The sequence below is a fragment of the Ailuropoda melanoleuca genome, chromosome 10 (genome assembly GCF_002007445.2).
Source record: "Ailuropoda melanoleuca isolate Jingjing chromosome 10, ASM200744v2, whole genome shotgun sequence".
In the NCBI taxonomy this organism is placed as follows: Eukaryota; Metazoa; Chordata; class Mammalia; order Carnivora; family Ursidae; genus Ailuropoda; species Ailuropoda melanoleuca.
This window is the reverse complement of record NC_048227.1, coordinates 14,895,621-14,956,568: the sequence shown is the minus strand read 5'-3', so window position 1 is coordinate 14,956,568 and position 60,948 is coordinate 14,895,621. Positions and strand designations below refer to the sequence as shown.

Here is a 60,948-nt window from a genome sequence, read left to right as displayed (position 1 = left end):
ATAGTAAAATTTGAATAACAACAGAATCTATCTGAGTGTCATAGTTGTACTGTCACAGTAATTAATATTTGCTGAGTACTTAATATGTGCCAGGTATTTTATAAAGATTACCAAACAGACCTATGATTTACATATTAGGGAATTGTGGTTAGGAGAGGCTAAGTAATCTCCCAAGGTCATCACTCTAAGAAAGTGATGTAGGTGAACAGAATCACAAGTCACCTGACAGCAAAGCCTGCACCATTAACTGTTAATATAATGTAATAACAAAGCACTTAGCAAGGGCCTTGCAAAACAAATGGATTTAGCAAATAATAACTGATAGAACTATAAAAAAGGAGAAAAGAATTAGAAATTGACTTATCATCTAAAGACACTTGCTACTGATAATATGTTGGTTATTTCCTTCCAGTCTTTAAGAAATATTTTCCAGGAGCGCCTGGGTGGCTCAGTTGGTTAAGTGTCTACCTTCAGCTGGGGTCCTGGGATCAAGCCGGGAGTTGGGCTCCCTGCTCAATGGGGAGACCACTTCTCCCTCTCCCTCTGCCTGTTGCTCCCCCTGCTTGTGTGCTCTCTGTCAAATAAATAGATAAACTCTTTAAAAATATTTTTTAAAACATATCAAAAATTTTAGAAGATAGTAGACATCAACTTTCCACGTCTGTCCTTTTAAGACACAACATATAGATTAGGTGGCTCTATCTCGCGTAACTTTAGGTGTTTTTGCCCTGTGTATAATTTTTCTTCAGACTATTAGAGTCCTACCAACATCATTTTCTATCTTTTAAAAACCCTACCTTGAGCATTTCCCCAGCATACCAAGTATGTGACATCATTTCTCATGGACGCATATATAATACTGTATGGCTGAAACATGATTTGTCAATTCCTCATTCACGAACATTGAGGCCATCTCCCTGAAAAAAAAAAATCACTACACATCCATCTTTCCTCAAGCATCTGATAAGTCTAAATTCCTAGAAAGGCGGGAAGATCAGAGTCTGTGCCTGTCCTTACGGCTTTTTATATTTGTTTGTTTGCCAAATAGCTCTCAAGAAGAATGGGAACGGGGAGAAGGGAGCTTGAGGTTTTTTTCCCCATTTTTTGAGACCTTTTATTCAATTATTACATAAAAATAAGTGCACATACGTGTACAACTCACTGATTTTTCAGAAACGGAACACACCGCGCATCCAACATCGAAATCATGAGACACAATATTTCCAGCAGCCCACAGCCGCCTCACCCCTTGCCCTCACTATTCTCCGACGGGTGGGATTTTAACGCCACAGAGGCCTACTAACCCGGTTATCTCTCTGGAAACTTAGTTTATTAATACTTAGTTATTAATCACGAAAACATGAGCTAGGTCCTGCCTGCGTAAAGTGTAACAGTCTTAAGTTCCGCAGGGCGAAAAGCACGGCCGTCTGCAGGTACAGCGGTGCCATCCCGGCGTGCAGCGCGGCGATCCCGGCGTGCAGCGCGGCGATCCCGACGAACCCCGCGACGCGCATAGCGCGGACCGCTGGAGTGGCGGCCGCTTGGCGTGTGGCTGCGTGTCTCTGTTGGCGGCCGGAGGTGACGACCCGGGTTCGACATGGAAGTGTAAGTCGTTAGGGACGCGTTCCCGGCTTTGCGCAGACGCCCACAGCCGGGGACTGCTGGGACGAGGGGAGTCGAGGGACGCGGGCAGGGGCGGCACCTTGCACGGGTTTGGGGGAAAGGCTTGGAGCGGGACGCGGGGAAGAAAGGGACCCTCGCTCTGCCCCTCGGAACCTTCGTCCCTACTCCCACCTCGTGCCTGGGACGCGGGGCCCAGTGCGACTTGACCTGGCGGCCTTTCAGTGTGCCTGCTCCCTCCCTCTTTAGTTTCCTAACGTGTTCTGGGTCACCGTGGTGTCCCAGCGGGGTCTTAGAAGGTATAAAGCCCCGTGTCCACCCTCGAAGTACCTGCGGAAGAGATGCATAAGCGCTGGGATAGAGTTTGGCTTGCCTTGGGGAGCCCTCACTCAGAAGAGGGGCTCTCCGAGTTTGCTGAGCAGTTCGCCTTCCTACGGAAGGGGCAGGTTTTGTGGGAAGAAGGAAGTGCTTGAGCCAGGACCGAGACCACAGGAACAATACGTGTGTGTGATGTTTGCTTATTGTTCCGCGTGCAGATGGAAGTTTTTGCAACTACTCCGCATATGGGTTTTTACATGGCTGACATTAACTTGTAGGTGTAACTATATTGTGCTGTCTTTGGCGTTGGTTATTTAATACATTTCCGCTTGTGTTCTTTCATCTGTTTAGTGGTCCTATATACTACTATTTTGCAGATTTTTTAAAAACACAATATATGTATGTAACTAAAACGAAAGCGTCATGAAACAGTATTTTTACTACATGCAGTACACTCTGATACTGTCTCTTTTATTAAGAAAGAATGCTGACCCACTAAATTGATTTTGTAGTTCATTAATGGGGTTTAATCTGCATCTTGAAAAACATTCAGATATATTACTCTAGCCCTAGCTATTACCAATTTTTCCTCCCTCTTTACTACAGCAGTTCCTGTCATTATGCAATCCCGTTTTAATTTAGCCATCTTAAAAAATCCCTTGTTTGCACATTCATGCCCACTTATTGCTCCATTTTTGCTTCCCCTTAAAACAAAATTGCTTGGAAGTATTGTTTATCCCTTCATTCTCAATCATCCTGTTGGGCTTTCATCCTCACCAGTCTACAGAAATGGGTTTTGTGATGATTACCTGAGCCCTCCATTTTGTCAAATTCAAAGGTCGATTTTTTGGCCTCAACCTTCTTGATCTCTTAGCAGCAGTTGATACAGAAACTCTCGGTGTCAACTATACTTGAAAAAAACAAAACAAAAAGCTAGAAACTCTTTTGGCTTTGTGACATGCTGTCTGCATTTCCCACTACATCAAGGACTACTTCTCAGTCTCCTTTCTTGGTTTGCCCTTCCTCCCTTGCTTGGCCTCTAAATGTTGAAGTGTCCTAGAACTCAGTCCTGGGACCCTTTCTTTCCACACTCTCTCCCTTGGTCATTGTACCCATCTATATGCTGATAACTCCCAAAAGTATATTTCTAGCCCTTTTCTCTCGTCATCCATCCAGCTGCTTAGTCCAAAAATCTAGCCCTCCTTCCTCACTCCTAAATCCAGCCCATCAGCCAGTCCTGTCATCTTCACTTTCAAGATATTTTGTGTGCTGTTACTTTTCACCATCTCCATTGCTAACTCTGTAGTCTGTCATCTTTGGTCCAGATTAAGCAGTAGCCTTTGACTTCCGTTCTTGCCCCCCCCCTTCTGTTTTCCAGTCAGCAGCCAGAATCATCTTAAAATATTAATTGTATCTGGGACGCCTGGGTGGCTCAGTTGGTTAAGCGTCTGCCTTTGGTCCTAGGGTCCTGGCATCAAGTCCTGCATTGGGCTCCTTGGTCAGTGTGGAGCCTGCTTCTCCCTCTGCCTGCCGTTCCCCCTGCTTGTGCATGCTCGCTTGTGCTCTCTGACAAATAAATAAATAAAATCTTAGAAAATATATTAATTGGGTCAACTCACCCCTTGTTCATTGACTTTCTGTTGTACTAAGAGGAAATCCACATTCCTTACTAGGACCTATATGACCCTCACCAACCCTCTCTCATGCTACTATCCCCACCTCCCAAACACATACATTTTCCACTGCCAGTCAGGTAGTTTCTGTAATCTTCCAGGGTCTTCAGGACCTTTGCATTGCTCTTCCCTCTGCCTGGTATACTTTTCTCTCAGTCCTGCTCCCTCTTTCTCTCTTTGATAGCTCAGGTTGAGTGTTGCTTTTTCTTTTCGGTCAATCCAAAATAAGTCCTCCTCTTGTCTCTTATTAGAGCATCATGATTTACTTTTCCTTTGAATAATTACCAGTTGTAATAATAGATGTATGTTTACTTGTTTAGTGTCTTGTTTCCCTATGAGAAAGTTTCATGAAGGCAGGGACTGATGTCTTTTCACCTAGTGCTTAGCACGACATTTGGCACACATAAGGCATTCAGCAGATACTTGTTGAATGAAGTAATGTAACAATACTTCATTAATTTAACAAATTAATTAAAAATATAATTGAATTAGCTTCCTAATTGCTGAGCATGTAGATTTTCTGATTTTCCTAAGTGAAATGGTTTGAATCAAGAGTTTTTTCTCCTATAGCTGTCTGTCCATTTCTGCCAAGGAGTCAGTGACTTATTGAAACCAATCAAAAATTTTGCGGCTAGCAATTTATGGGAAAGTGAGGTTTCTGTAGGAATGTGATTTGAGAGTAGAAGGACCCTTGGAATGGAAAGTTCTGGAGGCCTAACTTCTAGTTCCTTACTGGTCTCCAGCATGAGGTGTGATCCTTGGCAGTATGGTCCTTAGGATCTTCAGCAGAACCTTGTTTCTCTGAGAGGACAAACACATTGTACCTCTTTCAGTCATTCCTAGGACCTGGAAGGAGGAGGCGGCATGAAAGGAAAACTTCTCTTAGTTTTTACTGCTTTTTTCCCTTCAATCACTGAGTAAATACATATTGAGCAAATAATACACAAAGACATACACTAGAAATTTTTTAAAGGTGAGGAATATTTATGCTTTATTTGATTGAGTTATAGAATTTAAAAAATAAAAACTTTATGACCATCATTTGGAAACATTTTCTTTCTTTCTTTTTTTTATTTTTTTAAGATTTTATTGATTTATTTGACAGAGATAGACAGCCAGCGAGAGAGGGAACACAAGCAGGGGGAGTGGGAGAGGAAGAAGCAAGCTCATAGCAGAGGAGCCTGATGTGGGGCTCGATCCCAGAACACCAGGATCATGCCCTGAGCTGAAAGCAGACGCTTAACGACTGAGCTACCCAGGCACCCCTGTATGATCTTTTTAAAATCATGTAAGAGTTTCCTTCGTTTTACAGCTGGAAATACTGAGATTTAGAGAAGTTAGCTAATAGGTCCTGTAACAGTTCAGTAATAGGACTGGAAAGAGGTTACTTGTTTGCTAGCTCCCAGGAGAATGCTACAGATTAAGTTTGTTGACTTTGAAATCTGCCCAGTTTTCTTGTACTTGAGTTTAGTTTTTCAGAACATGACTTGAATCAATAACATAGGTTGAACATAGAGTTTGAGCAGTTCTGTTCATCATCGTGTGCGTAAGTTAACTGTGTGGCAATTAAAAGGTGCTGTTTGCATGTGTACGTGTGTTTCTAAAGAAAATCTGCCAATAGATCATCTTGTTCTGTTTATTCAGAATTCGGTTTTCCAAAGTAGTTGTTTACATCCATTAAATTGACTCAGCAAGTTAAGCAAAATTTACAGGTTGTATTTCAAATAGCAAGTCAACTTCAGTCAACTAATTCATTACTTAAGGAAATTAAAGGACTGCCCACCTGTAAATATAGATTCAAACTATCTTTAAAATTCACTTGGAATATTTGCTTTAAATAACTGTAATTAAAATCAGTATTAGTCTAAGTCCTATAGGAAAATATGAAGTTTTGTGTAGGTGGGCAGTTTCTAGAAGTCTAAATGCTTATGAATGTATTACACAATACTGAAGTGCAAGCTATATGTATAGTAGACAATTCCTGCTCAGTAAAACAACAGCTTGTAAATATAAAATTGACAGATTATAGTCATCCTAAAAAAACACTGGAGACAAATGGATTTTATGGCTTCAATTATAGGTTATGCTAATGTCTTTTTTTTTTTTTTAAGATTGTATTATTTATTTATTTGAGAGAGAGACACACACAGAGAGAGAGGGAGCAGAAGCAAGGGGAGTGTGAAAGGGAGAAGCAGGCTTTCCGCTAAGCAGGGAGCCCGATGTGGGGCTCTATCCTAGGAGCCTGGGATCAGGCCCTGAGCCGAAGGCAGATGCTTAACGACTGAGCCACCCAGGCGCCCCTATACTAATGTCTTTTTTTAACCTTATGTAATTCTTTAGTTTTACATTTCCATTTTTCTCAGCTTTTTAGTTTGAAAAATTCCAAACTCATAGAACAGTTGCAGAAAGAGCACCACAAGTACCTTAGTATATCCTCTATCTAGAGTCACCATGTGTTAACATTTTGATGTTTGCCTTATCTCTCATTCACATGTATACGTTCTCTCTCTCTCTACACACACTCTCTCTCTCTCTCTCTCTTTCTACTGAATCATTTCAGAGTTGTAGATACATCATCTTACCCAGTCTTAAAAGTCTGTTCTATTTAACTGCAATGCTATTGGTACACCCAGGGAATTTAGCATTGATGTACTGATATTATTAAAATACAAAATTTCTCCAGTTTTCCTAACAGTGTCATTTTAGCTAGGTTATTTTTAACCACCGATTCAGGAGCCAGTCAAGAATCATATTTTTAGTTGTCATACAACTTTTAATTGTCATAGTTCTTTAATCTCCTTTACTCTAAAAACAGTTTCCTAGCCTGTTTTTGTGACATTGACATTGTTACAAATGACATTGATGTTTGAAGAATCTAAACCAGTTGTTTTGAAGTATGTTCCTCAATTTGGATTTGTCTGGTTATATCCTTATGGCTAGATTCAAATTAGACATTCTTCGTCAGGATTGCTGTGAGGGATGTGTCTTTCTCAGTGCATCACATCATCCTCACTGCTGTTAATGAGATCACTTGATTAAGTTGATGGCTGTCCAGTCTCACCATATCCTGTTCCCAGCAACCTGCCACTTAGTGGTGGTTATAGTAGGATAAAAGCTGTCTTAAAAACTTTTCTCGATATGCATAATTCATTTAGGAGTCAAAAAGAACATAGTTCATTTCATAAAAGGTAGATCCTATGCTTATTGACATTTTATTAAATAAAGGAAAGCCTAGCATTTATTGGCATTTATTCCATTAATATTTTACTTAGTAAAAAAAAAATTTATCTTTATAAGAAAAGAATAAATGAATAAATCAGCTTCTGCCAGCCAGAATCTCCAAGACGCGGTACTTGTTTAAACATCCATTGTTCCCCTGGCCCCAAAACACAGGTTCATTCAAACACATATGCCAGAGAGTGTCTCTCCTTTGTATATTGATTCTAGTAAAGACAGATGATATTCTTTGGATTCTGGCATTAACAATATTGGCTTGGGCAGTGGGAAAGTAACTTGGAATAGCCAAGGACAGATTTTCCTAAGGCATAGAATATTCTGCATGACAGAGGAGAGGCCATGATTTGGAAATGAGGTTGTAACATAGGCACCTGGGATGGATCCCTTAGCCTTGAGGAAAAATAACATTTATATTATTTTTCCAGTCTGTTCCAGGAAGGATCTCTTAGTTACAGTGTATTTTAGGGCACACAGGGAGTTTTAACTCAATTTCAAGCAAAGATAGGAAGGAGCCTTGTGGACTGACTTCCTGACTAAGTAGGCAAAGATGACGTGGTTTGATTTGTCCTTTTAAATTTTAAGTGAACCATATCATATACACTAATTATGCATTGTCCTTCTTGTGTTAGATTCCTTTTAAATAACATATTCTTTGTGACCTGAGTGCCATTGTGGTCATTTGGGCAAAGCAACGCATTTGTGAGATCCCAGCTATTTGGGGCGCCTGGGTGGCTCAGCCATTAGGCGTCTGCCTTTGGCTCGGGTCATGATCCCAGTGTTCTGGGATTGAGCCCCGCATCTGGCTTCCTGCTTGGCGGGAAGCCTGCTTCTCCCTCTCACACTCCCCCTGCTTTTGTTCCCTCTCTCACTGTCTCTCTCTGTCAAATAAATAAATAAAATCTTAAAAAAAAAAAAAGATCCCAGCTATTTGTTGAATGTCTAGTAGCATTTGGTAAGCTTCACGTGTTGATTTGCTTAGATTGCTGACATCACTGTGTTGCTGACCAAAGGCCTAGGTCAGATCCTTGTGTTAACCACCTGCTTGTTTTGCTTTATTGATTGCTTAGGGAAATCACCCATCTATTTGGCTCACGTTTTTGAAATTTCGTGTCAGCATTTTCATCATATCATCCTGCTCCTGGTTTAGGAACAAACGGTAGTCTTTATTACACATTATTTCAAGTCTGAAGTGCTTCCTGAGTTTTTAGGATTCTGCATTACCGGTTTTCATTTGTCTAATCCAGTCTTATTTTTCACAGTTCCTACTTATCTTCCACTTCAGTTAGGCTGTGTGACCTTAAGCAAGTTTTTAAATCTCTGAGCCTCAGCTTCATCATCTATAAAGAGGAAATCATAATAGCTCCTACATCACAGGGTTTTTTTAATGAGAATCCGGAGAGGTGATATCTTTAAAAAATAATAGCTTCCATTAAGGAAGATCTTAATAAGTACCAAGAACAATGCTGCACTTTTAAAATTTGTTGTCTCACTTCATCATAACAGCTTTATGAGGTAGGAAGAAGTTATGGTAGTAACAGGGGTAGTGATAATAGATGGCGTTTATTGAGTACTTACTGTATTCCATTACTTTACATTTTTTGGTTTAATCCTGTAAATAATCTTACATAGTACTCTGTCATTTTATGGATGAGGAAATTTAAGTACAGAGAGGTTAAGTGACTTGCCTAAGTTCACAGAGCTCTAATGTTCAGTGGAACTGGTTTAGAATCCAAGTACTACTTTATTATCCCCATTTTTTTAATGTTCAAAAAATATTTGTTTATAAAAAATACGGTGGGATAAATTTATACTGAGAAATGCAGCAATAAATACAGTTGAAGAGAGCAGAGCAACTCTACATTGATACATTGGCACAAACAGGAAGAGCAAACGCGTCACCCAGACCTGAATATCTGCAGGCCAGTTTTGTACACACTCCTTTAGAAACACCACCCTGAAAAGATCTTGTCAGTTTAGGTAAGAGAATGAGTACACATAAAATCACAGATGCTCCCTGATCAGGACTTTATTTAAAAATTAGCAAATAATACTGTAGAGACGTTGATATGTAAATTTCTAAAATGCTGTATCTTTTTTTTTTTTTTTTTTTTTAAAGATTTTTTATTTATTTATTCGACAGAGATAGAGACAGCCAGCGAGAGAGGGAACACAAGCAGGGGGAGTGGGAGAGGAAGAAGCAGGCTCATAGCAGAAGAGCCTGATGTGGGGCTCGATCCCAGAACGCTGGGATCACGCCCTGAGCTGAAGGCAGACGCTTTAACCGCTGTGCCACCCAGGCGCCCTAAAATGCTGTATCTTAAATTTAGTTGGCGAAGACCACATTTAGCTTTAAGCATGAGTTTAGTCCTCCACTCAGAAAAGAGATAGTAACTGTAAAAAACCAAAAAAAACCTCCTTCCCATTGTTTAAAATCCAAGTTTATTAAGTAGATTGTTTAAAAAAAATTAAAAAAGGTCTTTGCAGGAGCCTGGGTGGCTCAGTTGTTGGGCATCTGCCTTCAGCTCAGGTCATGATCCTAGAATCCAGGGATTGAGTCCTGCTTCAGGCTCCCTGCTTAGTGGAGAGCCTGCTTCTCCCTCTGACCCTCACCCCACTTGTGCTCTCCCTCTCTCTCTCAAATAAATAAATAAAATCTTAAAAAAAAAAAAAGTCTTTGGGATGCCTGGGTGTCTCAGTCAGTTAAGTGTCTGCCTTTGGCTTAGGTCAGGATCCCCCACGGCCCTGGGATCAAGTCTTGCGTAGGGCTCCTTGCTCAGCAGGGAGCCTGCTTCTCCCTCTGCCTGCCTCTCCCTCTGCTTGTGCTCTCTCTCTTTTGCAAATAAAATCGTTAAAAAGAAAAAGCATAGGTCTTTAAAAATAAGAAAATTGACTGTGCAGGAGTACTCCCCTTTCACAGTATTCCTTTTTACTTCATATGGGAGTTATTGCCTTTGCTGTAGGATTGAACTATTATAGCACTAAAAGACAACTATTTAGGCAAGAGGCAGAAAAAGGAAAAGGGAGTGTATGTAAAGCAATATTTCTTTTAGGTACAATAAGCATAATAGTGTTTTAGAAAGACAAAATAAAAATTATTCAAGGCTAGCTTGGTTCTCACTGAATAAAAACAATGGGCTAAATACTGAGCTCCTGTGTGTCAGTATAATAATCAGTGCCTTGGTCGCCATATTGGTAATCTCTGGGGTGGTCATCTGGGTACTCTCCATGATATTCATCTGGGTATTCTGCCTGATAATCACTATCACTAATTTCAGACCCATTTGTTCCTGTTCCTTGGCTTCCATTGTGAATTACAAGTTCTGTGGTAGCGGCACAGTATTTGGGATCGTGTACTTGCCGCCCAAGCCCATACACACTCATTCCTTTCTGGGAAGCAACTTTGTTGGTTCCCATCTGTAGAGAAATTGTTGAGTTGTCCACTGGTTGTAATGTTACCTTCTGACCATAGATGTCTCTTCTGGTACCTGGTGCGAACATCTCTGCCTGGCTGGCTCCTTTGTTTTTGCCCATCTGCAGACTAATTGTGGTCTGGTCAAAAGGTTTGTCAGTTTGCATTTTGGGATCATAAAGATGCCTCCTGGTCCCATCGGCTGCCATACCTGCCTGGCTGGCGCATTTGTTGGTTCACACCTGCAAACCAATTACACTTCGGCCAGCTTTTAATTTTCCTTCGTCAAAACGCCTTGTTTGTTTTTCATCATACTTAACTCCAGTGTCAGTGGTTGTATGGAATCCTTTTGTTTTAGCCAGACCTGCCAGAGCCACCAGCATAGTCTGAACCTGGGTCACATTTCTGTTCTCAAAAAGATCATTTGCTTCAAATATGTCATGTGGCTTCATGCCGTAGGCCTGAATAGCTTTAATAAAGTTGCCAGTATTCTCCAGCTGAGGCCAGTTTAACGAGGAGTCATTAACCTTCTTCACTGATCCTGGCTGTAGCTTGTTTATGAGCTCGCAGAGGATGATGCCATCTTTTAAGCCCAACTGAAAGTTGATGCCAGTGCTCATGCCTGTCTCCTCTTCTGTCCAGTTTTGAAGATCTTCTGCCTGATGCTCATGCTTAGAAGTGATCTTGCTCTTGACCTCGATGGAGAGCCTGTTAAGAAGGGCCCTAGCTGAAGTGGGTCATGGTGGTTCGGGTGGCAGGAAGAGGCTGCACTTGGGTCTTGGGCCTGGGGGTTTCTCGTACTTAGCTTCCCTGCTCCTGGCCCCAAGGAGCAGCTGCGGTGGGAGGTGCTTGGAGCTCGCTCCCCTGGGCGGCACAGGAGACTCCCACATGTGGCGGCGGGCGCGGGTGGTGTTTGGCGCTTGGTCCAGTTGGGTCCCGCAGAGCCTCCTGCTCTGCTCCCCATTTTTTGTCTTAAATGAGAAGCTTAGGGGATTAATAAACTCCCATACCTTGTAAGTGGCAGAGCTAGAATATGAACCCAGATTTGTCTGATTTCAAAACTGTACTCTTAATTATCATACGATACTGCCTCTAGACTATTAAAACAGTAAGTACTTCTGATGTGGTATTGTAGAATGGCTTGATTACACTTTAATACAAGTCACATTGCTGTGCCCACTCATACATGAAAGATGACATTTTGCCTTGATCACAGGGGTACCACGCTTTGACCACTGCTTGACACATGAACTTTACCTGTTGAATTGATACAGAAGATGAACACCTTTGTGGATATCTAGCAGGATTGTAGACATTGCTGGAATTCCCAGTAGTGATGTTAATGATCCCATTTCTGGTGATTCAGCAGGGTGACTTGCCTGCCCAAGATGTCAATAACTGGTGGGAGGCAGATGGTACTGGGGAAAGGACATGGCTGTGGTTATTGACCCCCCTTCCTAACCCTCTGGTTTTACCATGTTCTTCCTGTAAGTGACATCTTCCAGATGACTGACTTCTCTTAACTTCTGCCTACATAGATTAAGGATAGGTATAGTATTTTGATCACCTACTTAGTAATGGATGTGTTATATACTATGGCTGTAAAGAGGAAAGTTTGCTCTGAAATTGTCCATTGCCCACAAAACCAGTAGGACTTAGGACATTACTCAGTTTTAGGTTGTAGTCCCTAAATTCCTGAGCTGAACTACTAAATCTTGATACAGGAAATATTTTACAGATATTTAATTACCACAAAGGAACATGAGCCCAGACTGATGATAATTTACTTTATTTTACAGGAAGGATGCCAATTCTGCGCTGCTCAGTAACTACGAGGTAAATAGCTTTGAAGTGAACTATTGAATTTTCCTCTCTGGTAGTTTGCCCTTTGCTTCTGAAGGTTATCGAATTCATTTTAGTTAAAATGACTGAATTCATTTGGCTTTTCCACTTTGAAATAGGACAGATGGCACCATCTGGTGGACCTTGGAATTATAAGTTTGGTAAATCATACATAGTAATTCAGGGAAGCTGGGAAGACTTTATTTTATAGTAGGCAACCTTCTCTGAATCCCAAATATTTTAGATCTTTATTTGATATGCCTTCTTGGGATAGAAGCACCTATTTTGGAACTGTTTCTGTCTGCAAAGTTTTCCATTAAAATACTTGCCTTTTCCTAATTACTACTCTTTACCTATAAAATGCTTTTATGTATTATTATTTCGATCCTCATAATAGTCTCATAAGTATTAACACTTTTGTTTTGAAAGTGACAGCTTATTTGACACACCGTTATGAATAATTTAGTATGAACTAGCAGATTTGGAATTTGGGGGCTTGAGGGTTGGGTTGCTGCAGAAAGGGAGGAAAAAAGGAAAGAAGTTGGTGAGAGGGGAGATAATAACATTTTTGCCTACCTTCTAGTTTGCCTTTTTTTTTTGGTATTAGCAAAGCCATCTGATAGGTTAACTGCAGGTATATAAAGAACCATTCATATATTCACTGTCAATTTTTCGTTTTCTAGAATCTAAATTCATGAAGACTTAAGGAGATTTGAGTCTCTATTGTGTGATAGAAAATAGAAGGTAGTGGAATTAACACAGTTGGCCATACTCCTTACTTAAATTGTTGCTGCTAATAACAGGAAGAAAATGGTTGTTACTCAAGCCATTGGCTTTTAGGAATCTCCTTGTCCAGTTTGGATGCTGCTAAATGTTTGGGTGTTTTACCTATTGGGGAAACATCACATTAATTAGATCTCATGACACTATTTCTGAAAAAACAATGACAGGCAGGGGAGGGGTCGTATTGTATCTAGTAATGGTTTATAAGCCTGTACTTACTTCTTTTGGTTTTCTGGCATAATCTCTAAAATAGGAAAGATAGATCCTCTACCCACCCTCCTCAGCACTAACACATATGTTTTTCCCTTGTGGGAAAGTTTACTTCGAAAGTCCTGTAGCATTTTTTTCTCTTCTTTTTTTTTTTTTTTTTTTTGTAAAATTTATATTTATCACTTGCCTCATAATTTTTCCTTTTCAGAAATAAATTTACTAGATTTTCATATTAGTGAAGGAGGATCCTGTTTTAGAAAAACTTATTTTTAGGGGAAAAAATTTTTAGTTGAAGCACAGTTGACAGATAACATTAGTTTCAGGCATACAACATAATGATTCAATATTTGTACATTGTGAAATTACCATGATAAATCTAGTTAACATCCATTACCATATATATAGATTTTTTTTCTTGTGATGAGAACTTTTAAGATTTACTCTCTTAGCAACTTCCAAATACTCAGTACAGTTTTACTGTAGTCGCTATGTGCTGTACGTTATATCGTCATTATTTATTTATTTTATAACTGGAAATTTGTACCTTTTGACTCCCTTACTGATTTTGCCCACCATCTTCCTTCTGCTTCTGGCAGCCATGAATCTGTTCTCTATGCCTCTGAGCTTGTTTTTTTTTTTTTTAAATAAGATTTTATCTATCTGTCTGTCTATCTATGTGAGAGGGAGCACACGTGTATACTAGCCAGTGGAAGAGCAGAGGGAAAGGGACAAGCAGATTCTGCTGAGCGTGGAGCCCAGTGCAGGGCTTGATCCCACAACCCTGAGATCATGACCTGAGCTGAAATCAGGAGTTGCACACTTCACCAGCTGAGCCACCCAGGCAACACTTATTTTGGTTTTTAAGATTCCACGTGTAAGTGAGATCATACGGTATTTATCTGACTTATTTTACTTAGCATAATATCTCCAAGGTCCATCCATGTTGCAAATGACAAGATCTCATTCTTTTTTATGAACAAATAATATTCCATTGTATATATTAAAACCATATTTTTGTATTCATCTGTTGATGGACACCCAGGTTATTTCCATATCTTGGCTATTGTAAATAATGGTGCATTGAACATTGTGGTGCAAATGTCTTTTGAGTTAGTGTTTTTATTTTGTTTTGATAAAATACCCAGAAGTGGAATTGTTGAATTATATAGTGATTTTATTTTTGACTTTTTGAGGAACCTCCATACCGTTTTCTATAGTGGTTGCATAAATTTACATTCCCACCAACAGTGCCCAAGGGTTTCCTTTTCTTCTTATCCTTTCCAACACTTATTATTTCTTGTCTTTTTGATGTTAGCCATTTTAACAAGCGTGAAGTGATACCTCATTGTGGATTTTGGTTTGCATTTCCCTGATGATTAGTGATGTTGAGCATCTTTTTATGTGTCTGTTGGCCATCTGGATGTCTTCTTTTGAAAAACGTCTCTTTAGAGCCTCTGCCCATTTTTTAATGAGATTGGTTTTTTGGTATTTAGTTCTGGAAGTTCCTTACATATTTTGAATATTAAATACATGATTTGCAAATATTTGCTCTCATCTAGTAAGTTGTCTATTCATTTTGCTGATGGTTTCCTTTGCTGTACCTTTTAGCTTGATGTAGTACTACTTTTTTATTTTTGCTTTTGTTGCCTTTACTTTTAGTGTTAAATAAAATTTTAAAAAACCCAAGCATCACCAAAACTGATGTCAAAGAGCATACCTCCTGTGTTGTCTTCTAGGAGTTTTATGGCTTCGGGTCTTGCATTCAGTTTTTTAATTAATTTTTGAGTTAATTTTTGTGTGGTGTAAGGTAGTGGTCCAGTTTTTCCAGCACCATTTTTCCAAGAGACTTTCTTTTCCCCTTTGTATATTGTTGGCTCCTTTGTCAAAAATTAACTGACCACATATGTGTGAGTTTATTTCTGGACTGTCTGTTCTGTTCCATTGATTTATGTCTGTTTTTATGCCAGTACAATACCATTTTGATTTCTTGGCTTTGTAATGTAGTTTGAAATCAGGAAGCATGATGCCTCCAGCTTTGCTCTTCTTTCTCAAGATTGCTTTGACTATTCAGGGTCTTTCGTGGTTCCATAAAATTTTAGGATGGTTTGTTCTATTTCTGTGAAGAATGCCATTGGAATTTTGATAGAGGTCACACTGAATCTGTAGATTGCTTTGGGTAGTATGGACATTATTAATTCTTCTAAGCCATGAGCATGGCATATCATTCCATGTATTTGTGTCTTCTTCATCAGTGTCTTATCCTGCTCAGTGTATAGATCTTTCATTCCTTGGTTAAATTTATTCCTAGGCATTTTGTTCTTTTTGATGCAGTTGTAAATGGGATTGTTTTCTTAATTTCTCTTTCTGATAGTTCACTATTATCATGTGACATGCAGCAGATTTCTATATATTGATTTTGTATCCTGTAATTGTACTGAGTTCATTTATTATTAGTTCAGTTTTTTGGTAGCGTCTTTAGAGTTTTCTATACGTATATCATGTCATCTGCAAATAGTGACAGTTTTACCACTTTCTTTCCAATTTGGCTGCCTTCTGTTTCTTTTCTTGCCTAATTGCTCTGGCAAGGACTTCCAATACTATGTTGACTAAAAGGGGCAAGAGTGGCATCTTTGTCTTGGCCTGATCTAATAGGAAAAGGTTTCAGCTATTCATTGTTCAGTATGGTGTTAGCTGATGGTTTGTCATATATGGCCTTTACACATTGAGGTGTGTTTTCTCGAAACCCAGTTTGTTGAGAGTTTTTATCATAAATTGTTGAATTTTGGAAAGTTCTTCGTCTGCATCTATTGAGGTGATCGTATTTTAGGAAAATTTACTTTCAAATATTCAATGTATTTTTGAGGTCAGAGGAGATCGGTGATACGGTATATGTTGATAAGGAAACATTTGAAATATTTTCAATAAACTAATGAATTTGGATTATTTGACTTAGGTAAAAGCATTTTAAAAATGTCAGCTGCTTCTCAGACTCATATTTGCTCTAATGCAAGAGTTGGGATGGTTTATGAAAGAAAAGAGGTACTATCCTATTTATCCTTCAAAATCATTGACCTTGAAATAGATACATTTCTCACAAATATTCATAAAAATATTTTATCACTTCCTAGGTGTTCCAGTTACTGACTGATCTGAAAGAGCAACGGAAAGAAAGTGGAAAGAACAAACACAGTTCTGGGCAACAGAACTTGAATACTATCACCTATGAAGTAAGCCTATGCTTCTGGAAGGTCTACCCAAACTACCATTGAGGGGGATTGGTTTATTCTGCAAATGACTAGCCATCAAATCATGACTACGTCTTACTTTGGGAGTGATTTGAGTAGTTTTACTGTAACCCAGTTTTATTCTGATTATACAAGTGGAAGGAGTTTGGCCACTGGTGAGGGTTAGCCAGTGATAAACTTGGAGGGAATAATCAAAAGACTGCCCTCAATTCTAACACCATTTGCATGTCAGGGATCCCTAGGACCACCCTTGGATTCAGTAATTCACTGGAAGTACTCAACTCACTGAAAGCTATTGTATTCAGTTGTAATTTATTACATGAAAAGGATACAGGTTAAAATCGGCCATGGGAAAAAGCATATGGGGAGAAATTCCATTTAGGAGAAATTCTAGCTCAGAGCTTCTGTTGTCCTCTAATGTGGAGTTAGAACATGTTTCTCCCTTGAAAATTGGTGTGTGATAATACATACGTATTATTGTCAGCCAGGGAAGCTCAGCTAAACTTCGGTGTCCCAAATTTTTATTTGGGCTCCATCATATAGATGTGATTGAGGATTGATTTGTTCATCTCAGCCTCTAGGTACACTGATACTGCATGACCCAAAGCCCCTACTCTAAGTCACATTTTTTAAAGACTATTCAGTATGACCTAAGGCCTCCAGACAAAGATACTCCTATTGAGTATAACACTCCCAGGGTCTAGAGATTGCCTCCTAGGAGCTGAGGGCAAAGGCCGAACTATCTCTTTGGGCAAAGCCAAATTCTTTATTACACAAAAAGTAATGTTTTTTATTGTAAAAAACTTACAAAGTACCAAAAAGTATAAAGAAGAAAGCAAAAGTAATTTACAATTTTAACATCTAGTTGACATTTTGCTATTTTCTCCCAACCTTATGCTTTATCCTTAAAAAAGTTTAAGCCATTGTATTTGTTTTATGTGATGTTTTATTTTGTATCTGTCATTTTAATTTATGTTTTCTGCTACTTCCTTTCACATCTGATTTGTCTCTACAAAGGATATAGTTTTAATTATCTTTGTCTTTCCAAAGACACAATTAAACCTGGATTAAGTTACTATAATCCCTTTTAAGGAAATTAAGGGGTGTTTAGCACTTTGTCAACATTCCTCCCTATCCAGTTTTGTTCATCTAATCATGTGTTTAAAATCCTATCATTCAGGGGCGCCTGGGTAGATCAGTCGGTTAAGCATCTCACTCTTGATTTTGGCTCAGGTTATGATCTCAAGATCATGAGGTTGAGCCCCACATCTGGCTCCACGCTGAGTGTGGAGCCTGCTGAAGATTCTTTCTCCCTCTCCCTCTGCCTTCTCTGCCCCCAGCTTGTGCATACCTGTGCTCTCTCTCAAAAAAAAAAATCTCTCATTCATTTCTACACTCATGTTCTTTTATGTTATACCATTCATCTCTTTCAAAAAAGAAAATGAAATGTTTGTTGGTAATTAGTTTTATAGCCAAATTAGTTTAAACTCACTGCAACTCTATTACATATTTGTTAAGTTCTTGCTTTTAATTGATGGGTCCTTAAGGAAAGTTATTGTGGTGTTAAATGTTTTGAGATGTTTTATGCCTGAGAATATATTTCTAGTGTTCTTAATGTGCATGGCACCTCATCTGAACATGGAGTTCTTGGGTTCAGCTTTCTTTCTGCAAGGCTCTATAGGTATTACTTAGCCTGCTAGTGTTTGTTGTTACAGAGCAGCCTGAGACCAACCTGATTTTTGCACTTGGGAGAGACGCTTCCCTGAGATGCTTGAGGTTACTGTTTACTTTTCAGGGTTGAAGTTCACGTTATGTCTAGGTGGGGTTCCCTCTTTGAGAAAAAGTAAAAGCCTTTTATTTTGAGATAATTATAGTCTTACAGAAGAGTTATAAAGATGGTGCTGAGAGTACCCATATGCCCTTCCCTTAGTTTTCCCTGATGTTAACATCTTATATAACCATGGCACAATTATCAAAACTAAGAAAATTACACAAAGATTTTATTCAAATTTTCTGTTTTTCCATTAATGTTCTTTTTCTGTTCAAGGATACTATTTTGTATTTAGTTACCATGTCTCCTTAATATCCTCCAGTCTGGTAATGGGTTCTTAGTCTTTCCTCATCTTCCATGCATGACCTTGATACTTCTGAAGAGTAATGGTCAAGTATTTGTAGAATGTCCCTCCATTTTGGTTTGCCTGATGTTTTCTTGTGAACAGACTGGAGTTATGGCTTTTGGGGAAAAATGCCACAAATGGGATGTGCCCTTCTCATTGCATAGTATAGGATACATGATATCAGTGTCTTCTTACTGATGCTGTGAATTTGTTTACTTGGTTAAGGTGGTATCTGCCTGGTTTCTCCACTGTAAAGTTACTGATTTTCCATTTCCACTTTGTATTAGTTAGATAGGATTCACCACATCCAGCCCATTCAAGGGGGTGGGGATTAGGCTTCACTTCTTGAAGGGAAGGAGATCAAAGAATTTGAGGACATATATTAAAACCATCACAGTAATTAATAAATATTTTGGGGAAGATGCTTTGAGACTATGCAAATATCCCACTTAAAGCTTTTGCCCATTAGTTTTAGTATTCACTGGTATGTCTTTTCTGCAGTAATTATTACTATGGTTCAGTTGCCTAATGGTGATTTATTTCCCTCATTCCCTCCACATTTAACACAGAATTCTTCTGTAAGAAACACTTGTTCCTTCTCATCCTTTTATTTACTTATATCCATATGGACTGGCGACTATTTTATTCTTTGGGTTCCCTGTTTTTATTTTTTCTTTTCTTTTGTTTTTTTGAGTTTTCAAACTTCTGTTAATCCATGTTTATTTCCTTTTTTAATTTAAATTCAATAGTTAACATATAATGTAATATTGGTTTCAGAGGTACAGGTCTGTGATTCATTAGTCTTATAGAATACCCCGTGCTCATTATATCACATGCCCTCCTTAATGTCCATCACCCAGTTACCCCATCCCTCCACCCATCTCCCCTCCAGCAACCCTCAGTTTGTTTCCTGTGATTAAGAGTCTCTTATAGTTTGTCTCCCTGTCTGGTTTCGTTTCGTTTTATTTTTTCCTCTCTTCTGCTATGATCCTCTTTTTTGTTTCTTGAATTCTACATATCAGTGAGATCATATGATAATTGTCTTTCTCTGATTGACTTATTTCATTTAGCATCATACCCTCTAGTTCCATCCACGTTGTTGCAAATGGCAAGATTTCATTTTTTTTGATGGCTGAGTAATTTCCATTGTGTGTATATATATCACTAAAAGAATTGTTTGAAATATAACACAATTATCAGATTGAGCTTTTTCTTTTTCTTTTTTTTTTTTTTAGATCGGAAAAGCTTTCTTCTAGAATGTCATTCATTATTCTTCCTCTTCTAGTCACTGGTTTTCTTTTTGAGGAATTCCCATTCTATGAAGACTGACTCTTCTGAAGGCATTTGTTTTATAGAAGATTTTTTTTTTTTTAAGATTTATTAGAGAGGGGCATGCACATGGGGGAGGGGTGCAAAAGGGGAGGGAGAGGGACAAGCAGGAGCCGTATGCAGGGCTTGATCCCATGACCCTGAGATCATGACCTGAGCTGAAATCAAGAGTCAGATGCTCAGCTGACTGAGCCACACAGATGCCCTTTCATAGAAGATTTTTGAAAGAAAATTTTAGAATACTAAATTATAGCTATTGTCTTCCCTTTTTCTCATTCAGGTTTTTTGTCTTATGCTTACTTTTTCTTTCTTTTTTGGGGGTAGACGTTAAAATACATATCAAAAACACCGTGCAGGCACCAGAGTCCTGAGATTGTTAGAGAATTTCTCACAGCAATGAAAAGCCACAAGTTGACCAAGTAAGTAAAAAAAAATTTTTATTTTTAATTTAAATTCAATTTAGTTAGCATTTAGTGTATTATTAGTTTCAGGGGTAGAATTTAGTGATTCATCAGTTGCATGTAACAGCCAGTGCTCATTACATCAAGTGCCCTCCTTAATGACCATCACCCAGTTACCCCATCCCACCACCCCTCTCCCCTCCAGGAACCCTCAGTTTGTTTCCTATAGTTAAGAGTCTTATGATTTATCTCTGATTTCATCTTATTTTGGTTTTTCATCCCTTCCCTATGTTCATCTGTTTTGTTTCTTAAATTCCACATAGAAGTGAAATCATATGGATTTGTCTTTCTCTGACTTATGTCACTTAGCATAATACCCTCTGGTTCCATCCATGTCATTGCAAATGGCAAGATTTCATTCTTTTTGAAGGCTGAGTAATAGTCCATTTTGTGTGTGTGTGTGCGTGTGTGTGTGTACCACACCTTTATTCATTCGTCTGTCGATGGACAGCTAGGCTCTTTCCGTATTTTGGCTATTGTGGACATTGCTGCTCTAAACATTGGGGTGCATGTGCCCTTTCAAATCACTGTAGTAAAAATTTTAAGTTGGAAAAGCTTGTGACACATAATGAAAAAGATAGTTTACAAAAACCATCCTCAGTAATAGTGTATTTCTTTTTTGTTGGGTTTTGAATGATAATTAACACACGGTGCTCTTTTAAAGTAGGATCATGGTATTGTGCATGAGACAACTGAGACTTAGACACAAGGATCCTTCTAGAGCCAGAAACAGAATTTAATGGGATTTTTTAATCTTAAAATCTTTCTGGATTTTTTTTTGAGTCCCAGTTCTGTGACCTGCCCCGTAACCCCTTTACAGCACTCAGGGCAAATTTGTTGAAAATAGGGTTCACAAATTAAAGTGCTCTTTATAAAATTGACCAATTAAGTCATTTGAAATTTGTGTTTACTCGGGGCAAAAATGGCTTGATAATATTTGTCTTCTTTAGAGCTCGATTACTTTTCCTGGTGACCTTCTTGAATAAATTAAGCTTGTAGGAATTAAAAACATCATTAAGAATTAGATTAAGAGGGATGCCTGGGTGACTCAGTCGGTTAAGTGTCTGCCTCTGACTCAGGTCATGATCCCAGGGTCCCGGGATCGAGCCCCACATTTGGCTCCCTGCTCAGTGGGAAGCCTGCTTCTCCCTCTCCCTCCGCTGCTCCTGCTGCTTGTGGTCTCTGTCAAATAAATAAAATCTTTTTTAAAAAATTAGATTAAGAGTTTACATGAGAAGAACACTAGCTCTTGTCTTTTAGAGTTGATACAGAGCTGATAAATCTCAAAAGCTTCTGTCATTCATTGAGGATAATTAATAATTTTCTTTTGAAGGATACATTGGTGTTATTTCAGACACACAGCTGATACACTATCAATAAACTAAGTGTACTTCTCTTGCCTCTCTTGTCCAAATGAACTTTGAAGGGAAACATCTTTCGTGTGTGTGTGTATTTTACTTTTTTACTTTGGTAAATTTTGTCATCTTAACTGCTTTTAAGTGTATAATTCATTAGTGTTAAATATATTCACATGTTGTGCAACTAAGTTTTTAATCTTGCAAAACTGAAACTCTATACCAATTAAACAACTTCCATTTCCCCCTAACCCCAGCGCCTGGCAGCCACCATTCTGTCTTTTGTTTGTATGAATTTGTCTACTCTAGATACTAAGTGCAATCATATAGTATGTCTTTTTTTAAAATATTGAATATTTAATATTTTTAAAATTAAAATAATTATTTTTTGTTTTACCATTTAAGTCATTTTTAAGTGTGCGGTTCATGAGGTACATTCACATTGTTGTACAACCATCACTGCCATACACCCACAGAACATTTTTCATCTTGCAAAACTGAAACTTTGCACTTACTAAATAATGACTCTCCACATTCCCTACCTTCTGTAGAGCCCCTGGTGACCACCAGTCTGCTTTCTCTCATGAACTCTGAGTACCTCTTTTTAGGGGATCATGCAGTATTTGTCCTTTTGTGAGTGGCTAATTTCATTTACCATAATGTCTTCAGGTTTCATCCCTGTTGTAGCATGTGTCAAATTTGCCTTCCTTTTGAACACTGCATGATATTTTATGTATTCATATATCTGTTGATGTATACCTACGTGGTTTTCACCTTTTAGTTATTGTGCGTAATGATGCTGCTATGAACATGTGTGTACAAATATCTTTGAGACTCATCAGAAGTCAGATTGCTATTTTAACTTTTTGCAAAACTGCCATACTGATTTCCTTAGTGGCTACACCATTACTTACCCCCAAGCAGTGCATGAGGGTTCCAGTTTCTCCACATCCTTGTCAACACTTGTCTTCTGTTTTTTTGGTAATAGCCATCTTAATAGGTGTGAAGCATTATCATTGTGGTTTTGTTTTGCATTTGTTTCCTGATGTCAGTCATCTTTGTCCAAAAATTTGTCCAGATTTTGAAGTCCAAATGTGTATTTCTCATTTCTTATTTGTGCCTTTGTGTCATATCTAAGAAATCATTGTCAAATCCAAAGTCATTAAGCTTTTCCACTATGTTTTTTTTGAGAGTTTTATACTTTTATGTCTTACGTTTAGATGTTAGATCCATTTTGAATTAATTTTTGTGTGTGGTGTAAAATAAGGATTCACCTTCATTCTTTTACATGTAGATATGCCATTTTCCCACCACAATTTGTTGAAAAGATTGTACTTACCCATTGAATAATCTTGGCACCCTTGTCAAAAATCATTTGACTATACATGTGAGAGTTTATTTCACACTCTGTTCCATTGGGCTACATGTCTGTCTTTACTGTAGTTTTATAGTAAGTTTTGAAATCAAGAAATGTGACATCTCCAACTGTATTCTTTTTCAAGATTATTTGGGTTATTTAGGGTCGCTTGGGATTTCTGTATGGTTTTTTTCTATTTCTGCAAAAAATGCTATTGGGATTTTGATAGGGATTACGTTCAATCTGTAGTTTGCTGTGGGTAAGTACGGCCATCTTAACAATGTTGTTTCGCAGTCCCCAAACGTGGGATGTCTTTCCATTTGTGTCTTCTTTAATTTCTTTCAGCAACATTTTATAGTCTTCAGTGTATGGTCTTTCACCTCCTTGGTTAAGTTTATTCCTAAGTATTTTATTTTTTTCAGTGCTATTGTAAATGGAATTGTTTTCTTAATTTCTTTTTCAGATTGTTAGTGATAGAAACACAGCTGGTTTTTGTGTGTTGATTTCGTATCCTGTAACTTTGCTGAAATTGTTTATCAGTTCTTACAGTTTTTTGTAGAATCTTTAGGTTTTCTTTTCTTTTTTTTTTTTTTTTTAATGATTTTTTATTATATTATGTTAGTCACCATACAGTACATCCCCGGTTTCCAATGAGAATCTTTAGGTTTTCTACCTGTAACATAACGTTGTCTGTGAACAGAGATAATTTTACTTCTTCTTTTTCAATTTGCGAGCTTTTGTTTCTTTTTCTCCTTTATTTATTTATTTATTTATTTATTTATTTATTTATTTATTTATTATTTATTATTTTTTTAAAAGATTTTATTTATTTGACAGAGAGAGACGGCGAGAGAGAGAACACAAGCAGGGGGAGTGGGAGAGGAAAAAGCAGGTGTAGTCAGTTGAGATCATTAGTTTAGTCTAAATGCTTTTTGACCATTACAACCTTTAATATTGATAAAACAGTCTTGAAGCACGTTGTGTTTACAATGAAAAGAGCAGTAGCTGAATCCTCACTGGTGTAGCTTTGTTGTCTGCCTCTAATACAATCTTTATGGTTAATGGTTTGTCGTGTTTGAAGTCGTTGGGGATGCCTGGCCTTTTTTGATAGCTGAAAATCATTTTAAGAAATGCACATAATCAAATGCTTCAAAAATTGGAAGATAGCTCTGAGAGTAGGCTAACTTCCATTGGAAGTGTTTCTGTAGAAAATGAGGGAAATGGAAGGTGAGAAGAGAGCATTTAAGTGTAGGAGAAGTGAGGTTTTGGCTGTTCTATACACACTGACTCAATCGTGATAGCCAACGCAGTGTTGTACAGATGGGTGAACTGAGGCTCAGATAAGTTATATATGTGCCTCAAATCACGCACAGAGTAAGGGGTAACCCAGTAGTGAATTCTTCCAGCTTACTCAAAGTTTCATGTTGTTTTTCTGAGAAAGTTGGTTAGTGTGTGTATCAAGATAGGGACCCAGCGGGCCCTTTGGTTGTCCATGCTTGGGTATTGAGAAGGAACTTTTTCTTCTGGGGAAGAGAACAGAGCTACTCTTTTCCAATATCCAGGCAAGAGAATTTTTCACTCCCAGAAATCTTAGAGTCAGTGTTGGACTCATATAAATATTTCTTTTAAAATGATTTATCATGTCATTAATATACAAGTAAATCATATGTATTGCAGAACAGTTCTGTTACTCCCAGAAATAACCTCATTCTGTCTTTTGTAATTAATCCCTTCCCCTGTGCCCAGTGCCTAGCAACTGATCTGTTTTCTTTTCCTATAGATTTTCCCTTTCCAGAAAATCATATAAATGGAATCATACAATATATAGCCTTTTGAGTATGTCTTCTTTCCATCTACGTACTGCATTTGTGATTTATCCACATTGTTATTTGTTCCTTGTTATTGCTGAGTAGTGTTCCACTATATGGATGTACTGCAGTTTGTTCATTCACTCATCAGTTGAAAGACATTGAGATGTTTCCAGCTTTTGGCAGTTATGCATAAAGCTACTGTAAGCACCTCATAAAGTTTTGTGTGAGAATAAGTTCAACTCTGTAAGAAATTGCCAACTCTTTTCTAAAGTGACTGCAGCATTTTGCATTCTCTCTGGCAATGTAAGAGAGTTCCACTTCATATCCTCACTGGTACTTGGTATTTTTAGTAATTTTTATTTTAGCTGTTACATTGGTTTGAAGGGGTATCTCATTATGGGTTTGTTTTTGTTTTTTGTGGGTTTTTTAAAGATTTATTTATTTATTTATTTATTCAGAGAGAGGGAGAGAGCCAGCATGCATGCAGGTGGAAGGTCTGAGGGAGAGAATCCCCAAGCAGACTCCCTACTGAGTGCAGAGCCTGACACAGGACTCAGTCTTCCCACCCATGAGATCACAACCTGAGCCAAAATCAAGAGTCAGACACTTAACTGACTGAGCCACCCAGGCATCCCTCATTTTGGTTTTAATTACATTTCCTTAATAATGAATAATGTGGAGCATTTTCTTATTCTTATTTTATCTTCTTGGGTGAAGTGTCTGTTTAAATATTTTGTCCATTATTTTATTGTTTTTTTAATTGCATAGATTTAAGAATTCTTTGTATATCCTGGATGTAAGTCCTTTGTTCAGTATGTAATTTGCAGATATTTTCTCCAGTTTGTGGTTTTTTTTGTTTGCTCTCTTTTTTAAAGATTTTATTTATTTGAGAGAGAGGAAGAGGGAGAGAAATCACGAGCAGGGGGAGAGGGTCCAAGGGAGAGGGAGAAGTAGCCTCCCCGCTGAGCAGGGAGCCTGAGGCAGGGCTTCTTCCCAGGACCCCAAGGTCATGATCTGAGCCAAAGGCCCAACTGACTGAGCCACCCAGGTGCCCCTGTCTTTTCATTCTCTTAACACTTTCTCAGAGCAGAAGGTTTTGATGGAGTCAAATTTATCTTTTCTTTTTTGTCTTCTGCATCCTGCCTTTAATGTTTTTTGTAAAAATTCTGCCATATCCAGGGTTAACAAAGATTTTTCTTTTATATTTTCCTCTAGAAGTAATCCATTTTGCGTTGGTCTTGAGGGTATGTTGTGAGATAAGGGTTGAGATTCAGAGTGTGTGTGTGTGCGTGTGTGTGCGTGTGTGTGTGTGTGTGTGTGTGTGTGTGTGTGTGTGTAGATTTCAAAGTGTTTAAGTACCATTTGTTGAAAAGACCATCCTTTCTTTGTTGAATTGCCTTTGCTGTTTTTAAGAAATCTGTTGATTCTGTTACTTCATTCTGTATTGTTCCTTTGATCTATGTGTCTGTTTTTCTGTCAGTACCACACTGTCTTGGTCACTGCAGCTTTGTGTAGTAAGTGTGAAATCAAATAGTAAAAGTTCTTCAATTTTGTTCTTTTTCAAAATTGTTTTGGTGTTTCTAGTTTGGTTTTCCTAGTTCCTTTGCCTTTTTATATAAAATTTTTTAAAGATCTATTTATTTTAGAGGAAGAGAGCAAGAGTGAGTGGGGCAGGGAAAGGGCAGAGGGAGAGAATCTCCAGCACACTCCCTGCTGAGCAAGGAGCCCGATGTGGGGTCAGTCCCACACTCCGAGATTATGACCTGAGCCAAAACCAAGAGTTGGACACTTAACTGACCGAGCCACCCAGGCATCCCTTACTATAAATTTTTTAATCAGCATCTAGAACAGATCCTGGGGTTTGGGATTTCATTACATCAGTTTTTTGGGGAAAATTAGATATCAGTATCAATATCTAATCCATGGAAACAGTGTATCTCTCCACTTATTTAGGACTTAAATTTCTTTCATCACTGTTTCTGTAGTTCAGCATACAGGTTCTGCATAACTTATTAGATTTAAACCTGTGAATTTAATAATTTTTGGTACTCTTGGAAATAGCACTGATTTCCTGATGTTTATTGCTAATGTAGAGAAATACAGCTGATTTGTCTATATTGATCCAATGCTGTACAGCCTTGCTAAATCCATTTACTAATACCAGGAGCTTTTTTTAGTATGGTCTTTGTGATTTTTCTAAGTGGACAGTGATGGTATTTGTGAATTCAGAATGTTAAAAGTTTTTTCAGATCTTTTTGCCTTTATTTCTTTTCCCTGTCTCATGTTCTGGCTACGACCATAATGTTACTGTATCATGTTCAGTAGGAGTGGTAAGAGCAGACATCTTTACCTTGTTCCTGATGTTAGGGGAAGAAGGCTTTCAGTTAATTTACCAGTAAGTATGTTGGCGTAGGTTTTTCATGGACGCCTTTTACCAGTTTTAGGAAGTTTGCCAAGATTTTTATCATGACTGGATGTTGATTATGTCAGTTGCTTTTTCTTTGTCTCTTGAGGCGTTCATATGGTTCTTGTTCCTTTAGTCTTTAAAAATGTATCTTTTTGGGGCACCTGGCTGACTTAGTTGGTGGAGCATGCAGCACTTAATCTCGGGATCGTGAGTTCAAGCCTCATATTGTGTGTAGAGATTACTTACAAAAATGTAATCTGAAAAAAATGTTTCTTTTTGCTTTTTGGCTATATCTTTTTGTGTATTTTGCTTAGTGGTAGCAATCTGCACACCTAATCATTTACAGTCCAGATAGAGTTAATATTTTACCACTAAGTAAAATATATATAAGTCCCTTAACTTCTCCCTTTTATGTTGTAGTCGTCATATTTATTACATCTGTATCATTGAAAATAGTATCTAGTGGTGTTTTAACTTTTACTTTATATACTTTTACATATTTTAAAGATTAGGAGGATAAAAATAGTTTTTTATGTTTACCCAGATTTTTACCACTCATTTTGCTCTTTTTTTTTTTAAGATTTTACTTACTTATTTATTTATTTATTTATTTATTTATTTGACAGGGGGTTGGGGCAGAGGGAGAGGGAGAAGCAGGCTCCCTATTGAGCAGAGAGCCTGACGCAGGACTCGATCCCAGGACCCTGGGATCACGACCCGAGCGGAAGGCAGATGCTTAACTGACTGAGCCACCCAGGTGCCCCTCGCTCTTTCTGAAGTTCCATGTTTACTTCTTATCATTTACTTTAGCCTGAAAAACTTTCATTAGCATTTCTTTTAGAACAGGTCTGCTGGATACAAATTTTCTTTCAACTGAGAATGTTATTTTCTTTCATTCCTGAAGGACAGTGTCATAAATTGATTGGTCTTTTCTTTCAGCACTCTAAAGATGTTAGTTACTTCAGTGTCTTCTAACTGCCATGGTTTCTGTTGAGTAATCTGGTCATGCAGTGTATAATGTGTTATTTTCTTGTAGCTGCTTTTGGTGTTTTTTCTTCTCTCTGGTCTTCAAAAGTCTGATTGTGATTTTTTTTTTCAGTTTATCTTTGCTGAGCTTCTTGATTATGTAAATTTTTGTCTCTTAATAAATTTGTGAAGCTTTGGACCATTATTTTGAAATTTTTTCTGCCTCAGTCTCTTTCTCTTTTCTTTCTGGAACTCCAAAGATAACTATTAGAACTTTAAAAGTAGTTCTATAGATCCCCAAGGGTCTGTTCTTTTTTTTTTTTCTTTAAGATTTTATTTATTTATTTGACAGAGATAGAGACAGCCAGCAAGAGAGGGAACACAAGCAGGGGGAGTGGGAGAGGAAGAAGCAGGCTCATAGTAGAGGAGCCTGATGTGGGGCTTGATCCCATAACGCCGGGATCACGCCCTGAGCCAAAGGCAGACGCTTAACCGCTGTGCCACCCAGGCGCCCCTCTTTTTTTTTTTTTTTTTCAGACAAATTTTTTATTAACATTTCCCAAACAATCTGTATGGTTGTCACTCTTAGTTCCTTAACTGGAACATGTTGGACCCTGTTGACACGAGAAGCTTTGGATAATGAAACACAAGTAGGGGATCAGGAGCTGGGGAAAGGAGTGGGAAGAAAGAAAATGATGCATCACTTTTCCTCTAGATCTCCCTTTTTTTTTTTTTTTAAGATTTATTTATTTGTTTGAAAGGGGCTCAGGGCAGAGGGAGAGAATCTTTCAAGCAGACTCTCTGCTGAGCGTGGAGCCCGATGTGGGGCTTGATCCTGCAGCCCATGAGACCATGACCAGAGCCAAAACCAAGAGTCGGACAGTGAACTGACTGAACCACAAGGCACTCCTTTTCTAGATCTACTTTGATTGTCACATGCAATTTCAGCTGGATGGCACCTTGTCACATGACTGTGTTCTTCCAATCCATGGCTCCTCTGTAGGCTGTTCATCAGTAAAGACCACAGAGCAGTCCTGTTTTGTGGAACCTTCTGCAGTGATAGAAATATTCCTCTGGTCTGTCCTGTACAGTAGCTTCTAGCCACATGCAGCTGTGGATCATTTGAAATGTGACTCGTGCAAAGGAGGAACTGCATTTTTAGTTTAATTTAGTTATTATTTTTAAAGATTTTATTTATTTGCTAGAGAGAGTGTGCGCACGCATGCCCACACAAGCAGGGGAAGCAGCAGGCAGAGGGAGAAGCAGGTTCCCCGCTAAGCAAGAAGCCGGATGTGGGACGTGATCCCAGGTCCCCAGAATCATGACCTGAGCTGAAGGCAGAGGCTTAACCGACTGAGCCATCTAGGCATCCCAGTGTTATCTTGTTTTAATTTGCATTTTACTGATAACATAAAATGCCAAGCATCTTTTCACATGCTTCTTTGCCATCTATATATCTTTTTTTTTTTTTTTAAGATTTTATTTGAGAGAGAGGGCATGAGCTTGCGCAGGGAGGGGCAGAGGGACAGGCAGACTCCCTGCTGAGTGGGAAGCCCCATGCGGGGCTGGATCCCAGGACCCCGAGATCATGACCTGAGCTGAAGTCAGACTTTTAACCAACTGAACCCCCCCCCCAGGTGCCCCTGTATATCTTCTTTGATGAGGTGTTTGTTTAGGTCTTTTGGCCATTTTTTTTTTTTTAAAGATTTTATTTATTTATTTGACAGAGATAGAGACAGCCAGTGAGAGAGGGAACACAAGCAGGGGGAGTGGGAGAGGAAGAAGCAGGCTCGTAGCAGAGGAGCCTGATGTGGGGCTCGATCCCATAACGCCGGGATCACGCCCTGAGCTTCAAAGGCAGACGCTTAACGGCTGTGCCACCCAGGGGCCCCTTGGCCATTTTTTAATTGGGTTGTTTTCTTATTGTTTTAAGAATTTGTTGTATATTTGGGATAACAGTCCTTTATCCTGTGTCTTTTTTTTTTTTTTTTAAGATTTTATTTATTTATTTGACAGAGATAGAGACAGCCAGCGAGAGAGGGAACACAAGCAGGGGGAGTGGGAGAGGAAGAAGCAGGCTCATAGCAGAGGAGCCTGATGTGGGGCTCGATCCCGTAACGCCGGGATCGCGCCCTGAGCCGAAGGCAGACGCTTAACCGCTGTGCCACCCAGGCGCCCCTATCCTGTGTCTTTCATAAATATTTTCTCCTAGTCTGTGGTTTTCTCATTTTCTTGATGTCATGTTTCACAAAGCAGATGTTTTTAATTTTAATGAAGTCCAGTCTATCAGTTAATTTTTTCATGGATTGTGCCTTCGGTATTGTAGCAGAAAAGTCACCACCAAGCTCAGGATTGTCTCGGTTTTCTCCTGTATTACCTTCTAGGAGTGTTTATAGTTTTGCATTTTATGTTTAGGTCTAGTTGTCTAGACAGTTGTTTTCTAGGTGGTAGAGAGGTGGATTCCTGGTTCTTCCCACTCTGCCATTTTCCCTGAATCCTCTCTGTTAATTTTTTTCCTTTCCCTGCCCCTCTTTGTTGTTCAAACAAGATGATTTCTACTGATCTGTCTATAAATTCACACTTTTGTTTGTCATCTCCGTTTTGTTAGTAAGGCCAGCCAGTGAATTTTTTATTTCATACATTATGATTTTAGTTCTAAAATTTCCATTTGTTTATTATTTATAATTTCTGTCTCTTTCCTGAGAACTTACATTATTCTACTCATTTCAAGAATATGTTATAATAGCTACTTTAATGTCTTTGGTGTTTCCAACATATGGGTTATTGTAGGCTTGGAATCTGTTGATTATCTTTTCCCTGGAGAATGAGTTGTATTTTCTTTCTTTCCATTGAGGTAATTTTAAATTATATCTTGGACCTTTTGAATATTATATTGTTTGGACTTGATCCTGTTAAAAGCCTCTGCTTAATGTGGCCTTTTTTTTGGTTTCTTTTAGCAGTCAGTCAACCCAGTTAGGTTCATACCTCAAGTCTGTTGCCTTCCATGGGCAAGGATTTCTTTTTTTTTTAAAAGATTTTATTTATTTATTTGACAGAGAGAGAGAAACAGCCAGCAAGTGAGGAACACAAGCAGGGGGAGTGGGAGAGGAAGCAGGCTCCCAGCAGAGGAGCCTGATGTGGGGTTCGATCCCAGGACTCTGGGATCATGCCCTGAGCCAAAGGCAGACGCTTAACGACTGAGCCACCCAGGCGCCCCCAGTTTCATTTTTAAAACCTTTAGTCTGCAGTTTTGGATCTTTTTGCAAATGAGCCTGGAGTGGTGGTTTAACTTGTTCACTTCTCATTGTGTTTGCTGTGCTGAGTCTGTTGGGTTTTTGTTGTTTTCGGGCTGTTCTGCACATGAATAGCTCAAGCTGAACCTAGGGTTTGTGCTGACTGATGCTCAAATATAGGGGACTCTCCTTCTCTAGCCCACCTCTCTGGTGTTGCCCCTGTACTCTTTGACTCACTTGAGTCCCCTCTTTTGGTTCTCTGGCCATAAGTACTGGATTTCTTCACAGGTACTGGGTTTAGCTGCCCACACGTAGGGTTGTTACTGGTGCCCCCCTTAGGGCAAAGCAAGAAGAGATAAGGAGGAAAAGGGGGAAAAAGATATTACTTGGCACTCTGGACCACAGAGACTCTCGTCATGGCTACACTCACTGCCAGGGCTCCCGGGGGAGCTGCCCTTGAGCAGAGTTTCATCTAGATTTCTAGGTCTCAGGGGCCCCTTTCCCCAGTCTTCTGGCTGGAAAGATGGAATTTCGGTTGGAGTTTTATCTGCGTGTTGGAACTACCGCCATAGCTCTGCTGCGGCCTGAGGATCAGGGCTGTGAGAGATAAGAGAAAACAAAGCAAAAGAAGCTCACATCCATCCCTCCACACTAACTGGTTCTTCAAGTTTATTTCCCTCTGCACTCCACCTACTTTTGTATTCTTTTCAGAGTCCTCAGGTTATTCCTTTTGTATTTAGTCCTGGGGGGGGTTGTTGTTATTACAATCAGCAGAAAGATTGGCTTTAGTGGTCTCACTCTCATCTTAAGGACAACACAAGTCCTGATAGTTGGTTTTTAAGATCTCTTCTCAGTATTTGTCTGGTCTGTATTACTTCCCAATCTTTACATTTTTTTCTGCTACAAATATGCACCTGGCTACCATTGGAGAAACCCACAAAATGGGGTATTTGGCTGGTTCAGTCAGTAGAGCATGAGACTCTTGATCTTGGGGTTGTGGGTGCAAGCCCCACGTTGGGCATAGAGTTGAATAAAAAAAAAAAAAAAAGAAAGAAACCCACAAATGAGAATTGTCCTGCAAGCTGATTCATGACTGGCCATAATCTATGTAAATTTAAAGCAGATTGTAATATTCAGAGAAATTCATTTTTTCCATTTGTGATCCTAAATTTGAGGATTTGTACGTTTCTTTGTGACTTTTTGGTGCCTGTTTTTCATTGTGGTTGATTTCTGGGGCAGATCATGCGCCAGGGTTTTTATATAGGTTGTCAGTGACAGCTGGAAGCAAAAGCTGCAGGCAGTGTTGTTCTACAAACAACCAGTAGAGGGGGCCGGCAGGCTGCTTTCTCTGTAGAGGCCTGGCTCCTCTGAGGCGTTGCAAACCATTGCAACCCATTGGCTTTCCTTGGCCTCACTACCTATGACCCAGGGGTTGCTTGCCATATGCCGTCAAGACCTGCACCATCTTGTACTAGCCAGTGCCATATAAGACGGGAATCACATTTATAACAAACTGCTGAAGTGCTCTTTAATCCCTATATCAGCATATCCCCTTAGAGAGTTTTTCTCTACCATCCTCTCAGGGAGAGGAGATTCAAGATAATAGCCCTTAAATCTTCTAGTTCTTAAACTGGAACTTTATTATCCTAGTACAAACTTTATTTATCCTAGTACAAACTGGAACTTTATTAATTTGCTTAAATACCTCCACTGTTAAAGTCCTTGAGGGTATAGTAGGAACCATATTTTTTAATTTCATAGCTTTATTCAGCAAAATGGTAGTATTGAGACCCAACTTGAAGGTACTTGAACACTAAATCCTGTTATTTTTCTATAGCTTTTCATTCCCCAAAGCATTTGGTTCTTTAATCATTTAATTTTTGCTTGAGGCATTTAGTTCTTAAGAACTGCAGCCTGGCTTACGGCCCCAGCTCTCATCCTGAGATCTCCTCCATGAGATGTACAGCTGTGTTTGCCAGTAATAGAGGGACTTGCCTTTGAGACACAGCTTTGGTAGGTTTGTAAATAACTTTGAGGCCCTAAAAGGGACTCTTCTGTACATAGATTACTCTGGAGGTTTGGCACCATATTTGGGACATGTACTTCTTTTTTTTTTTTTTTTTTTTAACAAGGATGAGTGGAGCCTGGGTGACTCAGGCTTCCAACTCTTTTTTTTTTTTTTTTAAAGATTTTATTTATTTATTTGACAGAGATAGAGACAGCCAGCAAGAGAGGGAACACAAGCAGGGGGAGTGGGAGAGGAAGAAGCAGGCTCACAGCAGAGGAGCCTGATGTGGGGCTCGATCCCGTAACGCCGGGATCACGCCCTGAGCCGAAGGCAGACGCCCAACCGCTGTGCCACCCAGGCGCCCCTGGGACATGTACTTCTAGGGCCAGCAAAGCTCAGAGGAGATGGATGGGTTGTCAGGTTTCTCTAGACCGTGGCTACTTTCAGAGCATAGAGTCCTGCCCCAGGTCTCCCCAGTGTTCAGTAGTTATCTCTTGTTTGCACTTTTCCTAAAAGTCTGTCCTGCCTGACTCTTTCTTTAACTTATCGTCCAGCTTCGTGTCTATACGGGGGATACAAAGATGAATACAATGTAAGTGCTGTGGTAGGAGGGTCACAGGAGAGAGGCACTGAAGTGTTGGAATTTGAGTATATCATTTTGTCTCTGGGAGGTGACACTGGGTTTTCATATAAAGAGAGAGTCAGCCAGGTGCAGGTGAGTTAGTTCTTTCTGAGCAGAGGGAACATGATGTGCTAAGGCACAGAATCAAGAAGTAGTCTGATGCTTTTCTGTGCAGTGTTTAGTGTCATTTAAATGGGATATGAGTGCTTAGGGAAAGCAAAGGCATATGAACCTTGAGAGATTGACAAATACCGAATTTCAGTGGGTTCTGGAGACTGAACTAAGGAAATTCAAATTCATATCAAAGCCTGTGGGGACAACAGGAGAATTACATGCAGCATAAGGAGGCGGCCAGATTTTCACCTTTTAAAAGGTACATTATTTGTAAGTGAAGATTGGTTTAAAAAGGGGCAGACCTCTGAGGATGGAAGCCATTGTCCTCTACCCAAGAATTGTGGCTTATAGAAATGGTAAGGAGGGGTCGGATATCTTGAAAGAAGCAATCTTTTAAAAAAAGAAACAAGTAGTTGTTAATTCTCGGTGATTTGATACTGGCAGTGAGTAAGAGGGAGGAGGCAAGGATGACCCTCAGGTTTCTGGCCTGGGTGTTGGCTTCTTTTCCAAGATGAGAAGTTGAGAGAATGTAGCTGGTGTGTAGGAAAGGGCAGTCAGATCACTTTGAGGTATGTTGAGCTTGAAGTGTGTCTCAGGTGTTTAGGAAGAGGTATCTCGGTGACGGTCGCAGAGATCGGGAGCTTAGGTCACATAGCATGAACAGGTGGACTTCTTGCCTAAAACCTTTAGTAGCGGATGCGATTGTGAAGTTTGGATGAGGAACTCAGTAAGGGGGGTCAAAAGGTGGAAGATGGCACCACTGGAATGCTACAGAAGCAGCGGCAGAAGAAAAAGCCTAGAACGAGATGAAGGACTAGCAGGATAAGAGAATCAGGAAAGAATGGTGTCTTGGAAGCCGCGGGGGTAGATAGTTTGAAGGAGGGGCGTGATCAACAATGTCAGATATCACAGAGAGGGTAGAACAGGACAGAAGCATTCCCTAGAGTTGTCCGTATGGAGGTCACGGGGCCCTTTGGCAAGAATAGTTTTGTTGATCGGTTGGGGCAGGAGCTAAAGTGCAGTGCGTTGAAAGTGAAGGGGAGAGAGTAGAGACCATAAAAATAGGCTTGGTTATGAAGTGAGGGGGATGTTTGTAACCCCTGCCCCCTCAAACCAGAGCCTGCGGTGAGTGTGGTTCTGTGATTTTGCTCCTGCAGTGCTCAGCTCCGTGAATGTGGGAGCAGAGAACTTGGTTGGTTGGACTCCAAGTGGGCTTTTTCAGGGAGCAGCTGTGAGTGTTTTTGTTGCTAGAAGACTTGCAAGCTCCTTTTGTGTAACTGTAGGAACATTTCCAGCAGTTCAGAGCCTAGCAGGATAATGACCCGTCGATAAGCTGACTTCCATTGCTTTGATTGATTTGTAGCAGAGGTGTTCCTTTATTCAGCTATATTTTTTCTCTTTTCCTGCTCTTTCTCTTTTCTTTACTCAAATAAATAATTTTATTTGGAATAAGGGTTCATATTTTCTAACTCAGTTGGGTCTTTAAAACTGCTTGCTGACTAACATAATATAATAAAAAAAATAAAAATAAAAAATAATAAAACTGCTTGCTGGGGGCGCCTGGGTGGCTCAGTTCGTTAAGCGTCTGACTTTGGCTCAGGCCAAGATCTCAGGGTCCTGGGATCAAGTCCAGTGTCCGGCTCCTCGCTCAGTGGGGTGTCTGCTTCTCCCTCTCCCTCCTTCCCTTTCTCTTTCTCTCTCTCTAAAACAAACAAACAAAAAAATTTGCTTGCTGGTCTTATTCCTGGCCCCATCCTACCTCTCAGATGGTAACTTCACTTCTGCATCACTGAGAAAATTATCCAAAATGAACTCCTTTTCCTTCATATCCCCGCAGACTTGCTCTTTCCCCCCACACTGCTGTGGTCTGTGAACATGATGAGCCTCTTTGCTGACACTCTGGACTTTTGTTTTTCTGAGGGTCTTTTTCCCTTTCTCCCTTATAATTTCAGTTTTTCCTCATGCTTATCTCCTTAGCTGGCAGACATGCTCCAGTGTCCCTCCAGAACCTACCCTCCTCGGGTTGTAATTGCTCTCTTACTTCTATGTTTCAAGAGGTTATTTTGGTCTGTGATGCTGAGCAGAACCAGACCCATAACCACTGGGAGCAGCAAAGGTGAGTGTCTAACACAGCCAGTCTACGCTGTGCGGTCTTGTGGGAATCCAGACCCTCAGACCCATGTCTTCTTTAGGCTCCGCTGGTGCTGACACTCCGTCCGCTGACTCAGAGCTCTGGTGTTGGAGCTCAGTGCATCCACGGGCTGTCCCAGTCCCTGCCACATCAGCTGCTTTCCCGAGCACCTCACTGTATCTTCCCAGGGCCCAGACTGTGGCTTTTGGCCCTTTAGGTTCCACAATCCCCATGGCTTACTATCTGCTTGGTCCCATCTGTCCACCTGGCTCAATAGTGCTGGTGGAAGGAGGGTATTTTGCAGGTCCCAGTTCCAGAGCTGGGGCTACTTCTGGCAGCATTCCTCCTCCACCCCCAGATGCTTTCCCAGCCAGTGTCCTTGGAACTCAGTGGAAGGGAAGCCTCTTCATGGGTGGCTTAGCTGGTGGCTCCAGCATCTGGTGAGGAGCCAGGCCACCAGCTGGGAAAGACATCACGTACCTTCAGCACGATCACAGTTCGGCGACCTCACGTTTCACTTCAGACACAGGTTGCGGGGTCTTTCTGGTGCCGAAACTTTTCAAATTTAATGAGAAACCATATTATGGTAGCAGTATCTCCCTGAAGCATTTTGATGTAGGGAGGTAGCCGTTCATAAACTAATGTAGGCGAAGCAGCCCTAAGGATCTTCCTTGAATTCCTCCAGAATTATACTGTACCATACTGGTCTTTGCTTTTAGTAATGAAATATCACATTACGCTTGGAAGGAACTTTCATCTTCCTAAGACTTAAAGTTGCCATATTATTCTGCTTGGTCGTTAGTCTCCTTTAAGTCTTTGATTTATAGTGCATGTCAAAAATAAAACACCTTAGTTTTCTGACTTTGCCTTTCCATCCTTGCTTCACGTCCCACCCTCAAACCTTGTCTTCTGTTCCTCCTGCCATTCTTCATTGAATCCGTGTTGCAGGATGGGCCAGTCAGACTAAGTTCTTCCTTCTCCTTGCACATCTCCCCATGTGCTATCTTTAGTCTTTCACAAGGATCCTCTGAAACCCCGTCTGTACTCTAAGCACAGATCCCATTGCTTCTGCTTTTATGTCTGCCTCTTTGACCTTCCTCACAGGTGGTTTCATCAGACATGAGCCAAACCTGAATTTTCTTTGGTGCCAGAAAAACTGAGGTTCGTTGAACAAAGAACTTCAGTACAAACTGTACTGAAAACCAGTTTGCTTAAAATCTGAGGGGCAGTGAGGAGGATGCCTTTCAAAAGCCTTATGACTTTAGAGCCAATTAAAGGGGAATTTTCAGATCAAAATTTGGTTGCCATTTGTCAGCCTGCTGGATGCAGCCACTCATGGCTCCCGAGAATTCCTAAGCTGGGTTAATGGGGTCATATTGTGAATGCCTCACCTCCGAGTGATTTGAGTCCAGTGAAATCTCATTAGGGTTAAGAATGTTTGGGGATCCTTAGTACTTTGATTTTTGTTTTCTGAAATTGGGCTTTATTTTATCTTGTAATTTCAGTTCATCTAAATATGTTCTGTACATGTGACATTTGGCTTACGCCATTGATTATCATGGAAATTCTCTGTTGTATGTTTCTCTTTGCACTGTGGCGCACTTGTGAATTTTTTTATACTCAAAATGTAGAGTGAAGACTGTTTTGAAGATTTTAATAAAGTAGTGACACTGCATTACAGAAAAAATAAAGGTTATTTTCTCCACAGTTAATCCTCAGTCCCCATGGTCCCATTTTCACCACCACTGCCATTCCACCGAACTACTTGCACAGGCCACTGTGCCCTCTTTTTTGGCAAATCCAGTGCCTTCTGTACTGTCAGCCTACTCTCCCGCCCTTCGGCATGTGACATTGTGGCTAATACCCTCTTCCCGGAGCTTTTCCTCTCTTGGTTTCCCTAACACTCTCCTAGGTTTTCTTTGCCTCCATTGCTCCTCCTTCACCATCTCCTCTCCCAGACCCTTACCTGGCAATGCTTTATGGTGCCCTGTCCCGGGTCTTCACTTACTCTGTAGTTGGTCTGTGGACTGTGATACCCACTCCCATGGTTTTGTATAACTCCTTGCTAATACAGCCAGCTCTGGTCTTTTTCTTTTTCTTTTTTTTTTTTTTTATTAAAAGATTTTATTTATTTATTTGACAGAGATAGAGACAGCCAGAGAGAGAGGGAACACAAGCAGAGGGAGTGGGAGAGGAAGAAGCAGGCTCACAGCAGAGGAGCCCGATGTGGGGCTCGATCCCACAACGCCGGGACCACGCCCTGAGCCAAAGGCAGACGCCCAACCGCTGTGCCACCCAGGCGCCCCTCTGGTCTTTTTCTTTAGTCCTAGGTCACAGTAGGACTAAAACTAGACAAGTGGCTGGACGGAGATCTCTTCATTGTTCCAAAAGCACCACAAACTTGAATTCAGATTTCAAGTAATATATTTTTCCCAGACTGGCTAAAACCCTGACACTGGACCCTGACTCTCCTCTTCCTTCGCCCTGTCCCCGCCCACTGAGGCAGTCGTCAGGTCCTCCTGACTATACCTGACGGTGGCCGGGAGCATTTCACATGTCCAGCCCTGCCTCGTTTTTCCTCACCTGAGAGCATATGACTCCTTTTCTTGGTTGCTTTCAGGTGTCCACAGAGTCACATGCAGCCTTGTAGTTGGAGCCCGTGTGGTCTTGTCCTGATGACTCAGCCTCATGTCCCACAGCCTCTCATGCAGCCGTTTCCTACAACTCCGTAATTTTTGTTTCTGGCCGTTTACTTGGACTGTTCCTGCAGTGACTCCCCATTCCTCCATCGTTTTGCCTAGAAAACCCTTCAGGGTCCAGTGCAAGGGTTTCCTCCTCTGTGAAGTCATCTTTGAGTCTAGAGTAAATGTTTGGGGGATTATGAGGAGTAGAACTTAACTACAAGTGCCTTCCTAATGACTGCCATTTGTGGAGAAATAGCTGTGTGACAGTCATTTTGAATACTGAATACTAGAAGCAGATGGTTAAGAACATGAGCTTTGATGGCCGAGTCCCAGCTCTGCCATTTCCTAGCTGTGTAACCTTGGGCAAGTTATTTACCATCTCAGCGTCAATTAAGTCTGAGGACTAAATGTGCTTGCCATATGGGAAGTAAGCAATAAATGGTAGCTGCTGGCACTATAAACGGAAAGATGTTCATCCCTCCTAACCCCCTGGTGAGATATTAAGTTCTATTATCATTCCTGTTTTACAGATGGTGAGACCAAGGCATAGGGAGGCTGGCTAATGTGCTGCTTCCCCGAATGCGGCTGTGGGCCTGTGACTCATTAGTCTGCTTATTTCAGAATGTCTTTAAGCTCAATAAATATTTACTGAGTTGAACTGAAAGATGAATGTGGAGCTCCCAGGTCAGGCTGAGAGGGGAGACTTAGAAATTGTCACCTGCACAGGGGTGGTAACTGAAGCTTCTTTTTTCTTTTAAGTCCTATATCACCTTCAAGAGTCCACACATTTCAGCCACCCCTTTAGCAGTGAGCTAGATAGTGCCTTGTGACAGGTGATAATTACTACCTTCAGCTGTTACTTACATGTGCATTAAAATTTGTTTGTATTTGTCTTTTTTCCCCAACTGGATTGTAAACTCTTTGGCCAGAGAACTGGGCCTTATACCTCTGTGCATTAGCCCCCGGTCCCCTTCTAGTCCTGGTTTTTGTTTCTAAGATAACAAGTCAAAATATGATGTTTAGTATTAATCTAGAAAAGGAATTCTCAGCCATTTCTAAGTGATACCAACCAACCAAGATGATTTCATTAATCTTTACTTTCTGTAATCTGTATTAAGAAAATGTTATTTTCTTCATATTTTTCAAATAAGATGTATTAAAACGGTATCTCTACTATTTGTCTTTTAATGCATACCTCTGTTGTTTTTAGGATTCTAATACACATTTGTACCCTCTAAGAGCCTCTGACATAGGCTCTCCTATTCCCATTTCTCATTTTACAGTTGAAGAGACTGAAGGCCACGTTCCAACTGGTTCTTCCATTTGTTATCTGACACAGTGTTCTCTACACAGCTTGGTCAAAACTCAAGATTCTGAAGAGAAAAAGAGTTTTAAACGTTTTGTACTTTTCTTTTGACAGAGCTGAAAAGCTTCAGCTGCTGAATCACAGGCCTATGACTGCTGTTGAGATCCAGCTGGTGAGTGAAGGAGGCCTGAACGTGAGGGGATTGGTCCCTGGGCCTGAGAGGGAAGAAGGGTGATAAAGCTGAGACCAGACAAGGCTGGAACTGCCATTTCTTGAAAAGACTGCCCGACTACCCGCATTTCATAAGTGAAAGGAGACCGTACCAGTTTGATCCTACTTAGTATGGACTTAGTGAAAGTAGAAGAGTAGAGGAAATTTAGTTCCTTCCTTAGGATTTGGGCCTTGGCAGCTCTTTGTCTCCCTTGATGTCCTACCCCATTCTGGCCATTGCTTTCCTGTAGGGGTTGTTGCCAACCAGATGTTGCATGAAAACAATAGACTCACCGTGACTCTGGCAGAATTTCTCCTCCCCGACTCCCACCCTTCGACCCTACTCTTCCTGTTTCTGTTCTTGGTTCATGGAGCACATGTGCACTTCCCCCCATGCTCTCTTTCTCTCTCAGCCTCCTGGCCCAGTCTGCCAAGCCAGAAACCTGGAAGTCATTCTCTGCCTTTGATCTCATATGCACTTAGTCCCCAGGTTCTGCTGCTTCTGTCTTCCCTTGTTCTCTCTTCTCTCCCTGCTGCACTGTGTTCGTTTCTGTCATTTCTCAGTGTGGCTCTTGGCGGTTGTCCTCTCTCGTCGTCCCTGCCTCAGTCTGGCCCCTCCAGCCCACCTTCTCCCCCACGGTCAGAGTTCACTTTCTGAAACCACAGACCTGATCGTCTTGTTTCCCTACATACGATCATTCAGTGGATTCTCATAACTTGCAAGACTACACAGCAATCACAGCATAAAGCTTTAGAATTGTGCAAGGCAGCCCGAGTAGAAGCCACACATGGTCTGAGGAGAATATGAAAATGAGGCCCAGCGAGACAAACTGAGTGGTTGCCGTATTGGTGTACTGGGCAGTTTCCCTCTGCCGATAGGGCAGAGAACACCGTTAAGCTCCAAATATTAGGCAGGCCATTTAACTGCCAGTAAAAAACAAAACAAAACAAACAAACAAACAAAAACCTGATTGGAGAATTAACAAAATGAGAATTAAGGAGTTTGCAAAGTCAGTTTTAGAAGTACTGATCCTTTGTCAAAGTTCCTTCAGAAAAGTGTGGAAGAAAGTAGCCAAAAATACCTATGATGTTTAGAGTTGCTTTAAAAGAACCCTTTTTTTTAAAGGTCACGGGGCATTTAATTTTTGACTAAAACTTTTATTGTCTTCCCAATGTTGTTTCTGTCCTTCAAAATGCACCCAAAATTAAATTAGAAAAATTCCTTCCATAAAGGGTGACTTTCTGGGGAAACTGGCCTTTAGGCTAATTAGAGATCCTTTTTTTTTTGGTACCCTTATTCTGATGCTTTCAACTGTGTCGGAGATTCAACTTAGAAAAGAAAAAACAAACAAATCAGCAAGAAACTAATCCATGTCCCTCTGGGTTAAAGATCACATGTTCTGTCTCCTCCAACTTTAATCAGCAACATATGTTATTCATGGCTTAATGACAGATGGAGAGAGGAGATGAGGATTAGCGTGACCTCATCCCAGCGCCTGTAGAAAGCTCTATCATTACTTGGTACGATTAGGTGCTATTAAGAGTGCCTACTATATGCCGTGGGTTTTGTGTATGTCACCTTTAATGCCCTTGTCATAGTCTTTGCTAGTGAGCGGCTAACTGGGTCTGTCTGACTCAAAGCCTTACTTTCTCCTCCAAGCCGTGTGCTTTGCAAGCGAGAAGAAAGATGTGTGTGGCGTGCCCTGAGACTGTCTGTTCTTTTCTCCTTTTCGCAGGTAGGTAGTAGGTCTTGATAAACACTGTGTCTGTTGTTTCCCAGCAGTTGGACCATTTTATAGTCAGATTTTCCCCAGCCTGGAATTTGGCTACAAAGGGTGGCACAGCATTTACCAAGGCTTGTGGCAGTATCTCTTCTCCCAAGAGCAGGATAGGAAATGAGGTTTCACACAGGGTGCGAAGTACAGAGGACTTGAGAATTTCCCTGCGTTAACCTTACAGCCATTTATTCTTCCTGCGTCCGGAAATATTTTCAGCATCCAGCATTTATTAGTGTTCAGTTTTGGAGGCTGAAGCTCCTTCTTTTAGTTAAACCTGAGCCATGATTTGTTGGGAGCCGCAGAGCCACAGGTGACTGCCTGCTGTCTGAGGAAATGAGGACGCCACCATTCTCTGTGATTTCTGCCACTCCCTGTTGTGTATTCGTTTGAGACGGTTTGTGAGCTCTCTGGCCTGAACAGCACCACCATATATGCCTGTTATAAGTTAGTGATTATAAAATGTCTTGGATTATGTAGAGTTTTATGGCTTACAAAACACTATATGTTCTCATTTGGTCCTTACTGTAGACATTAATTCCATTTTACATTAGAGAAAAATTGAAATTTATGGAGATTAAGTGAATCGTTCTGGGTCAGATAGCTACAAGTGTCCATATTTAATTAGGTTTGAGTTATTTTGTTGTTCTGGGTAAAGGAGGAAGTTCACCTTGACAGCTTAGAGTGAGAAACAACCATCTTGGGAGTATAGCAGCCCAGTTTGACAGCCCCTAGGAATCGATGTGGTCTTCGTATGTGATAAAAATTTATCATTGACCCATCTGCAAATACTTTGGATTTTTACATTCCATTTGCCCTTATATTCCAAGCAACTTGAAACCTCAGGTGTTTGAGAACTTTGAGATGGTGCTTTGCATTTCTTTATTTGGGCTCAGTTTCTTCTCTGTTGGGAAGAAAAGGTGAGGAGTAATACACTTAGTATCATTTTACCTTGATCCAAGAGGGATTAGTAAGTGTTTGGTTTCTGAAAGTTTCTTTTTTGTGTATATGTGTTTCATTTTGCTTAATGAGGTTTAGGTTTTCTTCTGTGACTGGGAATCTTGGTTCGAAAAGGAAAGTGTCTGACCCTGATGGCTGTGTGCTGATGAAAGCTTCTGCTCTTCGGCCCTCTTGCCACGAACACATTTAGCTGACACCTGATCTTCGTTTTCTCTGCCAGACCCAGAGATCGGGATGCAAGATGGTGGCCTGTTCAAGTCTTCTCTATTTGGTTTTCTAAAAATGAAGACCTCTCAGAAGTCATAGAACTAAATTCTTTCAAACCAGTGGACTTTAGTTTGCATCTCTGAGAGAAGAAAGCATAGAGGCATGGTGTTGTAGAAAGGGCTGGCATCCCAAGTCAAAAGACCTTGCACTGCTTGCTGTGAGACCCAGGTCAGGTTGTCTTTATAATGCTGAGCCTGCGCTTACTCCTCTGTAATGTGTCCCAAAGTGATGGACCGCGTGCTTGAGAAGCTCTGGCAGTGGTGATTCTGGGAAAGCACCGGCGCACATGCTGGTGGGAGGTTGTCCATGTTCTCAGACTCGTCTGAATCTCCTTTCCCGCTTCCCCTGAGTCATGAAGCAGTTCATGATCAACTGCACATGCCAGTTTATGAATTTGGAGACATTCCTCTCTCAAATGGAGATCATCTTTTCTTAGGATCAAATCATCAAATCGGACGTACCCCTTTCCAACTCCTTTCTATTTTGGACGCAGTCTGTGTTAGATTACTTCCTTTTATACACCCTGATTTTGCATGTCTGGTTTAAAAAATGGGTTTTTGCGGTTTATTTTCTTACTGCGGTTCATTTTACGGAGCCTTTGAATTTTTAGGAAATAGTCATTTTATTTCACAGCGTGATGGGAAGTAGTCCCATTGGTTCACTCAGGATGTTCTCCATTCTAGAACACTCAGGATTATTCTCTGGTTGTAGAAACATCTTTGGACCTAGGTGAATGAAGAGACCAATGGTTTGCCAGGAGTTTGTGATGTGATCTTGGACACGTCACCTGACTTGATGAGTTTCTGTACTGTTGTTACTGTTGTCTGTAAAGTGAGGCAGTCAGACTGAAATCCTTTTCAGGGTTGTAAGCCTAGCCTGTCATCTTGTTTTACTTAAATCTGCTAGGATTTCTTTGTGGAATTCCTTGTGGTCTTAGTTGCCAGATTTCAGAGATTGCTGTGGGAATGCCACAGAGCAGAACCCTGGACACCTTAAGCTGTTTGTGATAGATGGCTGGTGCCACTAAGTGAACATGGGTAAGTAATTTGCTTGTTTTTAAGATTAATTGCTCTTAAAACATTGCTCTTAAAAACATTGTTGACTATGTTTGTATTCATTAATATATCGAGAGCTAGAGGTGAGGCTAAGAAAGGTGGCTCATAATTGTGGATTGTCTGTGTATAGATTTCCAGGACATGTCAAACTGGGCTTTAAGTGGACCTAATTTAGTGAGGCAGCGGGGGATTGTTTCCCAGCCGTCACTCATCAGGCTCTTGCTCCACGTTCCCAGGAGATGACAGGGCTGCGTGGTGTGTGTTGGATTGATTGTCAGTGTCAGTGCTGGGCAGGCCTGGCTTGAGATTCTCATTCTGTCCTTTGCCAGGATTGTTGTGAGGGTTAAAAGAAATAACAGACTGCTATGTGCAGTCAGGCACATGAGCTCCCTGAAGAGCTGTTAGTGTGGTGGGAGTGGGGACGAGAAAAAAATAAACCATTTGGCACGCAGTGGGCCATTGTCAGATGAGTTGTTGATATAATTCATAAGTTACAGCTGTGCTTGTGAAAGACAAAAGTATGTAAAGTGCCATTTCACTCCCTGGAGGTGCGTTTTCTTTGCACATACAACATATTCATGTGTGCATGTGGATGGGTATAGAACTGGTAGGGTTTTCTGTTTCTTGAAGAAAATGCTAACCCGCAACTTGCTTTTTGCCCTGACCCATTTTGAGCAGTCGCGTAGGAATTGGAGCTGGCTTCTCCCTCCCTTGGAGCCAGGATGGAGAGGACCCGGAGACCTGAGGGGGCTCTGGAGCCGGGCCCCGAGCTCGGCATGCCAGAGGCCAGCGGACTGAGGGCAGGGGTGGACTCCGCCTGTGCGGCTCCTCTGTAACCCTTAGAGGTTTTCTTCTGCAGATGGTGGAGGAGAGTGAAGAACGGCTCACAGAGGAGCAGATCGAAGCCCTCCTCCACACCGTCACAAGCATTCTGCCTGCTGGGCCAGAGGCTGAACAGAAGAAAAACACGGATGACGTGACGATGGATGAAGAGGACCCAGCATAGAGGAGCACAGCCAGCCCGACCGCCTCATGAAACTGAAAAACCCAGCAGCCATTTCCCAGCCATTTCATTTCTATCCCAACAGGCCTGATATCGTGGTTGGTTGGAGAAATCACAAAAATAAGCTAAAAAGAAGTACTTATGCCTCTGGGAGATGAAACATGGTGAAGACAGACTGAGGCTTTCAGGGCAGAGAGCTGAAGAGAGGAGGACAGAGTCAAAGAGGACAATGACTGTGCAGCCCTCTGTGGTAAAAATACTTCTTCTGTGGCCTTCGCCACAGTTGTGGGCAGGGCCCCGTACACAGCTGGTGAATACTTGTGTTGCCTTTGATGGGCTGTGTCCTAATTAGTTTCATCTGCTTCCCTTGGAGCTTTCCCAAGCAGGGGTGCTGAGCGCTGTTGGGGTGAGAGCTGAGTGAGGAGAATCCGGTTAGATGGCTAGAAACTCCCAGAGCAACACGTAGTAGTTGCCCTAGGTTAGAATGAGCCACTGAGCTTGGCTCACTGTAGAGGAATCCTTTCCTCGAGAACATCAAAGATAAGAGCGGCCTGGCCAACCAACCCTTCATCAGGTCTGAAGCCTCCTTCCCTCTGCTGGCAAGGGTGTTGTTGACCAGCTCACTGTTTAGTTGGAAATGTTAGGGCACCAGCCCATACCAGGTGCAAAGCAGCACAGCAGGCTGCGTGGCGGAGGCAATGGAAGTACAGCGTCGGCCACCTTTCTGACCCCCTGCGGTTTCCTGCCCTGAGACGGGAGCCCTGGGCACACACCACCTCTTGAGGCCAGGTGAGCTTCACTTGCACAAGGGGCAGATTGTCTGCATCTTTTGAAAGGGCGCAAATAGGGACCGAATATGAAGAACCAGAGGTTGGTTAATAAGAATTTGAATTTGTTGGCTATGGCAAGGTTGCTTCAGTTGTCCAGTTTCAAATATTAGGATAATTACCATGTGAAGAGCTTGTTGATATTGAGGCTTTAGAGAGTTCAGTAGCTCCAGACGTGTGGTTGCCTTTGGGCCTGGGAAGATTGCTAAAAATTAATTTCCTACATTTGCCCTGCTCCCCATTTGGGGAAGAAAATGCCCACAGACATTAATTTTCCAAATCAGTATTCGTTTTGTTGTGAGATTACATATTTTCGGTGCTATTAATTGGATTACTTCCCATGCCCTTGCAGTTACAAGATTATTTCAACCTCCCCACCACCCCTGCCAGTTACAGTTATGTCATTCTTAACCTTATCATCTGAGGATCAGCTGAGACCTGTTTACAGAAAACTGGAATTCATGAGGCATTTGTTTTTAAATCTCTCTTCGGTATTGGGAGTTTTACCAAGAACTGTTGATTTATTTGTCAAGGCATCGTACGGGGGTACCTGTGTCACTGTTTCGTTTTAACCTTGAGTGTATTCAGTGCATTTTCTTAATGGATTAATCTAGTTAATAATACATTGTTTCCAAGTGACCGCCAATTTTTGGTATTTTTATAAATCTTTAAAGCGTTTGTTTTGCCATGGATGGAAAAATAAAATCTGACTTAAAAGGTAAAATGTGTGAATTTTTTGTTAAAAAAAGAAGCTGGATCTATTTAGGTCTGAAATCTATTTTAGATTGCAAGAAAATTTTAAGTTTCTGTATTTGGGGCCTGAATTTCACCTCAGTTTCTGATAATGGCAGGCAGTCTCTGGAAGACTTAAGCTTTATAGATAAGAAACGTATTCTGTATAGTATTCCTGTCATGTTAATAGCATTTCAGAAATAAGATAACTTGCACAAGAAACTTAATCAGTATCATATCTGGGAAGGAGAGCTGGGGAGCCTGGGAATCTTACTTTTCATTTTATATCCTTCATTGTGGTTTTAGTTTTTGACCATATGACTGTTGTATTCTTTAAAAAGAAAAAAAGTACGTCCATGTGCTTGTTGTCCTTGGCCTCTGTAAATGTTATTGAATGTGTACTTGACATTGAATTATGTCCCATACAAAGGCTGACACCCAGTGTCTGGTCACCCTAGGAAAGGCAGCTGTGAGGGGAACTGGGGCAGGCATATGAGGAAGGCCGAGTTTTGAGAACTAATGCCAGTGCCTAGCTCAGTTACTGTAGCTAAATATATTTTTAGGTCGACCAGTCTCCCTTTGTTATTCCAGACTTTCCTAGAATCTCAGTTCACTTTTTTTTTTTTTTTCAATTGTAGGGGAAAGCTCTGGTTTTTGACACAGGAAGATTTTTTAGTTATTTATCAAGAAGATACCACTGAGCTCTTAAAAAATTGACTCCCAGTTAGAGGTTTACCCAAATATTTCCCTTGCCTCCTTTTACTTAAAAGTTACAGTATGAGGGTGCCTGGGGGGTTCAGTTGGTTAAGCGTCAGACTCTCGATTTTGACCCGGATTGTGATTTCAGGGTCATGAGATCGAGCCCCACGTTGGGCTCCATGCTCAGTGGGAAGTCTGCTTGAGATTCTCCCTCTCCCTCCTCTGCTCCCCCTCCCACAAGGCTCTCTCTAAATAAATAAATAAATAAATAAATAAAATTATCTTTAAAAAAGTTATAGTATGACCTACTGCCACCTCAGAGGACTTCCCATTTAGTCAGGGTTTGTTCATAAAATAATGTGTACCATTTCCCTAATTAATAATTGTGTACCAGCTCTCAAAAGCTTACACCCTAGTGAGAAGTAAGTAAATTAATACTCCAGAATAGTCTTTGCTAAATCGTCTTCTCCCCTGAAACTAATTTAACACAGACTTGTGTAAATGGATCATTTCTCAGTAAACTATAAAACAGATCACATACTCTGAAAAGAATCACAACCTTATTTAATTACACAGTGAACAAATGGGATAAAAGGAAGTAAAACTGCTTAGAGATCCTTTTATATATTTTTTAAATTAAGATATAATTTACATACCATAAAATTTACCCTTTTAAATTCTATTCTGTGGTTTTGAGTATATCACAAGGTTGTACCACCATTGCTCCTAATTCCAGAATTTTGTTCATCTTAAAAAAGCCCCATACCCATTAGCAGTCACTCTTCATTAACTTTTCCACCCCAGCCTCTGGCAACCACTAATCTACTTTCTACTTTATGTATTTGCCTATCCGGGTCATTTCATATAAATTGAATCGTACAGTATGTGGCCTTTTGTATCTGACTTCTTTCATTTAGCATATTTTCAGGGTTCAGATATGTTGTACTATGAATAGTTCATTGAATGAATATACCACTTTTGTTCATTCATTCATCAGTTGGTGGACATTTGGGTTGTTTCTGCTTTGGCTGTTAGGAAATACGCTGTTGTGAACATTCACGTACAAAATTTTTGTGACTTATGTTTTCCTTTCTGTTGCATATACTTACAAGTGGAATTGTTGGGTCATGTGATAACTGTTTAACTGTTTGATGAACTGCCAATCTGTTTTCCATAGTACTTGCACCACATCGTGTTCCCACCAGCAGTGCATGACGGAATCCAGTCTGTCTCTCGTGTTACTACTGTCCCTCTGATTGATTATACCCATCCTAGTGGTTGTGAAGTGCTTCTCTTTGTGGTTTTGATTTGTAATTCCCTAATGGCTGTTAAAGCTGAGCATCTTTTCATGTCCTTACTGGCCAAATATTTTTATATGTTCTTTGAAGAAATGCTTATTGAAATCCTTTGCACTTTAAAAAAAAGTAGACTTTTTCAAGGAGTTTTAGGTTTACAGAGAAATTGAACAGAAAGTACAGGGAATTCCTATATAACCCCCTGCCCCAGTTTCCCCTATTATTAGCATCTTGCATTAATGTGGTGTATTCATTATAATTGGTGAGCCAATGTTGATAAACTTTTACTACTTAAAGTTCATAGTTTACGTTAAGGTTCAGTCTTTGTGTTGTACAATAGAAAGTGCAGTAATGCATACATAGAATGGGTATTGACAAATACATGTGTTCCACCGTTATGGTATCATCAGAATATTTTCAATGCCCTGAAAATACCCTGTCATTCCCCTTCCTTCCTCCAAATCCCTTTCAATCACTGACATTTTTTTTTTTAAAGATTTTATTTATTTATTCGATAGAGACAGAGACAGCCAGCGAGAGAGGGAACACAAGCAGGGGGAGTGGGAGAGGAAGAAGCAGGCTCATAGTGGAGGAGCCCTATGTGGGGCCCGATCCCACAACGCCGGGATCACGCCCTGAGCCGAAGGCAGACGCTTAACCGCTGTGCCACCCAGGCGCCCCAATCACTGACATTTTTACTGTCTCCATAGTTTTGCCTTTTTAGAATGTCAAATAGTTGGAATCATAACAGTATGTGCTCTTTACAGATTGGATTTTTCACTTAGCAATATGCATTTAAGGTTACTTCATGTCAGGACCCCTGGGTGGCTCAGTTGGTTAAGCGTCGCCTTCGGCTCAGGTCATGATCCCAGCATCCTGGGATGGAGTCCCGCATCAGGCTTCCTGCTCAGCGGGGAGCCTGCTTCTTCTTCTTCCTGCCGATCCCCCTGCTTGTGCTCTGTCTCTGTCTCTCTGATAATTAAATAAATAAAATCTTTAAAAAAAAAAAAAAAAAGGTTAGTCCTTGTCATTCCGTGGCATGATAGCTTATTTCTTTTTAGGATTGAATAATATTCCGTTGTCTAGATGTACCAGTTTGTTTATCCACTCACCTATTGAAGGTCATCTTAATTTCTTCCAGATTTTGTAATTATCAAAAAGGGTCACTATAAACATTTGTGTGCACATCTGTGTGGACAGATGTTTTCAGCTCATTTTGGTAAATACCAAGGAGTATAATAGCTGGATCATAGGGTAAGGGTATATTTAGTTTTGTAAGAAACTGCCAAACCATATTACAAAGCGACTGTACCATTTTGCCGCAGTGAGTCAAGAGTTCTTTTTGTTCTATGTCCTCACTAGAATTTGGTGGAATCCATGTTTTGGATTTTGGCCATTCTAATAGGTGTGTAGTGATATTGTGCTGTTTTAATTGCAATTCCCTAAAGACATCTGTATATCTTTATTAGTGCGTGTCCAGATCTCTTGCCTATTTTTTAATTAGGTTGTTTTTTTATTGTTGAGATTTAAGTGGTTTTTAAAATATATTCTGGATACTAGGCCTTTATCAAATAGGCGTTTTGCAAATATTTTCTCCTGGTCTATGATTTATCTTTTTATTCTCTTTTAACAGTCTTTTACAGAACAAAAGTTTTTAATTTTAATGAAGTCCAGCCTGTCCATTTTTTCTTTCATGGATCATGGTTTTGATGTTGTACCTGAAAAGTCATCATGAAAACTAGATTATCATCATGAAGTCACCTAGATTTTCTCCTGTGTTATTTTGAAGTTTTATAGTTCTGTATTTCACATTTAGGTCTGATTCATTTTGAGTGATTTTTGCAAAAAATGTAAGGTCTTCATCTACCTTTTTTTTTTTTTGGTCGTGTGAATATCCAGTTGCTCCAACACCCTTGTTGAGAAGACTGTCCTTTCTCCATCCACTTGCTTTTGATCCTTTGTCAAGATCAGCCACCTCTCTTTGTATAGGTAATTCTGGGCTTTAATATATTCCATTGTTCTGTCTTGTGTACTCTTTCACCAGTATCACACTGTCTTGGTTACTGTAGCTTTGTGTTAAATCTTGAAGTCATGTAGTGTCCCATCTCCTTGTTCTTCTCCTTTGCCCATTTTTAATTGAGTTGTTGTCTTTATTGTTGAATTGCAGGATTTCTTCATATATTCTGGGTACTAAACCCTTAGCAGATATATAATTATTTTCTCTCTCTCTCTTTTTTTTTTTTTTTGGTGTTTTTTTTCACTTCTTGATGGTGTCTTTGCAGCACGTAAGTTTTTAATTTTGATGAAGTCCAACGTATCTTTTTTTCCTTTGGTTTCTTCTGGGTTTGGTGTCATATCTAAGAATCCATTGCCTAAATCCAGATCATAAATATTTACTCCTCTGTAACTTCTAAAAATTTTATACATTTAGGTCTTCAGTCCATTTTGAGTTAATTGTTGTCTATGGTGTGAAGAAGTGTCCAGCTTCACTTTTGCATGTGTATATCCATTTGTCCTAGTACCATTTGTTGAAACCTATTGCCCTCCAAGCATTTTGTCCCTGAAAAGTAGGTGACTACTAAGTTTTATCAGTCAGGCTTGGGACTACTTAGTTATCTGTCAACTTGGGTCCTTATTAAATATGATAATCTACAGCAGCCTCTAGCCCCTTTAGACTTCACTGTATTGTTTAGAACAGGGGTCAGCAAGGACCAGATAATACTTGAGGCTTTGCAGTTCATAAGGTACTGTCACAACTACTTAATTCTAATGTTACAACACAAAGGCAGCTATGGACAATTTATGAATAGATGAGTGTGACTGTGTTCCAGTAAAACCACAAAAATCAGGCCACAGGCTATTTGCTGACCCCTTGTTTAGATAGTTCTAGAGTAGGGAGAAGAGGGTTCCCTATCCACCAATAACCTTCCTCATGAGGTCCTCACCGTGGCTTACTTTTCCATAGGACACTGGGGATTTTTCCATAAATGCTTCAAGAGCTGGCATGCCCAATCCTGGTTGAGATTCTCCCCACTAGCATGATACAGAAGTCTCATGGAGTGGGTTTAATTTTGACTGCCTACCTACCACACACTATTGAGGCTGCCTTAAGGACTCTGTGCTCAGTCACAACTACTATAATTTTGGGTATCTAGTTCATTGAGCACACGGTATATGCCAAGATCAGTGCTGTATACTTGGGCCACAAAGTCAAGCCTCAAGATACATATATCCTGCAAAATAAGACAGTTTAGTTAATACCTCAAGGCACTGTTTATTCTCTGATCCACTGCGTACCTGCCTGTACTTAATATCTTAAAGTACTTTTTCTTTACATCATATCCTCAGCTCAAAAACTAGAAGTCTTCCTATGGCATTGAAAATAAAAATTCCCTAGTGATATCAACAAAGTGGAGGACTAGGAAGCTCTAAGCTCTTGTTCTCCCACAGAGACATTAAGAACAATCAAAAGCTAGCTAAAGTGAGCTTGAGGGAGGTGCCTGGGGTCAGCAAAGCGTCTGCCTTCGGCTCTGGTCACGATCTTGGGGTCCTGGGATTGAGCCCTGTGTCAGGCTCCCTGCTCAGCAGGAGTTTGTTTCTCCTTCTCCCTCTGTGCTCGCTTGCTCTGTCTCTCTCAAATAAATAAAAATCTTTTAAAAAAATAATAAGGTGAGCTTGAGGGAGCTCAGGACAACAAAGGGCAAAAGAAGTCCTTCCCTATCAGTAATTACTTTAAACGTAAATAGATTAAACTCCTCCATCAAAAGGTGCAGATTGACAGCATGGATTTTTAAAACAATGCTGTTTCCAAAAGACTCACTTTAGACCTAAGGACACAAGTAGATTAAAAATGAAAGGATAGGAAAAGATATGTCATGCAAATAGTAACCGAAAGAAAGCAGTAGTGAACATACTAATATGAGACAAAATAGACTTAAAAATTTTAAAAGGTTATAAGAAACAAAGATATATTAATAAAGAGTTCAGTACAGCAAGAAGATATAACAGTTTCAAACATTTGTGTACCTAATAGCAAACCTTCAAAATGTTTGAAGCAAAATTTGACAGAATTGAAGAGAGAAAGAGAGAGCTGTATAGTAATGGTAGGTGATTTCAGTACCACTTTCAATAATGCTAGAACACCAGACAGAATCAATAAGGAAATAAAGGACCTGAGCAATACTATAAACCAGTTGAACCTAGCAGACACACAGACACTACCCCAACAAGAGCAGAAAACACAATTTTCTCAAGTGAACATGGACCATTCTCCAGTAAAAACTATAGGCCACAAGACAAATACATTTCAAAAGTACTGAAATGATACAAAATATGTTTTCCTATTATAGCAGAATAAAATTAGAAATCAGCTGAAGGAGAACTGAAAAATTCATAATTATGTGGAAATTAAATAACACACTCTAAAAACCAATGGGTCAAAGAAGAAATCGTAAGGGAAGTTATGAAAAATCTTGACACAAATGAAAGCAGAACCACAACATTCCAAAATATATGTGATACAACATAAACAGCGCTAAGGAGGGAATATGTAGCTGTAAATGCTTACATAAAAAAGATGAAAGGGGCGCCTGGGTGAGTCAGTTGGTTAAACATCCGACTCTTGATTTTGGCTCAGGTCATGATCTCAGTCAGGATCATGAGATCCAGCCCCATGAGCGTAAGATTCTCTCTCCCTCTCCCTCTGCCCCTCCCACCTCTGCTCACATGCTCGTTCTCTCTCTCTAAAATAAGATTTAATTTAATTTTTAAAAAAGATGAAAGATCTCAAATCATTCAACTTAACTTTACACCTTGAGGAAGTGGAAAAAGAACACTCTAAGCCCAAAGCTAGCAGAAGGAAGGAAATAAAGATTCGAACAGTGTCTTAGACTGTTTGGGCTGCTGTAACAGAATATCATAGACTGGGTGGCTTATAAACAAATTTATTTTTTTTGAAGATTTTATTTATTTATTTGCCAGAGGGTGTGGGAGAGAGAGTGAGAGTACAAGCAGAGGGAGCAGCAGGCAGAGGGAAAAACAGGCTCCTGCTGAGCAAGGAGCCCAACACAGGACTTGATCCCAGGACCCTGGGATCGTGACCTGGGCCAAAGGCAGACCCTTAACTGACTGAGTCACCCAGATGTCCCTATAAACAGAAATTTATTTCTTAAAGTTCTGGAGGCTGGGAAGTCCAAGATCAAGGCCTTGGCAGATTTAGTGTCTGGTGAGGATGTGCTTTCTTGTTCATAGACTGCTGTCTTCTAACTGTGCCCTCTTGTGGCAGAAGAGGGGAGGGAGCTCTGTAGGGTCTCTTTTAAAAGGATACTAATCTCATTCATGAGAGCTCCATTCTTCTAACTTAATCACATCCCAAAGACTCCACCTCCAAATACATTGAGGGTTAGTATTTCAACATATGAATTTTGGGGGGACACAAACATTCTATGCATAGCAAGCAGATAAAATAGAGAATAGGAAAACAATAAAAAAATCAAACCAAAAATTGGGTCTTCAAAAAAGTCAACAAATTGACCAAACTTTAGCTAGGTTGACTAAGGAAAAAAAGAAGACTCAAGGTACTAAAATCAGGGGAAAAAAGTGAGAATATTACTATGATTTTGTGGAAATTAGAAAGATTATAAAGAAGTACTATGAATAATTGTATGTCGACAAATTGAATAACCCAGATGAAATGGACAAACACACAACCTACCACGATGATCGTGAAGAAATTGAAAATATGAATAACTAAGGATGTTGAATCAGTAACCAAAAAAAATTCAACAAGCCAAGGACCAGATGGCTTCTCTAGTGAAATGTACTAAACATTTAAAGACTGAAGTAATGCCAATATTTATCAAATTCTTCCAAAAAATTGAAGAATGGGAATGCATACTAAGCAATTCTATGATGGCAGTATTACCCTGATACCAAAGCCAGACAAAGACACTTCAAGAAAACTAAAGACCAATATCCCTTATGAATATTGATGCAAAAACCTCAACAACATGCTAGCATATTAAAAGGACTAAAGGCCACATGGGAAAAATGCACAGCTAACATCATACTCAATAGTGAAAGGCTGAAAGCATTTCTTCTAAGATTAGGAGCAAGAAAATTATGCCCACTTTTGCCACTTCTATTCATCATAATACTTGAAGTTCTCTTCAGAGCAATTAAGCAAGAAAAAGAAAGAAAAAGGTGTCCAAATTGGAAAGGAAGAAGTAAAATTATCTCTGTTGACAGATAACATCATCTTATATGTAGAAAACCATAGATTCCACAAAAACATCATTAGAACTGACAATTTTGGTCAGGGTGGCAGAACACAAAATCACCACACAAAAATCGGTTGCATTTGTATAGCCTAATAATAACCTGAAAAAGATATTAAGAAAACTATGTATTCCATTTACAATAGCTTTGAAAAAAATAACTCCTTAGAAATAGATTTAACTAAGGAGATGAAAGACTTGCACACGGAAAATGACAAAATGTTCCTGAAAGACATTAAAGAAGACAAATAAATAGAAAGACATCCCATGTTCATAGATTGGAAGACCTAATAGTGTCAAGATGTCAAAGCTACACTAAGTGATCTACAGATTTAATGCAGTCCCTGTCAAAATCCCCTTGACATTTCTGTGGAAATAGAAAATCCATCCTAAAATTCAAATGGAATCCTGAGGGACCCCCAAACAGCCAAAATAATACTGAAAAAGAAAAAGTTGAAGATCTCACACTTTTTTTTATTTCAAAACTTACTGCAAAGCTACAGTAATCAAAAACAGTGTGGTACTGGATAAAGACAGACATATAAACCAATAGAATAGAATAAAAAGTCCAGAAATAACCCCTTGTAGGTAGGGTGCCAATGCTATTCAATGGGAAAGACAATCTTTTCCACAAATGGTCCTGGGAAAATTAGATAGCCACATGCAAAGGAATGAAAATGAGCTTTACCTTACACCGTATACAAAAATTAACTGAAAGTGGATCAAAGACCTAAATGTAAGAGTTAAAATTATAAAACTCTTGGGGTGGGTGCCTGGGTGGCTCAGGCAATTAAGCGTCTGACTCTTGATTTTGGCTCAGGTCATGATCTCAGGATCCTGGGACTGACCCCGCCAGGGGCTCTGCATTCAACAGGGAGTCTGCTTGAAGATTTCTCTCCCTCTCCCTCTCCCTCTGACCCTCCCCCCTAAAATAAATAAATAAATCTTTAAAAAACAAAACTGTAAAACTCTTGGAAGAAAACATAGGAAAGCTGCATGACTTTGGATTTGGTAATGGTTTTTTTCGACATGCACAGGCAACGAAAGAAGATTGGTAAGTTGATCATCAAAATTTAAAACTTTCATGTGTCAAAATGCACTGTCAAGAGAATGAAAAGGCAACACACAGAATGGAGAAAATATTAGCAAATTATACATCTTAAAAGCAACTAATGCCCAGGATATATAAAGAACTCAACAAGAAGAAACAAACAAACAGGGCGCCTGGGTGGCTCGGTCAGTTAAGCATCTGCCTTTGGCTGAGGTCATGTTCCGGGGGTCCTGGGATTAGGCTCCACGTGGGGCTCCCTGCTCAGTGGGGAGTCTGCTTCTCCCTCTCCCTCTGCTGCTCCCCGTTTGTGCTCTCTGGCTTTCTCTGGCTCTCTGTCAAATAAATAAAATCTTTAAAAAAAGAAAAGAAAACAACCTAATTCAAAAATGGGCAAAGGATTTTGGATAGACATTTCTCCAAATAAGATACACAAATGTTCCATAACCTTGTGAAAAGATGCTGAACATCATTAGTCATTAGGGAAATACAAACCAAAACCACCAAGAGATCCACACCCATTAACATGGCTAATACAAAATAACACAGAAAATAACGAGTGTGGGTGAAGATGTGGAGATGAAGATGTGGAGAAATTAGAATCTTTGTGCATTGCTTTTGGGAATGTAAAATGGTGCTTTCATTGTGGAAAATAGGATGGTATTTCCTCAATAGTTTAAACATAGAGTTAGCATATCAAACAGCAGTTTCACTTCTGGGTACATACCCCCAAAGAACTTAAACAGGTATTTGTATACTCATGGTCATAGCAGTATTATCTGCAATAACCAAAACGTAGAAACAATCCAAATATCAGTTGATGGATGAATAAACAAAATGCAACACACACACACACACAAACACACACACACACACATACACACACACACGAATGTTATTCAGCCTTTAAGAATGAAATTCTGGCAGATGCTACATGATTGAACCTTAAAGACACTATGCTAAGTGAAATAAGCCAGACATAAATGGACAGATGTTGTATCATTCCACTTATATGAGATGCCTAGAAGAGCCAAATTCACAGAGGCAGAAAGTAGAATGATGGGGGCCAGGGGCTGGACAGAGAAGGAAATGGGGGGGTTACTGTTTCATGGGTACAGAATTTTAGTTTCGGAAGATGAAAAAGTTCTGGAGATGATGGTGGTGAATGTACTTAATGCCACTGAATTGTAGACTTAGAAAGAGTGAAAATGGTAAATTTATGTTATGGATATTTTACCCCAATAAAAAATTTTTAGAAAACCAGGGTAGAAAGCAGAAGAAGCAGGTTTGTTAACCAGAAATATTGGTGTAGTTAAAACTGAGCACTCACTTTGGCAGCCTCCTGGAACCAAAAGATGTATTCTCATAGTGCCAAGAACATGTTGAATGGTTTCGGTAGTTTCATGGAAACTATTGCATTGGTTTAAATTATAGCAGCTAAAATTCTGAACTATATACACACATAATTAGAAGATAACAGTAGAAAGTTAAATATTGGAGCCTGCTTCTCCCTCTCCCTCTTCCTGCTTCTCCCCGTGCTCTCTCTGTGTCAAATAAATAAAATCTTTTAAAAAAAAAGATTGAAATCTTACTACTTAGAAATATAAATCTCAATATTCTGATTAATTTGTTTTTAGAATATAAGCTATATTGTTTGCCTAAATAATATTAAAAAGTGAAACTATTTATTAATATGCAATATCTATATGTCTTTGAAAAATATTAAAGGTATTTTAGTTTGATACTGTGACCAGGGTAAATTAAGATTTAGAAAAATATAAATTGTATCATTCATTCCAAAAATGGCTCTAGGCATATGAAATGCAAAGATAATTTCGAGTATCTGTTTTTAAAGGCACTCATAGTCCACTGAGAGATAACATGCAGGCTCTTCTAATACTATTTAATAAATACCAAGAGAAAGGAAAGCAAACACTATAGAAACACATTGGGAGGGGCATGTAACATGAAGATCGCTCCAGGGAAGAGAGAGTTTCACAGAAATTTAGATAAATAAAACTTTTGAACTGTCTCAAATGTTGAGTGGGAGTTAGCCATGTTTTATGGGTTGAATGGTGTCCCCTACAAAAAAATACATATTTTGGAGTTCTAACACTTGTACCTCAGAATGTGACCTTATTTTGGACCTAGGGTTCTTTACAGAGGTAATCAAGTTAAAATGGGGTCCTTAGGATGGACCCTAATCCAAAATTATTGGAGTCCTTTATAAGGGGAAATTCGGGGGCACCTGATTGGCTCATCAGTTAAGCATCTGCCTTTGGCTTGGGTCATGATCTTGGGGTCCTGGGATTGAGCCCCAGGTCAGGCTCCCTGCTCAATGGGTAGTCGTCTTCTCTCTCTCCCTCTGCTCCCCCTCCCCCCACTTGTGCTCTCTCTTTTTCTCAAATAAATAAAATCATAGGGGAAAAAAGGGGGAAATGTGGACATAGAAGATCATGTGGAGAGACACATGCCAAAGCCAGCCATGCCCAAAAGAGCTCTTCAAAGAAACCAGCCCCATTGTCATCTGTAAGTTGGTGAATGTAATTGATTTGGAACTTCCAATCTCCAGAAGTATGAGACAATAAATTTCTGTTGTTTAAGTGTAAAAAAATAAAAGGATAAAAATCTAAGCATTTAACCCTAGCATTCTAGAGCATTCACAATCCGTCTCCCCCAAAAATTGCCAACTTTATTAGTCTTCTGCACAACCCTCCATTCAAGCCGAATGCTTTCACTCATTATTTACTCAAGCTTTTGAGTGTCTACCATGCAAGGCTTAGGGCTGGGCAGTGGGGCTATGATGAGATTCTGACATCCAGAGTTGCTGCCTTCAGGAAGTTTTATGTTCTAGGGGGACAGATGCTAAATGACTAATTTCACAGTTCATCATTTCATTACAACTATGGTAAGGGTTGGAAATGAGAATGAACCAAGAGAGCGTATAACGGAGAACCCGACCTAGTCTGGGACAATCGGGGAAGTTCTTGGAGAACGTAATGTGTAGACCTATAGGTCAATGAAGGAAAGAACATTCCTTCAAGAGATGTTTGTGTTCTCTTATTTCTGTGCTTTTGTGTACATGGTGCCGTCTGCTTCTACTACATGCCTTCTTTACGAATCCAAATTCTAGGGGTGCCTGGATGGTTCAGTTGGTTAAACGACTGACTTGATTTTGGCTCGGATCGTGCTCTCAAGGGTGGTGAGGTCGAGCCATGCGTTGGGCTCCGTGCTCAGGGAAAGTCTTGCTTCTCTCCCTCTTCTTCTGCCCTTCCCCCCTGCCCCATCTCGCATTTGCTCTCACGCACTCTCACTCTCTCTCTAAAAATAAATAAAATCTTGAAAAAAAATCCCACTCAAGATTTGGCTCATATCCTCCCTTCTCCTGAAAGCCCTCTCTGATCATCTTATGCTGAAGTATTCTCTCCTTGCTGTAAACTAAACAAGTTTGCTGGTTATTAGCTATAAGTTATGCATGGCCTTGTGGTGTTTTCATGATGCTCGCCTTGCCCTATTATATGAATAGAAGTCACCCTTGATTCCAGCCTCCATCCAGTTCATTAGCAAGTCACTTCTGTTTTAATTCCATGCAGAATCTTCTGAGAAGACAATGATTACAGGACTTGGTTTAAATAATCTTAACCTTTTTTATTGTAAAATAAAACACAGATACCAAACACCCCCATATAAATCATGTGAATTATAAGGAGTTGGATTATAAAGAGAATTTATAATTATGATTCATAGCTTAATGAATTCTAAGAACACCTGTATAACTACCTCTCGGGTCAAGAAAGAACTTCACCAGGCACTCCAGAGACCCTCCTTTCACCCTGTCCCAAATACAGTTGCCTTCCTCCTGCGTAGAATGTCCAGTCCTGAACTTGATGGTCGCCATGTCACCGGATTTCTTTATCGATTTGTTACCCAAGTGTGCACCCCCTTACCACAATAGTTTTCTCTTGCCCTTTTGTTGTTGTTGTTTTTTAAACATACCCTTTCAGCCTCTTAATCTTCAAGATCACTCACCATGCCTTTCTTACAATTTCGTGATGAAAATTCCAGGCTGTTTGACCTATAGTGTTTCCCACAGTCCTGGATTTTGCAGATGGCATATTTATAGTACAGTTCAACTTGTTCCTCTCTCTTTTTTTTTTTTTTACTGCATTTTAGCAACAGTCCAGAGGCTTGGTCAGATTCAGGTTTGATCCCCTTGGCAAGACTATAGGTGGTATTGTGTTCTTTAAGCGAGAGGCATATGGTGTCTGTATTGTCTGTTGGTGATATTAGCAGCTGTTGGTGCTCAGTGCCTGGACCTGTTAAATCACTGGGGGTTGCACAATGGTGGTATTCTAATTCGATCACTTTTTATTTATTTATTAAATGGAATATTTTTATAACGAGATTTTTTTTTACCCATCTATCAGTTACCCGTTTTGGGGAAATATAATTATAAATCAGATCTCCTGCCAACACAGAAATTTGCTTCCACAAAATATAGGAAAGAAAGGAAACAGTCTTGTTATTGAATAAGCATTAAACCAGACTGCAATGCACATAATAG

The 60,948-nt window shown here is 40.0% G+C and overlaps 2 protein-coding genes and 1 pseudogene across 7 annotated transcripts; 2 read left to right on the top strand and 1 right to left on the bottom strand.

Moving 5' to 3' along the window:
* Window positions 1-1,481: 1,481 nt before the first annotated feature.
* CRCP (CGRP receptor component) lies at window positions 1,482-47,059 on the top strand. Of its 6 annotated transcripts, none has more exons than XM_011233037.3 (7): window positions 1,482-1,605; window positions 12,057-12,093; window positions 16,221-16,319; window positions 20,108-20,202; window positions 40,353-40,410; window positions 42,109-42,184; window positions 45,365-47,059. In XM_011233037.3, exons 1-7 carry the CDS (start codon window positions 1,598-1,600, stop codon window positions 45,379-45,381), a joined length of 390 nt encoding a protein of 129 aa, XP_011231339.1. In that variant the 5' UTR covers window positions 1,482-1,597; the 3' UTR covers window positions 45,382-47,059. The 6 variants fall into 6 exon arrangements, with proteins under 6 accessions (XP_011231339.1, XP_011231340.1, XP_034525937.1 ...); XM_011233038.3 differs by having other exon boundaries at window positions 45,184-45,507; XM_034670046.1 differs by lacking the exon at window positions 45,365-47,059 and adding an exon at window positions 44,357-45,177.
* LOC100476084 lies at window positions 9,984-10,998 on the bottom strand (annotated as a pseudogene).
* LOC109490637 (DAZ-associated protein 2-like) lies at window positions 35,727-38,381 on the top strand. Its single transcript, XM_034670045.1, is given in 2 exon segments — window positions 35,727-36,301; window positions 36,303-38,381. Coding segments are annotated over 2 exon segments (588 nt in total). The 5' UTR covers window positions 35,727-36,103; the 3' UTR covers window positions 36,693-38,381.
* Window positions 47,060-60,948: the final 13,889 nt, after the last annotated feature.

Excerpts from the sequence above, each read along its gene's own strand:
- CRCP (XM_034670046.1), top strand. Across the intron at positions 12,094-16,220 it reads CGCTGCTCAGTAACTACGAG|GTGTTCCAGTTACTGACTGA; the intron begins GTAAATAGCTTT and ends ATCACTTCCTAG. Across the intron at positions 40,411-42,108 it reads CTGCTGTTGAGATCCAGCTG|CCGTGTGCTTTGCAAGCGAG; the intron begins GTGAGTGAAGGA and ends TTCTCCTCCAAG.